The following is a 72,089-nucleotide window of genomic DNA, read 5'->3' on the forward strand; positions in this document are numbered from 1 at the left end:
TACCAACTCTCTCCCAGAATGCCCGTAAGACCTATCAAGTGCGAAAACCAGCAAAACAAAATTCTCAGACATCGGGGGTGTGCGTGTGTGTGTGTGACAAGAAAATCAACAGTCTTAAACTGTGGGTACAACGTTTTACCTTCTTGCAAGAGTTCGATGTGCTTTTTCTTAATGCAATTTTCCAATAATGCACAATAGACACTCTACAATTACCTACTTGTACTGTTGTGCATACTGGGATGTGAGCATCTTCATTTCTATAAATGTTTCAAATTTATAAAATGAAATAAAAACTGATTAACCTCTTATAGTTGCCTGTAGTTTTTAGACCATTCTTAACACACAAACCCCATTTTCAAAATACTTATAACAATGCTCACTTGAATCATCATTTACTGATTGGAATATTTATGTTCTGGCAAACTGACAATAGCAAAGATACCATGCATCTGAAAAAATTATGGTTACTGTGTTTTCAGGTCCAAAGTGTGGAGGCAATATAGCATAATTTGATGCATGTTTAAAAAATTAAAGAAACAACATTATCCCTTTAAAGGGACAGTCCCCAACGAATTTCCAGGAAATTCAAGATGAGACCATTCTTTTTTTACAAATGCAGTGTTGAAACCAACTCTAATTTTCTCAAATGGTAAGATTTTTAAATTAGCTGCTATGGTGGCCATATGGTATGTAAGATCAGCATCATTTTCATTTAGATGACTTTGATGAAAACCCCATGACAATATGACCATTCATTCAGGAATTGCACTAGTATGATTTTTAATGATGGCTATCATGGCAGCAATACCTGACATAAAATTAGCACCATTTGCATTTAGGACCAACTTGACATCATAAGAAATCTTTTAGTGAAAATCCCATGTTCATATGACCAATTCTTCTGTAGTAGCATTTACAAGATTTTTCAAGATGGCTGCCATATGGATGTCAAATTGGTATAATTTTCATCAAGGGTCAACTATACACCATGATAAGCAGTCTTCCAGAGAAAGGAACCATTTAGGAGAAATGATGAGATTTCCAAGATGGCATTTGAGAACAGGTCAGCAAAAGTTTCATCTAGGACCAACTAGATACCACAATTCGTCTTCTGGTGTCAAAATGACCTCTTCAGGATATGTAGCAATAACAAGATTTTCAAGATGGCAATCATGGTAGCCACATTGTACATCATATTGGCACCATTTTCGTTTAGGACAAACTAAACTTCGTAAGATGTCCTCTGGTGTAAGCCACTGTTAATATGACTTTCCATCAAGAAGTGGCAATTAAAAATAGATATCACAAGAAGTCTTTTGGTGAAAACCATGTCAATATGGCTTTCTGTTCAGAAGCAGTAATAAGATTTTCAAGATGGCTGCCATACTGGACATCAGAACAGCACCATTTTTGTTTAGGCCCAACTATACATCACAAGTCTTTTAGTGCAAGTGACAATGATCACCTCATTAATAAGCATAAATGTCATTATTGATCAAACTTATCTATGACCTTGATGACACAAGCTTCAATATCAAATCTGATCAAAGTCTGAGAAAATATATGGCCTCCAACATGTTCAAAAGCTAAACCAATCAAATGCAAAACCACATCATGAATATGTATGAATTTTGCTCATAACTAAGGTCTTAGTGATAGAGGATTAAATACAAAATCTGAGTAGAAATATGGCCAGTAGTGTTCATAAGTTCAAGCAATCAGATACAAGATCACCTGTTTAATATGCATGCTTGTAATTCACAATTTAATTCATCCATGGCCTTGATATTAAAAGCTTAATTACAAAATCTGATCAGAAATGAAGATTTTTAGAATATTAATGAACAATTGTTGATGAATGTACAAATGATGCACAATGCATTACAGACAAGTGACAATATCATACATTAATTCATTTAGCCTTGCCTAAAAATTTGCCTTTTCAATATTCTAATTGATGTAAAGTTTGCTGCCGTTCATGACACCATAAGCATAATGACATCTTATATATAATGCTAATGAATGCACTCCTGTGGGATAGGCCTATCAACATGGCTTTCTCACTCTAGCAAACAAACATACATACATACATATCGGAAAGAGAAAAAATGATCCATCATATGTATTGTTTTGAGATAGAAAAATTCAACAGGTCATATTTCTCTACCCGTTGCTAATACATATGACGAATTCTATTACTCTATCTGCTACTGGCAACACAATAAGAGCGATAGTTAAAGCTTGGTTATAATTAACTAGAAGTAGATGACAATAATATCAATAAACACCACTTTGGCACTCTGTATCAGAACTCAGCAAATCTTGCATGCACATATTTTTCGAAAACAAATTTTGCACTTGTCAATACTCCGGGTGATTCATACCAAGTGCCGATGAAGACAAACCAAGTGGTTTATTAGGTCACAGTTACTTTATTTTTATTTACTTAATGATGCTGTATATCTTGCTCATAGCCAGTTTGATGACTGTCAAAGAAACTCAATTAAACATCAAAAGTTTAATACATGCACATAACAGGTGTCTTGACTGAACCAGCAATGCAGTGTGTACAAGACCAATGAAGCATGAAAAGCTGGTAGCAATGACCTTAATTTGACATGGTGGTGTAGTGCACCTCAGAATGCATGCACATATCTATTTTCAGCAGCAATGTCCAAGAAACTGACCTAAACATAAAAAAATGTTAATAATTAGCATGAAAAGTAGTCACAGTGACCTACTTTTAGTATGGAGGTGTAATACTCCTCAGACTAAGAACAATTCACCACTCATAACATCAGAAACAATAGTACCTGATGTACTACTGACTTATTCAAAAAAGATGTACATTTGCCAATGTCAACACCACTAATGTTAGTAACTATTACACATGATGGCGATAGTATATACTCTCCTCCTGGCAAGCTAAGAAACATAATTCAGATCTGATCCTTGTGTATATTCTGGTACCTTTTTGAACCAAAGACATTCTACATTCTCATGAACATGTACAAATAAAAGACATATATACATTACACTTTCATATTTCATAGGTTGATGTTGTTGTTGTTATAGGGCTTAACGCCATTTTTCAGCACAAGATAGGCTATACATGGCGGCCAGTATTAATGGTGGAGGAAGAACCGGGAAAACCCCGGAAAGAACCACCGACCCACGAGAAGCTACCGGCAAGCTTTCTCACATACCCACATTTGCCGAGCCCGAGACTCGAACCCACGCAGACAGAGGTGAGATGGCAGTGATCCGTGACGGACAGCGCTTTAGACCACTCGGCCACTCGGGGCCCCTTTCATAGGTTGATTGGTGAACACTACTTTTTTAGCACAAGCTTGGGTGGTATGGATGCATCAAGAATGCTTGGTGTTAAATCTGCATGATGGCTCTGTCCACTTGCATTTTAGCTTAAGTGCTATGGATGCATCAGTTATGATTGATGTTAAATCTGCATGATGCATGAAAAGTAAATGCACACTAAATTAGGCCCTTGCTCGTTTTCTAACAAATTTCATCAAGCTATGCTAAAAACACTTAAAATATGCATCATAATGAAAATATATACATTTTAGGTTTATCTTTAACAAAATACTGCCTCATGTACATCTATAGATATATAAACCATTTTATTTAAAGACAGCCAGAGAAAATTCATTAAGCAATGTTTGCAGTTTAATAGCACTTTATATAAAACCGGTGTAGTACTTATCACACACATAAATATACACATTAACAAATCTATTCATGGTTGTGTTACATTGGTTTCGTACACTTCCTGCATTACCTGACATATTAATCAGTTTTTAGCATATCACTGCTCTAAGATGTAAGCACTAACATGCATAATAACAAGTTTAGCAATCACATAAACCTCTCATGAATTGGGGGAGGTAGAAGGATTAAAACCAAACAGCAATAGAAGAATGAAGTTCAGCAGAAAGGAGTGCATTGTGTCAAAGCTAAAAAAACATACAAATGACAAGTGTCAAGCTCATACATTTCTTTGCAAATAAAAAAAACTCTGGTCTTATTAATTTATGCATCAATGAAGCAGGCATTCTTTCCAGGAAGATGGCTTTTCTGATCATTAGTAATTGGGACAATGTTACATCTGCACCAATTGCAACTTGGGCCATTGAGAATCACATATTTAGTTTGGAAAAATCTCGTGTTTTTAGCTGGCATAGGCATGCAGATTTATGTGACTCAAAAACTTCTTGGTTCTTCTGGATAGTGGGCATATCTCCTATTGCAAAGTTCACAGACAGCAATGACTCCCATTTATATTGTCTAAGGTCTTGGGAAACATTCCAGCATGATTAGCAAGCATTTTATTTCAATAAAAGCTTACTGTCTTGCAGTTACAATCCCTGGATGCCATTGTATATCCATCATCTGATATAAATCATTGTCATTATTTTTATTTCACTATTCTTCAGTTAGACACAGATCAGCACTAGAAATACGTAATATGTATTTCAGAGTGCAAGCTCAGCTTGATGATGTATAGCTTTTCAATATCTCCTTGAGGACCTGCTTCGCTTAGTTTGATGTATAGCTTTTCAATATCCCCTTGAGGACTTGCTTCAGCTTGATGATGCATAGCTTTTCAATATCCTCTTGAGGACTTGCTTCGCTTAGTTTGATATATAGCTTTTCAATATCCTCTTGAGGACTTGCTTCGCTCAGCTTGATGATGCATAGCTTTTCAATATCCCCTTGAGGACTTGCTTTGCTTAGTTTGATATATAGCTTTTCAATATCCCCTTGAGGACTTGCTTCACTCAGCTTGATGATGCATAGCTTTTCAATATCCTCTTGAGGACTTGCTTCGCTCAGCTTGATGATGTATAGCTTTTCAATATCCCTTGAGGACTTGCTTCGCTCAGCTTGATGATGCATAGCTTTTCAATATCCTCTTGAGGACCTGCTTTGCTCAGTTTGCTTCTGCATTCATACAAGTTGCTTTGCAAAAAACAGCTTTTACCTTGTTTTAAATGTCCAGTTGCAGGATGTGAAGAAATCGCAGAGTAATGGACCTAACTCAAGGTTACCCATCACCTTCGATATATTGGTGCGCTTGTGTACTTTGCTTCAAAAGGTTTCTTTAGTCCCTGGGTGGATGGTATGCTGCTTGCTACATCTTCATTAGCTTTCTTTGCCTATTACATTGTGGCAAATTTATGGTGACATCAACTACAGATAATGAGTACTTGCATATCAGTGACTTTATTATAGCTGGAGATAATTTTAATGGGACTTTAATGTTGAGAGCATCCAAGTCTGAGCCATTCCGTTATGGTGTTAAGATCAAACTGTTTGCAGTGCATAACTATACTTGCCCCTTAAAGGCAATGCACGATTATCTAGTACTTCGTGACAGGGTGGGTTGTCTTAAGCCTTCTGACCTGCTATTTACTACAGATGGTATTAATCCACTTTCTAGATCAGTGTTTTTAGAGAAGTTACATCTGCTCCTGCATGTACTAGGCTATCCACAACGCAAATTCAATGGGCACTCCTTCTGGATCGAGGCTGTCACTACAGCAGCAAATGATGGAATCAAGGATCACCTTGTTAAAACGCTAGTCCGTTGGACTTCTGACTCTTATTTATGTTATGTCAGGACCTCAGATGATGCCATTCTACATGCACAGCAGGCCATGTTTGGATCTACCCGTGAGCAGTTTCATCCACGCGTTTTTCTTGGATAGGGTGCATCTGATGGAAGCGTGTCTGTTCTAATGTAGGTTAGTTCGTGTGAGTCAGTGTATTCTTTTGAATGTGATCATTCAGATTTTTTACATGGAATTATTACCGAGAAGGGAGTAAGCAGATTCTGTGTCTTGTGCTACGTGTTTCACTGCCCTATGGAATTCTTCAGTTTTTCTATGGAATGTGATCATCAGATTTATTCACCAGTGAGGTGCATTTCACACCGTTAGTGTTCAAAATGTGTTCTGTGAAACAAGATCATCAGATTCATTGGCACTGGGTGGCGTTTTAAGCACCAGTTGGGTGAATGAGTGAATTCAGTTATGGTCCACTTGTCCACCGTTACATCTATTTTACATTGTGTAAACTTTTCAATATCCCCTTGAGGACTTGTTTCTCTCAGTCTGCTTCTGTATTCATACAAGTTGCTTTGCAAAAAACAGCTTTTACCTTTTTAAATGTCCATTAAGTGATAAATTAACAAATGAAACTGCATGGTTGAGGCATTGTGTCATGGTTCAAAATTAGGGATTTTGACAGATGTAATACAAACGCCGCCATGCTGACAATATATAAAAAACTGCAACAAGATTCTTCAAACCTTCCAGTCACACCCTTGAATAATAAATGGCACCCACTTGATCCATCTAACAGATAGCAAAGCTTATACTTGTACATTTTGTACTTTGTATAAATGTGACCTTGACATTTGACCCCCAAAATCAAAGTCTCTTTCCTATCTTCTAATCTACAAGACCCTGAACTGTAGCCTTCTAAGCCCAGATTGAAAAGATTCTTTCTTGCTCCAAATATGAGCTACTTAAAAAATCTGGAAATGGCAGATGGTGGAGAACTTTAAGTTACAGTGCAGAAACAAAATAAGAAACCTGACATTATAGCATACCTTATGGGGGCATATAAAATTGAAAATTGTGGGACAATGACATGCCATGATTTAGTGTCTCTCCTAACTACAAATAATTAATATTTTGCAACATGAGTCAAGAAAAATTATGATATGGAATGAAATGGGGGTCCCTTTCATTTAACAGATGGAACAACATTAAATAAGCGAAAGCCATTTTCTGTGAGCTGTTTGTGAGGCATGTCCATCATGTTGTAAACACACTGGTCAAAAGATCAGCATGGCCCATACAAATGGATGAAGCTCTCAAATAATTAACTCAAATGTTGGCAAAACCAAGTAAAGAAAGTCCTCTCACTATCCCGATTTGTTCTCCCATGAAAATCTGTTCTACCTCAAAATGTTTATCAGGCCTATAAATTACCAATCAAGACAATCACCTAAACAAACTGCATGTTTATAGCCTGTGAAAAGGGAGTCTGATTTACAAAATCTACATGTCACATAGTCAATATAATTTTTTGACCACAATACAGGTATTTCCCAAAATCTGATAAAAAAGTGCACAGAATTTAGTCAATTCATTCATCGATTTATAATTTCTAACTGTGACTACAGTGGCCCTAACACTGGCATCATCTGTATGTTTCATGGTAAATGGATACTAACAAAGCACCATATTGCATACATTATGGACACATCTATTTTCCTCAGACAACAGAGTGACGTAGTTCATCCTATTCAGTAACTACCAGATAATTCTGTAAATTACCATAATGTTGAGAGTTTAGAGCTGTATCCCTTCGTACACATGAACAGAGAAATTACACCGCTTGTCAAATCCATATGAAAGGCGAATTTGTAGTTGTCACACTTTTCCTTTGCTTGATTCAAGACTGTAAATATAAGAAGCAGACAACGTAGTATTTTCCTTCTATATACATACATGTGTAGTTGTGCATACACCCCTTCACTGAAAATGGACTTGTCCAAAAACTGGAAATGACTGGTGAGCAAGGTCGTCTTTTATGCTGAAAACTTACATTTGGAATGAAATGTGCATATGATAATGGTGTCAGGGCCCCTGGTCATAATCAGGTTTAAAATTATAAATCAATAAATGATCCAAGTTCTATGCATCTCATTTGTGCTTTTCGTTTTTTAAATTGGTAGGGGAGGGTACAAACAAACAAGGAGGTATATTCAGACTATAAACAAAAACTACTTTTGGGAGGCAATGCACTGATCTATGATGAACGAAGTATAAAGTACTAATCTGAGACATACTAGTAGTTAGGGAGTGTTCCAATCTCAGATGTAAAAAATCCTAATTCCAACGAATATTGTTTGGATTTCAATTGCAGGATGAAGATAAATATCCTTGAGGATAATAATTATCTAATATGAAATAAATGCAATTAAACCATAAAGATTCTGTTATAACATGGTATATAGCAAACAAAATTTAAACGTCACATTAATTTTTCATTTTAATATTTTTCCGAAATTGTTCAGTCTTCTTCAAGTGAGAAAAACACTATTTGTGAAGTGTACAGTTTACCTCCCTATTTGGCAAGAAGATGAATTCCCATATATTTGGCAATACAGTATCTAGCTGGATAGATGTTTTTTAATGTTTAAAATGTTCTATAGAAATAGCTGTCAATCATTATAAAATTGTATATTTATAAAAAAAGAAGCAAAACTAAGTTTATATCCTATTATCAGCTAAAAAGTTATAAAGATGTCATAAATTTTCATTGTTTTAAATATGCTCCAGTTTAGAGAATAACCAACATTTTCCCAGTGACAGTTCATTCATATACTTAAATTTGAGTAACAAAAAAAGACATCAACTAAAGGCACACTTTTAGGTTACTATTTTATTCCTCAAATAACTTATAGATGCTTGATTAAGAATGAATCAGTACTTGGCAGTATGACAGGGTTTACAAAGACAACTATCACTTTCTTCATGTTCCATTCACATCACAGTAAAATTCAAACATTTTTCCCACTGTAAAAATAGATATTGAAGCAGTCCAAGAATAACACTGCAACAATGTCCACAGGTTGCTAATGTAAAACCATAGATCATTAAACTTATCTACAACAGGCTGTCACTTTGGAAGCAGACGATTGTGACCTATTTATATCTGACTTCTTTATTACTCAAACATGACCATATAAAAAAGAAGTATCATATGAATTTTTCAATATTAGCATAATTTTAGTAAATTAGTTAATACAAGGAGAAATTCCTGAAGAAAAGGGGAAGCAACCAATAATAAAGGATGCAAGTCAATAATGATTGACAATATGTATGTCTTAAAAGTCAAATAACTGAATTGATTATGATAAAGAATATTGCTAAATAAAAGAATTTTGTTCCATAAAATCATGCCAAATTCTTTGTTAATCAAAGAATTTATGTTTCCATGAGCTTTATCAGTTAAGCAAAAGACTCCCCAAGAAATTACATTTTAACATCAAGGAATTTGTGCCATGAAGATGGCATCTGTATGGCAGACAATTCATTGTTTGAGTACAGCTGTGGTTTGTGGGTTTAATGCTATTTCTAAGCACATATTTAATTACAGGTCAAAGCAGCGATTTTTCTTTTCCGATTTTTGCCTACTACAAAGACAATATTTTTGTGCAGATCAATTTTCATGGTTTGCACACAAAAAATGCATCTTCAAATGGTATTTAAACAAATGGAAAGAAGAGTAATGGCGAAAAAAATTTTGGTAGAGTTTATAAAGCTGGGGTCTGTGGCAATGAAAATAACCACAAAAAACTGGTAGCCTTTACAAACACTTTGTCTCAGAAGCACTGATACCATTTGAGAATTTCTTTAAAATGGAGATCATTATGCCACACATACAAAGACAAACACTTAGTAAAATTGTCATAGAAATTTAATATCTGCATGGTTTTTACAAAATGTGTGCAACAACAAAAATTTGTATTAAAGGGATAGCTATTTAAATACACTAATTTGAAGATAATTAAACGGAACACTGCTGAGCATAAAAAGAAAAAAATGCATAAAAATGTAAAATTCATAAGCTTTACATACCATGACCATGCAATTATAAATTAGGATTATTTTCTAGGCTATCAATACATACATATATGCATAACTAAATGGAGAAACGAAGCACAAAAACACAATGTTGATTGCTTCATTCATGCTTGAAAACAAAACAAAAGCAAAACAAGTAAAAACACGTACAATACATATGGGATGATGAATAATTGTACAAACTTAGACACTGTATCTGTCTGAGGGCTGTATTTTTCTCGCCAAAATAATTAAAATTCGTATCAAAAGAAAATGGTTGGCCATTACAAGTGTTGTGGTTCTTACGAGTATCAAAGAGTTATTTTCCTATTGCATAACAAGTTATGTTTTTTCTGACATCTACTAAATTCAAAGACATCTGACAAGATATCATCTGAATTTCATTCAGGCAGTTATTTTATACAAACGACATGTTACTTTCTTAACAAGTGAACACAAGATTTGCTTTGACTTGTTTCCTTATCATTTATCAAATAAGGTAAATCTTGAAAACAATTTTCATCAAACTGGTAATTGGCAACAAATCTACTGTCATCAATTTCCAGTATTTCTATATTTTTCTAAAATTAAATACATTATTTAACTATGAGGCATGTGAAAGTTTCTTGAGATATATCTGCCTGCCAAAACTAAACATGATTTATACAACAGAAAATATACTACACAAATAATAACCACCTGTCTCTTACAACGCAAAAAATGTGCAAATTTTCAGAAACCATACATACAAAACATCTGATGCCAATATCAGTACACAATCCTCAATCACAATAACATGCCCTTATTTAAATGTTTTTTTTTAATTCCTAATGTTCAATATTCACTTTAAAATTTTTAAGATACAGCTAATTTCCCTAAACCTGAAACTGCAAAGACCAAAATTTTCTGCTGTTTCACAAAAGTGTCCAGTACATGGACGTTTGATTTGTAAAATAAGAACCTGGTCATGTCCTGCATGTCACACCCACCCCCATGCTGAAGTAATAATGGAATTTATTTCACAAGATCAAGAAAGTGCATACTGAAGCTATATTCCAAATCCAAAGAGGGTGTGCTAAAATCATACTGAAATCAAAGTTTAAAAAAATGTACGTTGTGGATGATCATAAAAACATGCTCACAACTGCCAACATGACTGCTAATTAAAGCTTCCAGCAAGGCAGGCTTAACAAAAACTGGTATGAAAAAAATACTGGCTAGTCTTAGATTATTAATAATAGCGAGTGTGATGGGGTTAAGTATCTTGAAAACTAATAGTGGGTGAGTCCCTTGATCCAATCTACATAGGCAAAGTTCAAGAAATGGAACAACCCATCAGAGGTAAATCAGAGATAATAGATGTGTGTTAAGAACTAAAGTTATTAAATATCACTGCCTTGAATGAGAATGTTTATATACCATCTGTATTAAAGATTAATGACAAGTTTTTGAAAAGCAGCAATGTTTCTTTGAAGTCAGATTTTACTCAATATATAAAATGAAAAGCACGATTATTTCAGTCATTAACCTATGCTTTAGGGACAGCCATGAAATAGTCTGCTTGAAAGACAATAATAAGCACATGCTCATGTTTGCACATTTGATTGGTGCTAATAAGGTGTTAACATACTGGACAGTGATGTTTATTGCATCTGTATTACCTGCAAAGCTTGCATTAACTTGCAAACATTAGAGCCCACATTCCCCCAATGAAATGGTCAGTCCCAAATGCGATATATGTTCATTTTTAATAAAGACAAGCATATCTTGAAATCATACTGCATCAGATATAGTTTTGATTATTCTAACATTATGGTCATCTTGAACAACTCAGTTCTGGCCAGGATTATCGGAGAATGCGACGGAGAAATTTGACCACCAGTTCCTTCCAGTCTCTAGTGAGTGAAGTGATCAACACTAATGACACGTGCATTATCGTCCCAACCCCTACCGAGCTAATGTAAATAGCAAAGACTGCATCTAATTAAGCAAATATTTTGCCATTGAATGGATATTCAAGACATCAACCTGTAGTATGTTGTTACTTAATGTCAATGTGGTTGTGTTTATATGTTGGCACATATGTGTATGGTGATATTTGACAATATTATGTCAACCATTTTTTCCCCTTTGTAAATGTATATGAAATATTTTGAACACGACAGATAGCTTAATTACAGATATGAATTTCCAATAGTCTTAATGAAAGGTTGACTTATTCTCATTTTGGACATTATTACTTTTCTGATCGTGTGCACCATCTCCCCGCTTTGGAAATTAAAAAACTTTTTTTTTGATTTTCAAAACCCCCAACTGTCTGGGGATACAGTCCTAAAACCAACTGCAAGCCATCCACAAAGTTTGATATAGGTCTGTAATACTGAACTTCTGTTCCTGTTCAGAAGCCATTTTTCTTCTTTCGGTCAGTAATGTTGACCTGTGACCCTAAAACCATAGGACATTTTCCTCATTCCAAATGCAAGCCATCCACAAAGTCTGGTTCAGATTATGTAATAACCATTCCTATTCTTTCAGTTACAGTGACCTTGACCTTTTTCAATAAGGTTCTTCCTCACCCCAAGTGCAAGCCATCCACAAAGCTTGGTATGGCCAAATAAGAAAATGTTTTTTTCCAGTCGTTTGACTGTCACCGTTTTTCAATGCTGACCCTAACACTTTTTTTTCTCCATGGTAAAAAAATAAATAAAATAATTACCTGCCTACACTTCTTTTAAAACCAGTGCAATAGGAAACACATATTTTGTTCTTGACCTAACTGTACATGGTGGACAACTTGGGTTATTGCGAAGAAATGATAGTGGTAACAGACACATGCCTGGATGGACCACAATAAAATCTAATATGCTCTGCCTTATCGCAGGCATATAAAAAGTAGTTCATGCTCTATTGACACATTAGGCAATACAGGGCTTCTGCTGTTCTTAACTGTCTGTGTTTTACATTGGTAAATATAGTACATGAAGAAAAAAGTACCTTTCTGTTCAAATACATTGGTCACTTCTGACATTTAGTGATATAAATTGTGTAGTCCATGTCTACTGGTCTACAAATGATGAATCCTTACTCACCACCTACCTAGTGCCAGCTGAAAATCACATTTTATTAAATGTTCTAATGGACATCTGTCCACTCCCAATTCTGACACTTTTTATTACATTAGAACATGGGTACTAAGACTGCCTGGCTATATTTACTATATTTCACCTCATTTTTGTGAAATTTCATTATAAAACAAAAATCACAAATATACTGATAACATTTTCAAACAAATTATTAATTATTTTTCATTGTAAAATAAAATTCTGTTTATAAGCAGCCTTGTTCGTCTATGATTTGGCAAGCTGTCAATCATTTGTAATTATATGTAGTATTTTTGATGCAAAGATAATTGAGGCTTATCTCAAACTGCTGATCTATTATTGTCAACAATATGGTTATTTTGTTTTATCCAATTAAGATACATCATGATGGTGATATATGATACCATCACCAGTAGGGCTGAGTTTTTTCATCAAGCATGCTTTGAATTTTAGCTGACATGGGTTATAAGGAAGTGATAATGTTCAAAGTGAAATTGATGAAACTGCCTCATACTGGGTAAGAAGGTATACACAGAAAGTCTGACATACAGTCACTAATCTAAACTGTTAACAATATAGTATAAAATGCATACATATGCTTAGCTTGCCAATAAAATATAACATTTATGTACTTTCATTGTGAACATTTTACCAAAACGTGCTCACATCATCACATTCTTGCAGAAAATCCTCATTCCTCTTGCAGTCCAGTTCTTGCACACACTGACGGTGAATCCTCAAGCAAGGGTGAATGAAAGAGTACATAATGCACCGCCCTAGCGTGACATCCATAACATACATCGTGGAAAATTACAAAAAAAGCAGTCTTTGTCTGCTCAAGACAGAGAATAAATTTCCTAATCGATGGGGTTGAAAGATCAAGACTTGCAATTTGATGATAACCATGTTAAACCTTCGCTTAGTCCATCCCCTGATGTGGCACATGCTGGTTGAACATACCAATTTCTATCACGTATCCTTGTTAAACCCAATTTTTCTTGGACCTCATGTGGTTTCATAGCTGAAAAGGAAAGAGAACCAAGTCAGACAATAAGGATGAAACTGGTCTGTTTTATGGATCACTATACAATTCCTGTGAGCATGCTAAGATTTATGTAGTCTCCATGTAAATAAGTTACAAATTTTAAAGCTGAAGTCCCTACCACCACAAGAAAAGTGATATCTGAAGCCCCTACCATAATAAGAAAAATGATGTCTGAAGCTCATACCACCATATGAAAAGTGATACCAATGTCTTGATGTCTTACAAACAGATAGAGGCAAGACAAAAATTTCACATTCCACATACTAGAGCAAAGTCTTCCAGTCATATAGGTTCACTGAAAATTTTTCAAGTTAAACAAATATGATTTAAAAACACTTCTAGCAAAGTTAGATATGTAAGAGATCTATAAAGGTAAGCATACAAATGGTACACAATGATCAAGAGGAAAAACACTATCTACAACAACAAATCAAAATATAAACACTATTTTGAAGAAAAAATAAAGGGTCAAACCTCTAGAAGAACAAATGCCATCTCCAGATAAACAAATATTTTTTTATGTGACACATTTTATACACTGTTTAAGCAGCCTTGTTGTTTACTGATTTTACAAGAAGAAAATATGTTTACTTTCAGATAGTTTATATAATTTTCATTCATGTTTTATTCTAACATCATTCTCTACTCACAGTTCAAGTTTATACTTTGATATGCCACTGTCAGATTTTTTTTTTGAGATTCCCTGATACATCAGTGATAGTTAACAAAGCCCTAGCATGTACCTCACGACTTCATGAGAGAATATGCCAAGAAGAAAACTTTTAGCAATATGGTAAAACTATAATGCATAATTTTGTCTTAATGGTGTAGTCCTCATACAAGCAACAAAACTGCTGACACCATTGTTTCAAAGCATATTTTCTAAGTAAATTTTGTTACTCAAAACATACTTATCTGATCACATTGACATTATGGATATAAGCTTACTATCTCCTAACCAGCCCTCATAAAAGACAATAAAGATAAAAGGGCAATAACCCTTGCCCATTACCTCCCCTGTACACCACCAGAGTATTGCTAGTTTTAAGCCAAGTGATGGATCAACAAGTATGCTCACAGGATGGGAGGGTGTTAAAGTAATGCAGTCAGTAAAATATTTTCAGCAAAATGTAGTTTACTTATAAAATATGCTTTCTCCTTCAAAAAACATTTCACAATCACATTAACATTTTAGTAAAATAAATTGGAGAGAATGCTGAGGATTCTATCTATGCCCATGTCATTCTTCAAAGAAAGGTGGCTTGATCAACCCTAACTGAAAGACAACTCACTCACCTCACCTCACTTCACTGGACCACAGCCAACAGTCACATAGCCTGTGACAATCATACTGGTTAAGAAAAGAGTTGTTGAACTCTTCTTACCAAAAAATAAAAATCCAGTGAAAGAGCTATAAATACTTGTAATGCAAGCTATGTTGACATTATCAAGGTCTGGTGCAGAATTATGCTGCAAACACTGGCCACAGTAGATTCAATTCAAAGGTCAAAGTGACAGAAACTTGAGAAGGTTGAATGTGCATGCCAGTCAATAGCTTCTAGTATACGTCTTGTATTGCAACATTGCACTTGAAAGCGAGCCTCACTGAGATCGATTATTTCATGGGCTGACATCTATATGAGGTGACTGATCTCGTGAGACTTCAGAGTACACTGAACATGACTCACTTCAGTCATGATACTAGAACTCAAGGGGTAATGACTTTAACATCTTGTACAGGAACAGCCTTGAATAGAACACTATCACATGATTAGCAACTAATCTACTGCTACATAATTTCGGCCTTCTCTGGCTATGATGGAACTGCTGTAACTAACAGAGAGGATGAGTGTGTGTGTGATTTAGATTTTTAATGTAGCTTAAACAATTTTAGTCATAGCATTAGGATGTCTACAATGTGGCAGCTTATAGTGACGTCTAGCACTGAGGCACCATGCTGCAAACATGTAGCATCATGTCCCACCCAGACACATTATCCTGCAACCAGGCCAACCAGTCCTAATACTAACATCTTAATGCTGAGCGCCAAGTGAGGCAGCTGCTAGTACCACTTTTATAAGTCTTTGATACGACTCAACTGGGGTTCGAACCCATGAAATCCCACATCAGAGCCAGACATTCTAACCAATTAGGCCATGTGAGTGGTCACAGAGAAGATGAGAGGGGGGATGGGGTTGGATAAATGAAAGATAAAGCTCCTCTAAAATGACTTACATTGCCCACTCACTCATTTTCTGGAAAAAAAGCAATCCAACAAAACCTGAAGTGCAATAAGTCTGGCACTCACCAATAAGCTGTGTGCAGGTGGTTGTAGAGGTAAGTCATTGCCCAGAATTAGGAGGCTGAGGATGGAAGAAACCATGTTCCTTGCCACCCTTCCAAACCGAGCAGGATGCTGTTGCCTGACATTGGATTGGGGTCATAACTGGTTCTGTGTTTGTCAAGGGAATGATCCCTTGTCCCTTTGATACCAATTGTGTCATCTTTGGGCTAGAGACTGATTATGTCTATCAAGCCGTTGACAGATACAAGTTGGTTTGGCAGATCCTGGGGTGTGTATCTCCTTACTTCCTCTATCTCACCTCCAAAAGGTGTCATTTTGAATGTCAGGGTTATGGTGTGGAAAGAGAGTTGTTGTATGCAAACCAGGCTATGATCACACTAAGCCAGGATTTGCAGAAACAGTCAAGGCATTCACCATGAAATGGTGATTTGCTCTGTTAATGAGTCTGGTGATCCAGGATGTGGACTCCCATGCATGGTCATTATCCGGTTTCTCGGTGAGCCAGAAAATCACTAATGAAGCAACATCTAACAATAAGTAGCGACTATGTTTCAAACCAGCTTGATCTTGAGTTGAAGTTGCAATGATAATTGCAAAATTCTTACCAAGGGCCAGAACTTCATCTGAAAGGGAGCTGCATGTTGTGTACCTGCTGAAAAAAAAGGCTGCTGACTGCTGGATTTCTTAGAACTGACGAGGTCATTAATAAAGTCCAAAGAAGCCTTGATCTTAAGGCATGTGTAACTAGCTAGTTGGGAAAATGTTCTATATGGTTGCAATGTATAATTTTCCAAATCTCAAAGGTACTGTCTCTTGGACATCTCTGCTTCAGGATAAGATGTTTCATGACATGACCATGAACTCTGCAAAATTTTCACTTTCTTGAATCAGTGCTTTGCCGAGTACTATTCCAGATATTTTTACTGTTCCATAATTTTGTATTAGGATTTTAAGTCTATAAATGCCATAGTCTGCTTGTTCAGATAGAGGTATTTTTATCAAGTAAATATTGGGTAACGATGTACTTAACGACCCGTGGAAACCGATATTTACGCTGACAATGACATCACTGACAATGACATAATGAATAATATTTGTAAAAAAACTATGTTACTCAACTGTAAAAAAAAATCTCAATGCTGAAAGCAGAAAAATGGTGCACCATTCATTAAAGGACAAAGCCATTAAAATGAAAGCATCATTTGGTTGAATACCTTGATTGTCGAAAAGACCAGAGCTTGCACCAGTCAAAACCCGATTCTTGTTTGTGTAATCCTGAACCAAAACTATAAGACTTAAAAACTCCTAATTATTAAAACACAAGAAAAGGATCTGGGCTAATTTGTTATGTTTTTTCTTTATCTACATAATTATTCGCTGAAACTAATACCTTTAGGTATGAAGTTTTTTTAATTTTTTTAACAAATTGTTTTCATATACAGGTTACAGAATAATATTCATGATTGAGGTAATAAACAAACATTCATGATTCCACAAAGAAGGTAATAACCAAAAAACTTCAAGATTCCATACTGAAGGTCATAAACACTTCAAGTTTCAACAATACATGTCATTAAAAAAACCACTTCAAGATTCCACAATGGAGGTAATAAACAAACACTTCAAGATTCCACAATAAAGGTCATAAACAAACACTTCCAGATTCCATACTGAAGGTCATAAACACTTCAAGATTCCACAATACAGGTCATTAAAAAAGCCACTTCAAGATTCCACAATGGAGGTAATAAACAAACACGTCAAGATTCCACTATGGAGGCAATAAACAAACACTTCAAGATTCCACAAAAACGGTAATAAACACCTCAAGATTTAACAAAGAAGGTAATAAACACGTAAGGCTTCCACAATGGAGGTAATAAGCACTTCATGCTTCCACAAAGAAGGTAATAACCAAAACACTTCAAGATTCCATACTGAAGGTCATAAACACTTCAAGATTCAACAATACATGTCATTAAAAAAACCACTTCAAGATTCCACAATGGCGGTAATAAACACTTCAAGATTCCACAATGGAAGCAATAAACAAGCACTTCAAGATTCCACAATAAAGGTCATAAACAAACACTTCAAGATTCCATACTGAAGGTCATAAACACTTCAAGATTCCACAGTACAGGTCATTAGAAAAACCACTTCAAGATTCCACAATGGAGGTAATAAACAAACACGTCAAGATTCCACTATGGAGGCAATAAACAAACACTTCAAGATTCCACAAAAACGGTAATAAACACCTCAAGATTTAACAAAGAAGGTAATAAACACGTAAGGCTTCCACAATGGAGGTAATAAGCACTTCATGATTCCACAAAGAAGGTAATAACCAAAACACTTCAAGATTCCATACTGAAGGTCATAAACACTTCAAGATTCAACAATACATGTCATTAAAAAAACCACTTCAAGATTCCACAATGGCGGTAATAAACACTTCAAGATTCCACTATGGAGGCAATAAACAACACTTCAAGATTCCACAAAAAAGGTAATAAACACCTCAAGATTTAACAAAGAAGGTAATAAACACGTAAGGCTTCCACAATGGAGGTAATAAGCACTTCATGATTCCACAAAGAAGGTAATAACCAAAACACTTCAAGATTCCATACTGAAGGTCATAAACACTTCAAGATTCAACAATACATGTCATTAAAAAAACCACTTCAAGATTCCACAATGGCGGTAATAAACACTTCAATATTCCACAATGGAAGCAATAAACAAACACTTCAAGATTCCACAATAAAGGTCATAAACAAACACTTCAAGATTCCATACTGAAGGTCATAAACACTTCAAGATTCCACAATACAGGTCATTAGAAAAACCACTTCAAGATTCCACAATGGAGGTAATAAACAAACACATCAAGATTCCACTATGGAGGCAATAAACAAACACTTCAAGATTCCACAAAAAAGGTAATAAACAACTCAAGATTTCACAATGGAGGTAATAAACACTTCAGGATTCCACAATGGAGGTAATAAACAAACACTTCAAGATTAAGACTCGCTTGATTGCTTATCTCTTTAATAAAGGGTGCATGTCAACTGTTTTATCTATTGCCTTTTTTTTATCCCACAGGTTACGGAGCTCTCTGAAACACTTAATCATGTGTATTTGGATGTTAATTCTTTATCTGGGACTCAGAAAATCACTTACACGGGAGTCCTCTGCACTCGCGCAATAGCTGGGTGACAAATTCAATGGCCTGCCAGTGCTGCTTCAGCCAGCAGAATGGTGGGAAGTTGTGTTGGTTAATTAATCATTTTAGCTGTGCTGATATTTACAATGACAGAATTCAGTGGCTGAAAGATCTCCAGATGTGCATATTGTCATTATAAGAGTATATCAAAAGAACATGACACAATAGTTGGCGGCAAGTTCAAAGACTTTGACTGGCTGCTGAGTGGTGGGAAAATGTTGACATTTACAATGATTGAATTCCGATGCAGAGATGTTCATGTGGTCATAAATAAGAGTATATAAAATGAACAACTTAGCTTTCGTTATTGTATTCATTTCCAAGTATAGCTGAATAAGTAGCTTTTGTGACCTCGAAATCAAGACATGTTGAGACGTAGACAAAATGCTCTTTTCAAATATGAATAAAAAGTAATCTGGGGGTTAAGGCAAATTAATGAAGATTGTAATGAGATTTTGAACAGTGCTAATGTTGCTAGAACTGATAGTTCAGATGGGAAAGTGGCCAAGCGTTAAAAAGTGTGTGAAGCCTGGCTTTGTGTTTTCAATAAGACCTTTCCATCGACTGACCAAATTCAGTCTCACACTGATGGACAAACAAGAGCTATATGTCAGTGGTATAAAGAATGTGGAAATTAAACTCAATGGCAACCACTTGTTCTTCTAATCTGAAAGTTTCACATTTTTTGGGAGGGGACTGCAGCTTTTTCTGGTGGGGCTCCTATTTTTACAAAAATGGGAATCCTGGACCCCTAGTTTTAAAATCCTAGCAAGACCTCAGAGGTTTTGAGTTTTAATCAAATTTTATTTCATCATATCAGTGTCAGCAAGCTAATAAATAGTGAAACATGGTTCTCCCAATTTTCACAAATATGATCATACATTTAACTTATCAATGATATTTCTGATTACAAGAAAGCAATTCCCCAATTTTCTGCAAGCATTATTTTCCTATGTTGTCTTATTTTATCAGAGTTACATTTGTCTCCAAAAGCATATGTATATAAATAAAATTCTTTTAAAAAAATGTCTGAACATTAGAAGTCAGGAAACTCTGGTGTCCATAAAAACTGTCCAAAAATGCAAACAAAAAATCAAGTTATTTGGACTCTGTTCATCAGAATTAAAGACTCAGTCACAAAAATAAGCCAATTTGGTTAAAACTCGCACATCCCATTTATCTAAAATATCTTTTGGCATCCCAGAGTCTGAATCAATATAAATCTACTTATTGTACATTGATATTTGTTAAAATTCCCCCAAACTGAATTCATTAAAATGGGTTGTACTCTAGTTATCAACAAAGCATGTTATTGTGTACCATATTCACCCATGTAAATGCATGATAAAATGTGAACAGTATAGACAGATCCAGATCTGCTATTGCATAATCCAAGGGCATAATGGCATTAGGCTGCTCAATTTCAATTATAACAGTGTACAGGGCTCACAATAAGCAGCATTCAACTAGCCGAAGACTAGTGAGTTCACAAGGGGTCAACAAATTTCAGAGATCTGGTACTGGTGTTGGCTGATAAAATTTTAGGTAGGCATCTTCACATTAATTAGCCATCTGTAATGGCATCTGCATAATTCAATCAACATTTAGTTTCGTCTCAGAAGACACATGCTATGAATTATCCACTGATATGAACCAGTCGTAATATCAATGTAATGTCTGCCAAATTCTTTGCAAGGGTTAGGTAAGCCCTGGAGGACAAGTCACAATACCAATGACTGCCAATTTCTTTGCAGGGGTTAGGTAAGCTCTGTAGGACAAATGGAGAAGTCACAATATCAATGACTGCCAATTTCTTTGCAGGGGTTAGGTAAGCTCTGTAGGACAAGTGGAGATTGAAATCTAGTCAGGAGGTGGCAATTCCATTGTCCAATTAACTTTGACAAGCAAGCTCCAGTTTGGCAAGTGAAATTTACTGCAACTAACCATAGGAAAAAGATGAAAACATTTTAATTTTATGACCGTTTTCCCGGCAACAACCTGACATGGCAAGTAGGTAAAAACTGAAATTGTTGATAATCCTAGTGCTACCCACAAAAACACATGAAGTAGAAGTCATGGTGTACATCATGTGATGGCAGATCTGGGTCTATGCTGTGCATTATGCACAAGTAAATCAGGTATCAGTCAACATTTTTTGTGAACATGTGAACAATATAGTACCATCAGGTAGATCTTGTTTATTGGCGTATATAAGTATGAGACAGTCTCTCATTTCCCGATCATTGATAATTCTGTGAAGTTCCTGTCTAGCCTCATCTATCCGGTCCCTATCAGCACAATCCACAACAAATATAAGGCCTTGGGTTCCTGTGTAGTAATGCCGCCATAGAGGTCTAATTTTGTCCTGTCCACCTACATCCTAAAATTAGAATAGGAAAATTCTACAATTTCAGTCATTACCAAAGTCTCAATACTGTGCTTGACAGGATAAGTAATTTAGTAATTTAGAAGTTAACACCCTAACTCTAGCCCTAATGAGCAACTCCAACATGTTAAAAATTTGAGGAAAAGTTCATATAATTAACAGAAACAAACCTGCCTGTGCTATTCTCTTTATCCAGCAATCTTTCAGAAATAACAATTTATAAAGTAACTTTAAAGCCTCAACACTAAACATCAGACGCATGAAATATATCTTATCTTTAAAAAAGTTTCTTGTTAGGATTATAGTCGTTCAGAAAGAATGACACATCATTTATACCAATACCATTATAACTGATAAGAAAATACACAACAATTAAAAAACTCAAATCCAGTCTGAAACTGTACAAGGAATACTATATTCTGAGAATGTGAATTTTGTTGTTCTAAAAGTGGCCTAAAAAAACAGCAGAATTATCTGTATTAAAATATTAAAACATTCTTCATTACAACTATCAATGCAAATACTGAGACTGAGGTATACTTCTTACTAATATATGTAAATAAGCACTTCAAATACTGCTACAATCAACATTACTCTTCACAAATTAAAAACCTTTAAAGGTCAGAGGTCATTCTGGGTTTTTAAAAAAGTTTACATTTACAAACTATTTCTGCAATTCATCATTTTTGGGACGTTATTTCTGCAATAAAATGATATTGAATTACTGCATATTTTTGACCCACCCGAATGAACACAATGCATTTTTACCAACTAAATGACCTATGACTTGTCGCTCGATATGTATCTTCAAAAGTCTACTAAAAGTATACTTACCCAAACACTAAACTTAACATTTTTAAATGTGACCGTTTCTACGTTGAATCCTACTGTAGGTATTGTTGTCACTGACTGGCCTAACTTTAGCTTGTATAAAATAGCTGAAGTCATGTTAAGGAATATAAGCTGTGGAGATGTGTCTTTTTAAAAGTCTATAAAGAATACATGTAATAAACTGACAAACTGACAATCTTTCATTCATTGTTTACATTTTTTTAATACTGAATTTAGGATTCTTTTTTTGCTCTTTTACTCTGATATTTTACTGGTACCATAAAGAGCATACTGACCACAACTAGCAAACAAGAGGGATGGGGACCTAGTTGCTCACATTAACATACTCCCACCTCCCACCCCTATGATGGAGATGAGTACCAGATAATGGACATACCAAGTTTCACAGTGAACCATAACAAAAGCAACTGCAAGACAAGTTCTGTTGACAAGATACTGTCTTCCACCATATACAGGCACAATACAAAAAGAGGAAATACTTCAACTCTATCAAGTATCACTAGCTGCATGATTTATAGATACATTTACTATGTTACACCACATACAGCCACATTACAAAATGGGTAATACTTCAAATCCACCAAGCATTACTAGCCAAGTCATTTATACTGTCTAACCCTTTCTGTACAGCCACAGTGCAAAATGGATTACACTAATAACTCCACCAAGCATTAACCGCCCAGTGATTAATAGACAAGTGACTCTTGAGAGGGTGACTATGCCATGTACAAACTACTCTTAGTAACACAACATGCAATCGGTTCTGATGGATAAGAGCCATCTAAGACAAAAAAAGCCAAGCAGATAAGTCAACTGAATGTAAGAAAATAATACAATTCCAGCCAATACCTTTATTATTTCATAATATTCCTCATATATTCAGAAAACACCAGCACTTTTGTTCAAAAAGGAGGAAAAATCTCCCACTCCATCCCAAAACCCAATTCTAAAACAGACACTGTTCTACCCTGATCAAATATTGCAAGACATTCTTATACCTCCTTCCCTGTAATTATTATAAAACCCCAACCTGTCCCAAGATCCATTCCACACAGATTTATACAAAATGTAAATTAATTACTGTAGCACTGCCAAACATTATATCCGTTCATTTTACTTTTTTAAAATTAAATCCCAATCAAAATTCTTTCGAAAGCTCAAGGCATCAGACCAAATAAAATGTATATGTGGCTCTGGTTAGTTGACCTACAGTATTTATTCCTGCGGACCCTACATCTGGAGGCGGGAATGGGGGGAAGAGGAGGTTTGGGAAAAAAATATTTCAGGTGACAACAATTAACAAAGTGATGTAACTACGAAGTTAACTTCAGGATGTGAATGAGACTTATTTTCTATTTTATGCTTCACTTAAATCCATCCAAAGAACAACAATGAATGTTTGTACCAAATTAATGTACAATAATTTTTTTAAAATGTAAGCAGAACCACACATTTTTTTTTACTGAGCCTAATTCATATTAATGCTTTCTTGCTCATAATCAAAGTCATCCACGATTTTGAAGATATAAACCCAATTACCAAGTTTTATGAAAACTGGATAAGAAAGATCTACAGAGGTAACCAGCCCAGTCTATGAGATGCAAGGTATCTCATTAATACATGCTGATGTCACTTATTAGAACCTGTATGTAACAATGATAATATGATCTTATGGTAGAGCAATTGGACTTTGGTGTTCAGAGTGATAACAAGCTCAATCAATCATATACATAATTACATCACTGAGAATATAAAACTTGTTAGCAACTTTGATCTGAGTTTTTGATCATATATATATATATATATATATATATATATGCATATATGCTAGAGTGCTGACAAGCTCAGCCAATTGGAAACAAGATCACATCATTAATATGCATCAATGTCACTCAATCATACTCAAACAAGATTTTGATGATATGGACCTATTTATCCAGTTCGCTAAAAATCTGATAAAAAATACGGACTCTGGAATGGTAAAAATAATTTATATTTGACGCATCATAGGTTCAACATCGCAGTGACCAAGTATTGACAAATTGTGACAATCAAGATGGCACTAATCAAGAGTGCTCATTATCAAAGCATTTGCTTAAACGAGCATGTGTCTTCTGAAAATTGCACCACTGTATTTGAGGCACATTTTCAGTTGATAATGAAACTTTCAGGCAAGTTATATACTATAAATTGCTGTAAGCATCTAACCATTGTGATAGCATGTATCCTATTAGTCAGATGCGCTGAGAAATGATTCACATGTTGCCCAAAACAACACCAGCTACAATCAATGACCGTGCTAAATAAGATGCTTTCTACTGCATATTCCTATTACAGATGAACACCCCTATTTGATTGGTCTTACTATGATCGAAGATATGAAGTCTGGTCAGAAAATAAGTGAATTTGTAATTTAAATTTGTGTACATGTACCCTGTGAAGGGACACTGAGGCCTTGAGCCAAGGGTGACACCCCTCTAGTAAATGGTTGCCACTGTGCAAAATAGACTTTCATAAATTTCCACCCAGCAGTATAGAGATGCAGATACAGTCATGAAATAGTATCGCAGTATTCCAAAATATTCTAAAGATTCTTTAAAACTAACAAACAGTGGTAACAGGGTGGAGTTTGGAATAATTGGCTAAATCTTTAAATCTGCAAGATTTACAATTATTTTTTAACAGCAATTTTAAAATTTTAGTATTCTTCCATTAGGCCAAAGAAAAATAGCAAGATTATTATGGGGAGCTATGATGGCTCAATGGTTAGCAAAAGCACGTTTTTGACTCCTCCCCTTGGACCAGCCTGGGTCAGCTACTGTGGTATGTCCTTGGACAAGGAACTTTACTCCATTTGCCAAAGCTCTAAATATCCCACTTGTGTTGCTGTGCTGTAAAGCACCAAAACTAAACCAAACCATTACTATGACAACCCAACCATATAACTTTTGATTATGCAAGAAGAAAAAAAACGAAGAGACATTTTTTTCCACTTCTGAACCTATAACTTAGATTGGAAAACTAAGACATGATCATGAACTTCCTTAAAAAGTTCATAAAAACGCAGAACAAAACAATATTCTAGTAAAGTGCCTTCCCAAGGACACACCACAGTAGCTGACCCAGGCTACCTACCCTATTTTTTTCCACACCATAACTAGAACAATGCAATTTTCTTTTAGTTTGGCTTTGATACAAACAAAACTACATGGATATACACATACCTTATATACAGAAAATTCAGTCTCTGCCAGGTATATTTTTTTCCCAAATATGTCAAATGTGGACAAATACCACATATATTCACTTATAAGTTGAGGCCAAATGCAACTTAACAGACCCAAATCTGCCATCACATAATGCCCTAGCAGATCTGGTCTGTGTAGTTTGTTAAGAGTAATCATTAGAACATAGGAAACCCTGACCTGAAGGCACATTATGCTATAGCAGATCAGGATCTTTGTTGTTTGCAGTTTGACTGATCTTGTAAGCCAGTATATATGGTATTAATAGAATATCCCTGATTTATCTGTGATAAAATCCTTGGATACAGAAGTAGTACATGTGCATACCTACATTAAGCATTGCACTAATAGTATGCAATTATTAGGGTCACAACCAAGTACAGTAATAAATATGCCTGTAGGTTTTCTCCATCTGGACAGGAAAAGATTACTATAGAAAACTATGCCAGCCACTTTAATTGTTGGAAGTTATTCTACACATTTATAGGGCATTGTCAGTCATGTCCTGACATACTTTGATAAAATCTATAAAGCGAATGACAAACTCTGGACTCAAGCACAATTACAATTATAATGTTTCATCACAAGCATGGATGTTAATAGAAAAAGTAAGTCCTTTACATGATGAATGCTTGAATGTATTCCAGGACACCGACTTCACTCTAACATGTGCCACTCATCTATAGCATTAGGATTGAATCTTATTTCCAATGTTTTAGAATACATGTAATATTCAGTTTCAAAATGGCGGTAATCAAAATCAAAAGGCGTACTTTATCATTTGCATTAAATGGCAAGGAAAAGGGAAGCCTTGAGATAAATTTAAGTTTAATTCTGGTTATTTTGAAGTTTTTTGTGGCACAGTGACACATTAAGGTTATATCCCTGGCAAGTCTGTAACCTGCATAATGTCACACCACTACAGAAAATCTGACCAGTGACATTACTGTACCTGAGACTTAAACTGCACGAGTTTCTAAAACTGTACTTTGTAAAACCATGCAAACCTGTCACAACTTCCCATCCATCCATCCATTCATCAGTAAATCTGAGGCATTTATTTGTTGTTTTTAAATAACAATAAAATCTGCATCTGCATGAATGCTAACAAACTTCAGCATTTCCTGTAACCTACAAAATCAAATATTCCGTTATGAGCTCTTAAATAAACATTTTCTCCTGACCACAAAATTATATATCTCTTTAAAAATAACCTGAGGTTTTAAATAAAGTTTAAGGTTGGCATGGATTGTTTTCTTCACAGTTGAACCATAGTAGTTGTCAATACATGTTGAGATACAGGGGATCAGATACAAGGACTTAATCATTAACTGCTCATGAATATACATCAGGCATCACTGCTCTATCAATTTATTTTAGATAGATATTTACATTTATTGTGAATAACAAATCAGGTTTCATTTCATGCCTGTCAGGCTTAAGATTTCACCTGCACCAACAAACCAAAGAATTTTTTTAATGATGATACACATCTCTTAATAAATATTACATTATAGTGCCATGTGGACAGCTATGATAACTCATTACACTAACCCAAAGGTCAGAGTATACTGTTGCTCAGGCCTCACCCCCCAATTATGTGTGGATATGGTAACGGTGGGGGGATGGGGGGGAGAGAAGGACGATAGGATATATGGTAGGAAGATAGTACTGATTTGTGTTATTCCACCTCATGTGTTCATATTTTTCTGTCTAAACTTGATATGGCCAAATAAGAAATGATTCTGCCTTCATATCACAAATAATATTATATTAGAACAATAATATAATAAAATAGAGACAGTCATACATATAATTATACTGTTATAAAGGATACAAAATATATCAATAAAAGAAACAATTTATAAAAAAATAAAATTTTATATAGTGCATTGGCATTAAGGCCATTAGGATGCAAAGTATTTAACTTATGAATCCATTAAGTTTCTTTTATGAGTCTATTCATGTCACCATGCACAATATCTATTGGCAAGAAAGAAAATTCAAGTAGAGATTGATTATTGGTGTTAAAGTGTGTTGAAATATTAGAGAAAAACTCACGATCTCTATAAATTTTTTTATATGAAAGTGATGATTATTCATTCTCTTAGAAACTTGTTGAAGCGTTTGTCCAACATACTGCATGCTACATTTTTTACAGGTTATCAAATAAATCACATCAGTTGATATGCAGTTAGCATTATCACGTAGAGAAAATACCCCTTCTGTACTAGCGCTACTGAAAGAAGTACTTTGTGTTATGTTTGCACATTGACAGCACCAGTGTCTGTTATATTAGAATAAATTTTTTAAGTGTTATGTACATTTAATTTAATTGTTTGTTAGTTTTATTTTAATAATTTTATTTCATTACATGCTATTATAATGTAACATTGCATGGTGGACATGACCTTATCCAAAACTGAGCTCATTTCTGCTTCAACTGATTTACTCTTTTTAAATAAATATTATTTCATTTTCTGTCAAAAACTAATCCAAAGCTAAATTATTCTCTATGTGTATGAGCTTAATATCAGGATTATTATTTAGGTATACAAGAGGGAGTAAATATGTTTATTTGAGTCAGGGTTTTGGAATTTCCGAAGTGAATTCTACAGGTTATTGTCTTTTAATTAACAAGGCTCATTAGATCATTCTAGAAGGTTATTTTCCATTAGGTAATAGTTGTTTTTTTTTTTAGTAGATGCTAATTGTGACCTGAGGTTAAGGAGAGAACTATATAATCTTGTAATTGTGAGGACTTGTTCATTCATGCTTTAACATCAGCACTTTTAAGTTGTATTATATGCTGTGACCAGGAGTTTTGGGCTGGATTCTTTTTGGTTCAAATTAATGAATTTAAGTGATTATTTTCTCTGGAAATACAAAAGTGTTTTGATAAATTCTAGGATAGAGACATTCACTAGAGTTTATACTGAATTCAAACCTAAAATTATATTTCTCTGATTCAACAAAACATTTTAACAGCTACCACAGACACGTCATCAACTATAGTTTGGGATATTTTCAGGACTTTTACTGAATTTTATTCTACTTTAAAATAGTAGACTTTAAATTACTAACACTTGTTTCTGTAATTATTGGATTATTTGGGGATTTAATTCGCAATACCGTAAGTTGTTTTTTCTCATTTTCACTTTGTATTCTAGGGAAATAAATTATTTGTTAAATTTTACAAATCTTGTTTGTCTTTCACTCTTTTCTGTTACTTATTTTTAAAAGCACAGACTCATAACAGAAAAGCGGGGGCTCGGATACAAATTTTGCTAAAATATATCAGAAAAATTTGTTTTTGAAATTTAAATTCCCCCAGTTTCAGAATTTTTAAAACGCAAAGTATTATTTCACATTTGTGAATGAAATCAAAAAGCTTTTCACAATATCATCTAAAGTAGAGAAGTTGGCTTTGAATTGTTTCCAGGAGTGGTTAGAAATTTTGAAAATGGAATCACAGCTAAAAAAGTTGGAATTGGAGTTAAGACAGGTTTATTTTCAGGTAGAAATGATAAAGATGCAAAAAGAGAGTGAAGAGAAAAAAAAGCCAATGGCAGAAAGAAAGAGAGGAAAGACAAATGCAAAGAGAAAAGGAAAAAAATGGAATTTCAAATTAAATTAAAAGAATTAAAGCTGAAAAGTGGAAAACACTCCCTCACTTTGATGTTTTAAGAAATATCAAGTTAGTACCCCCTTTTCTGGAAAAAGTAAATCAATATTTTGTTCATTTTGAGAAAATTGCTGAAATTCTGAAATGGCCAAGAGAGCACTGGACTATTATTACAATATGTACTTACTGGCAAAGCTTGCGATATTTACATTTTACTGTCACTACAGCAGAGTGCTGATTATGATGTGGTTAAGGGATATATCTTCAAGGGTTAGGAATTTTAGAAAATCAACTGAACAGACCTATGTCGAATGTACATGGGAAAAAGTACGACAGTTTGATAGGTGGTGCTCATATAAAAAGGTAAATAAAGATTATGAAAATCTCGGACAACTCGTATTACTTATAGAATTCAAGAACTGCATCGATAGTGATGCTAAGACTTCTCTTTATGAGTATAAGGTCAAAACTTTTGAAAATGCTGCTCATACTGCTGACGAGTATTCCTTAGCTCATAAAGTTTCTTTTGTTAGTAAGTCTTCCACTCAGCAGTCTTCTATTAAAATGTATTTCAGCCTAACAAGAGCCCTTCCAAATTTCAATCTAGCACAACTTCTAGAAATCAAGTTTCTGATACGATTGATCAAAAGTCGTTATCTCTTCCTACGTGTACCTATTGCAAGAAGAAGGGACATGTTATTTATGATTGCTATGAACTGAAAAATAAGCAACAGAATCAAGACAGACTTATTTCAAATGCTCTTATTTCTAAGAGGTCAAGGTCATGGTCATATATTGAAAGCAATACATTTGTTGGGTCTAATAACCCCAGTCTGATTTTATTATGGAGAATTATGAACCATTCATGTCAAAGGGTTCTATATCACTCATGGGTAATTCAGCCAATCCTATCCTTATTAACATTTTAAGGGACACAAGAGCTTCTCTGAGTTTTTTTTTCTATTATCAGGTACTTTGCCTTTTTCTGAGAAGTTTTCTTCTAACGAATGTGTTCTTATTCAGGGAGCAGAGTGCAGCTTTGTTAATGTTCCTCTCCACTGTGGAAATTTGTCATCAGACTTAGTCTCAGGACCCATGACAGTCAGAACAGTGTAATCTTTATAAATGTTACTAAATCTTATTTTGGAACAATAGCTTTTCTTAAATGAATACCATACATGGGCATATTTACTGGGTTTCATACATAGGTACTATATATATATATATATATATATATATATATATATATATATATATATATATATATATATATATATACACACATACACATACACACAAACAGATCTCGGAAACGTTTAAATACGCATATTTGGACGCTAATTTTTTGATCTGGGACACAGAAAATCACTGAGGCGGGGGTCCTCCATAAGCATGTAATAGGTGTGTGGCAAAATTCAGACTTGCCAGTCCTGCTTCAGCCACCTACTTTGTGGGAAAATGTGTTGATCAATTAGCTGTGCTGATATTTACAATGACAGAATTCAGTGACTGAAAGAACCCTTGATATACATACATGTTGCCATTACAAGAGTACATCAAAAAGAACATGATGCAATAGCTGGGCAGCAAGTTCAAAGGCTTTGACTGGTGGCAGGGGTGGGGAAAATGTACTGATATTTACAGTGATTGAATTCAGAGTCAGAAAGACCCAGAGATGTACGTATGGTCATTTATAAAAGTACATCAAATAAACAACTTTAGCTTTCGTTATTGTGATCATTTCCGAATGTTTTAGAATAAGTAGTGCACGTGACCTCAGAATCAAGACATGTTGAGACTTAGACAAAATGCCATTTGTAAATTTTGACAAGTATTTTGGGGTTAAACGGCAAACTTACGCAGATTGTAACGAGATTCAGAAGAGTGCTAAAGCTGCTAGAATTGATAGTTCTGATAGGACAGTAGCTAAGTGTAAGAAAGTGTGTAATCCCTAGCTTAGTGTTTGGAATAAGTCCTTACTTGGATTGACAAAATTCAGTATCACGCTGATGGACGAACAAGAGCTATTTAAGAGGTACAGTGACTGACCATACTTTTTTTGAAAGCCCCTCGCCTTAGCCTGGTTAGTTCTAGTGTTGTAGCAAAATGTATTCATCAATACATCAGTAGCTAGGCCTAGTTTTGATATCAATTACATTGACAAACAAACTCTTGCCCACTCACAAGCATGTTTTAATAGCTGATTGACCATTAACACTTTTCCGAGTAAGGTAGCAACTATCAATTTCCTGCATGATATCCTTTAAAGATAAAACATACAAACATGTGTTTTAAGATCAGAATCGGTGATCTGGATATATATTAACTTCCTCTTGTACACTATTTCATCATAAAATTAGTTTGAAATTGTAAGTGAACCAGTAGGCCTAACGGGAAATAATGGCGGACTTCGCTAGTCTGGGATAATAGATTGTGTGTTTTCGTAAATCATCGGGCAAATATTTTCGAAAAAAATACAAATCATTGAAAGCAAAGCCAAGGTATTATTTTATTAAAGATTTAACTTTAAAATGCAAATGATGTAGTTCAGAAATGTATGGGACAATTTGGTGTTGAGGAATTCGCGAGATGCACTTTAAGGTCTATGCTGTTTTCCGACTTGACAAGTATTTGCGAAAATATGGAAGAAAAAAACAGCAAATCTGATACTATTTAACCATTGCCTAAAATTACTACAAGGACGTAGACAAATAAATAAACCATACATTTGCAATCCTGTCAATGGACTGCTGTAATGAAGCTATATTATATTAAAGTGAGTGATTACATTATGAAAACCTCTCCATCTAAAAATGATGCACTCACGTCTGTGTTGATTCTTTAGGAAAGAAGGGACTGAAACTTTTGATCGTGGGACTCCTAGTTTTAAAATCCTAGTGAGACCTATATATATATATATATATATATATATATATATATATATATATATATATTAAATTTGACACATATAAACCTGACTTGGTAAGAAAGACACCATATATCACAATACTAAATCCACTTAAGATACTAAAACACAAATCAGAATTTCATCTACCACTGAAAACATTATAACAATTTCAGCCTTAAAATATCTCTACTTCTTGTATGTGGGACATTTACTCTTAGCAGATGAACATCATCTGTACTTCAAATTTGTGTCTGCTGCTACCTGACCATGAACAACAGATATTATTGTACACAGATGTGTAACAGAATGTACAAATATGATATACAGATTATGTTCATCTGTTAAGAGTAAATGTTCCATGTACAAAAAACAAATGCTAAATGCTTATTTGCAATTTTATAAGAAAAAAATTCTTCTGATTTGTCAAACACTTTGCTTATCAAACTCAGTAAAACTGAATGAAATGTTTAAAAGAAATAATTGCCACGATCCAGACTTGTGAAACTTGTCAAGTAAATATCAATATGTACCAGAATTAAGGTACTAAATGTCAGAAACAAAACTAATTTTGAACTTGATTATCAATTTTCAGATGACCCAATTTTGAACACAGCATAATCCGATCTGTAAATTAAGACGTGTTTACTTCAGATTTTTAATTTTCCTTATGGTCTTTGGGCAAGTGGAGTTTTCTCCTCCCTACAGTCCATGCATATTCCCAGTTTTATACTGCTTTCTATGACCCGAAACTGTCACTACACCCTGAATTCCATAATACGCTCAGAGGTCTTTCCTGCCCAAGCCTGATACATGTTATTTCTATTGGCATCGTACACTGAAGACTGGGTCTCAACGCAATGCCCTGTCTGTGTGTAATGGATGTGAATGGTGGAAATAAGTATGAACCACAAGAGTATTTAAATTCACGTAAAGCAACAACAAAACACAACTTCATGTCTGTTGTAAAGTTGATGTTAAACTCGATAAAGTTGCTCCTTTCCTAGACAATTCAATGCCGTTATTTTGAATTTGTTGATGGTCAAAACGCCATGTTCACATTCAAACAATGTCAGTTCAGTAGGAACCTGTAAACCAGGGTTCCTGCCACAAATTAAAAACTAAAGATTCCAGACCTTTTCCGTACCTTTTCAAGATCAGAAAGTAAAAATTTCCAGACCATCCTGAAGTGCTCTGAATCTGTATAATAAAACTTTTAAAGAATTCCTTAAACCAGAAGAGTTTACAAATGCTAATGAACATTTCTGGAAATGGACCAGAGCTTGAGGACTTTAACCCAGGCACAACTATCAACTGCTGGCTTCGTGCTGGTGCAGGTGGCAGACATATACATGGACATATTTTCAAATCCATCAGCTAAAACATATATACATGAACCTGAAGAAGCCAAATATATAACAACCCATGTTTTTGAAAAATTAAATTCTTTTAAGAAATAATTATGTTGTATATTTTTTCTTTTCTTTCTATGGATTAAGTACATACGTCTCATCAAATCTCGGCAAGTGATTACCATTTTGGGACCAGTGAAAAGTAAGGTGGGACTAGTGAAGAGAAAGGTGGGACTAGTGAATTTTCTGAAGCCACTTGTCTTGGACTAGTGGTTAAAAAAAAATTTGCTCAGCCCTGAAAAGTGATAAATATGTCTGAATTTTAGAGAATAAAATGATACGTCCATTAAATCTTTCTATAGGCTGTACTGGTGTAAGTTTAGCTGATGTACGTCATGTGCAACTGATCTTTGATCAAACTGCAACTTGGTGCATCTTGGTCTTCTAGCCTTCAAGCAGATAATACGCACCTGAGCAAAACTAACCTCAATGCACTTTTTATGTATGATCCAATAACACTGCAATTAAGTAAATTTTAAAGGATACTGGTTTTTCCTGCTGCATCTAATCCCAACATTAATATTCTCATCTCCTTGTTGCCAAATATTTTAGATAGTATCTTCCCCATCTTGACGGACTTTTCTTCTTCTCTTCAGTCTATCAAAATAAAAATGTGAAATATAAATTACTGGTTTAAAAAATAGTCATATCATGTCAAATTTCAGACTACCAGAAAAAACAAAAAAGGACAAAAAAGTCTAAATGAATGGACATCAAAAATGTAGTTTATTGGTTGGTCAGACGGTACAAGTTTATGCACCTGCATGACCTGCTAATCAGTTAGCAATGTTCTCATGAGAAGTTCTAACTTTCATGGAACTGTCAAATAAGCGTCATTGATGTTGGCAATGTTGATCTTTTGTTTTGACAAGATAAACAGATTTTTTGAGTTATACGATCAGAGAGAAAACCCCACTAATTGGACATGTTGACTAGAAAGAAAATTACTAAAGGAAATCATAAAGACTTAATTGAGGCATGTATACAAGCTTCATTTGATGATATACTTATCTGCAATAAACCTTGATACAATTTAATGATTCCAACTGATTCTCTACTAACTGGCTGTGTTTCTGGTAAATAAGTAAATTATTTCCTATTTGATCATTTCTGTAATTACTTACACTATCACACTATTGTTGACTGTGCCACAATATGTTATCTTAATTTGATTTTCAATGTGTCAGTGTGATACTGACACAATGTGAAAATGAACATGGTATTAAGAAACAGAAAGAATCCTTCAAAATGCAATCTAAAATTAAAAAAAGTAGAAGCATCCTCAAATAGCAATGTTCAGTTGATTGTGTCATGTACATGTTGCAATATATTATTCAAGATTCACATTTCCTTTTAGTCTCCTCTTCATATGTTTTTATTATAATTGTACTGTTTGTGTGTTAAACAAGATTCTTCTTTTGGTGTTTGACAATAAATGAAAATCTTGAATCATTAAGGAAGTCTTAATAATGCTAAAGTAGACAAAACAGGAACTGAAGTAATAGTAGTGTTACACCCATGATCCCATGGGCAAGTGACACTGTGCCCCCCTCCCCTACTTCTGAGGGACACACAATATTTAAGGGATAAGTATAATTATCTGAATTAGATGTAATGTTTTAAAATTAGAAACTACACCCAAGGGTATGTGGGTTCAATGCCATTTTTCAGCATCTGATAGGTTATCCATAGCAGACTATATTTCATGAAGCACACTCAAGGAAAAAATGGGTCAAGATGGTGGATAACGGCCCACAACTTGTGGAAAACATGCAATCCTGCATTTGAGGTAACACATTATCCTAAATTTTCACACAGCAAATGATGCTGAAGATACGAGACTTTCAATCAATCAAACACAAAACTTAAACCTTATTTACAACAATGAAACATACTTTCTGCTAATGCAGGCAAGACAGGCTCTTCGAAAAGAGCATGGCTTAATCTTAGGTTGAATGCAGCAACAAATGTGGAAGACATTTTGAAAGCCCTGACGAAGAAGATGGTGACTCTGAAGCATTTTAATGCAAAAACTAACACTGTTTGCCAGAAGGCAAGATAGGAACTCCTTGTATACCATGTAACAATCTTTAGATATCAAAAGAGTTTCACTTTAATGGCTCAAAATTTAGCAAAGCTTTACTTATATGAAGCAACATAAGTATAGCATAAGGGTGAAAATATTCAACAATAATTTTGACACATATCATGGAGAATCAATACCAAAAGAACGCTTATACAAGTTATTATTAATCATCAATGGTCAGTAATAAATATTTGCCTCATCTTACAACTGAGAATTCATTAACGTCAACCATCGTTGTACTTTTTGTACTAGAAGGATGTACAATGCAGGGGATTTGTTAGTAAGTATTTCTGCTCAGGAAAAGATCCTTTTTGTCCTTATTATGGTAATTCTATCTTTAAGTTTATGTCTGTATTGTTATATATCACATTTCATGTCTCATGACACACAGTACTGTATAGGCATATCATTTCACCTACTATACAGCAGTCCATGTACCAGCTCAAGGTGTATTATGGTTTGTTTTTCTAAACCTATCATCTTTTCAAGATCCATGATGGGTTCAACTACAACTGAAAATGTCCCCTTAAACTAATAATCAATATGAATGATAATATAATTTGCAAGTATGTGTTGTACAAAACAAAATAGCTAATTTTGGCACATTTCCCCCAATATCTTGTAAGACAGAGCTACCCATGCACTTTAAACGGTGTGTCCATGTTATTCAGGGATTTTAAAATCCACTTGCTCGACTCCCAGGATAAGCTCAAATTCACTCCTCTATGCAAGCTATTTTACCAATCGGAGGGTTGTGTTCAGTTCCTATTCCTTTATTATCTGCAAGTTTTATACCCCGCGATCTCACCACAATACATTTATCACCTTTATTTAGCATTCTTCTTATGCATACCTGGCTACAGTTTATTTCATTTATTGTACGCGTCAGTTCCATATTTTAGTCATTGTCATGGTCAGTTTTCTCGTAGACGTGATAATGAAAATATTTACTATTTAAAGCAAGTCTTGACAAATAAAGAATATTTATATTTTAACTTATCAGTTACACTGTAATCATGATATCTGTAGTATCATGGATTCACCAACTTTCCTGTTCTCATTGTAATCATAATATCTGTAGTATCATGGATTCACCAACTTTCCTGTTCTATGTTGGTTTCAGGCAGTTGGTCAGGTTGCCGACTCCGAACAACCAGCTTTTTAAAGATTGTCTTGACATGTCACTAATTTTAAGGCAAGGAGGTGATTATTGCTAAAAATACAACTCGTGATACTTCTTTGACAGGTTTGTGTTTATAACAAAAGGCACTTGTCTCTAACAATTAACTACACAGAGCAATTCGTTCAAGGAGTGGTTGATGTTATGAAAATATAGCACCCACAAGTGGTGTTTACCTTATGTTGTTTATGTGATAATTACACGAGACTCGATATCTACTCATTATTAAACAATTAAATGAAACAAACTGTTTTCAAATCATTCTCAAAAGATTTTCATGTATTTTGATTCATGTCACTGATCTGAAGGTGACTAGATGATAAGTGCAAAGTATTGGATAAAATGTATTTATAAATCCTTCTGTAGTGAGCATAAATAAATCATTACTAGCAATATAGCTTTCATTCACCCTCTGGATTACTTAAAAATGTGGCTATTTCAAAAAGCTTGTCTACCTGTCCCTTTATCTGTCTATATATACCTACATGTCTGAGTTCGCTCTTCTACGCCATTCCCTGATAACTGTGTGTGATTTGGATTTTTAACATAGCTTTAACAATGTTTCAGTCATATCGCCACGTTGTCTGCAGTGTGACAGTTTATAGTGATGTCTAGCACTGGGGCATCATGTCGCAGACATGTAGCATGATGTCCCACCCAGACACGTTATCCTGACACTAGGCCGACTAGTCCTAACACTAACCTCTTAATGCTAAGCGCCAAGCGAGGCAGCTGTTAGTACCATTTTTGCAAGTCTTTGGTATGACACGACTGGGGATCGAACCCATGACCTACCGCATCTGAAGCGGACACTCTAACCACTAGGTCACCTGAGCGGTGTCCCTGATAACTAGTGAACCCACTTATGACATGGGGCTGAGTGTGGAATCCCACCTTTCTTTTTAAACCTGAAAATACCTAAAAATTGACAAATTGATCCCCATTTGTTGATCTTGAAGAAAATCATGATCAAAATTGGTAAATAAAACTCTGATACATTGCTTGTTTTATCATCGAAAACGGAAGATGTGACTGGAAATTTTCATCAACATCATGAAATTATCAACTTTTAATAAGAAGTCATTTTCTTTCCAAATGACATTTATAGTACACCATAAATAACAATTTTCAACAAAATTTTGATAATAAAAATGTCATGTCTAGGAGGCAGTACTTTCATTAATAAATACTAATTAAATAAGTTTGTTCTATCTAGTGAAATTTGTGTTATAATTCTATCTTCTAGATTGGTTGAAGTGTGATCATCATAAATGCAGTGTTGTATTTGTAAGTAAAATGCGTCAAACTAACCTAAAGCTATGTTCACAAGTGTTTATGAGGACCTAATTAAGTGCTGACCATGTTTTGATATCTGCCTTTTGCGGAAGTAAATGTTCTCTTGTTGCACTGAATTAACTTTCTTTTGTATCAAATAAAGGGGTTGAATAAAAGAAAAGTAAAAAGACAGAAATCTTGCATGTGTAAGATCTAGCAGCCCCAGTCACATAAACTGTGAATACATTTCAACTGATCAGGCAAATAGTTATACATATCATCGTGTACGTAATATAATTAAACTACTTAGGGTTCTCTGAAAATATTAATCACATGTATCTGGATGCCATTTTTTAAAATCTGTGGAAAAAAATTGAGTATGCAGAAGTCCTCCAAATGCAAGCAATGGTTAGGTAGCAAATTCAAGGGCTTGCCAGTCCTGCTTCAACCAACTGCTGAGTGGGAAAATATGTTGATCAAATGATCATCTTAGCTGTACTGATATTTACAATGACAGAATTCAGTGGCTGAAAGATTCCCAAGTGTGCATATTGTCATTATAAGATTACATCAAAAGAACATGATGCAACAGCTGGATGGCAAGTTGAAAGACTTGAACTTCAGTGATGGGAAAATGTATATTTACAATGACTGAATTCAAAGACAGAAAGACCCTGAGATGTACATGTTGTCATTATATGAGTACATCTAATGAAAATTTTTAGCTTTCATTATCATGTTCTTTTCTGATTGTAGCCGAATAAGAAGTGCATGTGACCTCAAAACCAAGACATGTGGAGACTTAGAAAAAATGCCGTATGCAAAGTTGGATAAGTAGTTTTGGATTAAACCAGCAAATTGATGAAGATTGTAATGAGATTCAGAAGAGTGCTAAAGTTGCTAGAACTGATAGTTCGGATGGAATAGTAGCCAAGTGTAAGAAAGTTAATGATGCCTGGCTTAGTGTTTGGAATAAGACCTTTCCTTGGATTGACAAAATTCAGTTTCAATTTGATGGACAAACAAGAACTGTTACAGGTTCGACAATCCTTCTTTAAACTGGTTTAAATCATACCTAAACCAAAGGTCTCATCAAGTAAGCATTGGCAATATGAACTCTCAAACTCGCACTATTCATTCAGGGGTCCCTCAAGGCTCAGTGTTAGGCCCTCTCCTCTTCCTTATCTATATCAGTGATCTACCATTAAATAATGAATCCACAAATACAGATTTGTTTGCAGACAATGAAACCTTGTATACATCTAGTTCTGATACTGAAGTTATTAAAGCGAGATTAAACTAAGACCTTGTTAGAGTCCAAAACTGGGCACAACAAAACAGGATGGTAATTAATAAAGGTAAAACAAAATTTATGATTCTGGGGACATCACAAAAGCTACGCAAGTCAGGGAACCCAGAACAATCTCTTGCAATAAGTAATCATCCATTAGAAAATGTCAAACATGAAAGGCTTGTATGTGTGTCTGTAGATAATAATTTATTATGGAATGACCAGATTGATAATCTTTGTAAAACATTGTGATCCCAAAAATTGCCCTACTCAGCTGAATCAAGAAATATTTACCTATGGAAACTCGCAATCTATACTACAAGTTATATATTCTTCCAACAATAATCTTCGGAAACGAGCAGCACATGTAAGTTTAGATGCATCTATTGATCATCCCTCAAAAGCATTATTTACAGAACTCAAATGGTTCGCAATATATGACAAGATAAATTTTCACAAGGCAGTTCTTGTATGCAAATGTTTACATGTAACTGCACCAGAGAATCTTCAGGACTTATTCAGGCCTTTTTCAACACAATACCAGTTGAGATCAATATCACATGGAAACCTTCTAGCACCAAAACCAAGAACAGAGCAATTTAAAAAGAGCTTCAAAACCTCTGGTACAGTTCTGTGGAACAAGCTTTCACTACATCTAAGATTGGCTGAAAATATTAGAGCATTTAAGAAGAGATAGCATAAGCATGTATGTGTTTCTAATAGATAATGGAATTTAGTATTTTAATACTAAACATGTTAAAAAAAAAGTAATTATTGCTATCTTTATATAATGTGCATCGTCATACTCTCCTTAAGAGGGCCTCAAGGGAGAATAGTCCTTGACTAATGAGTCACCCTCTTATAAATAAATTATTATTATTACTATTATTATTATTATTATTAGTCAGTGGTGTGAAGAATTTGGAAAATTAAACTTAATGGCAACCAATGGTTCTTCTCATCTCTTCAGGTATGCCCAATATGGGAGGGGACTGCAACTTTGGTGGTGGTACTCCTATTTGTACCAAAATAGAGTTCTGGATTCAAAGTTTTAAACTTCTAGTGAGACCTCTGAACCTTAAATTGACCTACCCAATCTTAAATCCGATGAAGGTGAGCGAGGTAACCAAATGAAATGACTACTCTGTAAAATAAAGAGCTTTGCTTCAGATACTGATCATTGTGGACAAACGAGTTTCAGAGAATTCCTAAACTGGCACTTAGAGATATCCTCAATGAAGAGAGGTTTCACTATTATTTGCACTGAAATGATGGCATCAATATATTACTAACTGAACAATACAAAAATTGACTAAGAGGTTAGTGTTAGGACTGGTCAGCCTGGTGTCAGGATAATGTGTCTGGGTGGGACATGATGCTACATGTCTGCGACATGATGCCTCACTGCTAGACATCACTATAAACTGTAACACTGCATACATCGTAGCGATATGACTGAATTTTTTTTAAAGCAACATTAAAATTCCAAATCACACACACAAACAAATGGGAAGGTGAGCAAATACTATAGTTATTAAACTTTACATCTCGTACTATAGTACAAGTCACATATATCATGGAGGCATCCAATACTATTTCAATAATGGACTATTTCAATAATGGGTGTCATATTTTAGAATTTGATTCTACATACCCTTAAGTGGCAAGTATTCACTTGACTTAGATTTGTCCATTACTTAGATGCTATAAGAAGTGCATGCAGTAAAATCAATGTATGTAAACATTTTTGGATGAAATGAACCTAAAAGTACAATACAGTACGATCTGGATTGAATTTTGCACAGTGTAATGTCAAAATGTGAGTGTGATCAGGATTTTAAACATAATTTTAACAATTTTTCATTCATAATGCTACGATGTCTGCAGTGTGGCAGTTTATAGTGATATATAGCACTGGGGCATCATGCCACAGACATGTAGCATGATATCCCACCCAGTCACATTATCTTGACACCAGGCCAACCAGTCATAACACTAACCTCTTAATGCTGAGCACCTAGCAAAGCAGCTGCTAGTACCATCTCTGTAAGTCTTGGGGTATGACTCTGCCAGGGTTCGAACCCATGACCTCCCACTTCCAAGTGACCTCCTACTTCCGAGTAGGAATCTCTAACCACTAGGCCACCGGAGTGGTCTTGCAAGCTAGGCATATTGATAAACAAAACTACTACCCTCAATTGTGACAATTCCTCTTGATGTGCTCTTACTGCGACCCAAGTTTAGTACATGGCAACCATTGTAAAAGTCCATAGCAATAATTTTCATGTGGATGTCTTTTGGCGACAGTTAAGGTGCACAGCATTCAATAATCAGGACTGAATATACGTTGGTTAAAGAAAATTATTGTTAAATTTTAAAAGAACAATTTATATTTAATTTAAAATGAATAAATGCAAATACAATACCAATATGACGTTTACTATATTTATATATGATGGTTACAATACTTGCTTGTATAGGCGATGGATCTAATGTAATAAAAGGGAATCTTTTAAATGAATTCAAACACAAACATGTTTTTAAAGCAAAATTACATCTAATTTTATATCAATACAAAGTTAATTTTGTGTGCGTGTGATTAGTATTTTTAATGTAGCTTTAAAAAAAAAAATCAGTCATATCGCTACGATGTCTGCAGTGTTACAGTTTATAGTGATGTCTAGCACTGGGGCATCATGCCAAATACATGCAGCATGATATCCCACCCAGTCACATTATCCTGACACCAGGCTGACCAGTCCTAACACTTACCTCTTAAAGCTGAACGCATAGCGAGGCAGCTTAAGTACCATTTTTGTAAGCCTTTGGTATGACTCTGCCAGGGGTTCGAATCCACAACCTCCTGCTTCCGAGGCAGACACTCTAACCACTAGGCCACCAGAGCGGTCTGTTAGTTTTGTACCATTAAAATGATTACTACCACTTTTAAACAATTTAAAAAGATTCAAATGGAATACAGCAGAACAGAATATATCCATGTTATATTTATAGCGTACAAAAAACAGCACATTATAAAATACATATGGCATGCAAGAATATCAGGTTTGCAAGTACCAGCATGTCAGCCAATTCTGCACATCGTGTAATTCTGCGCAATGATACATCATTTCTGTAAACACTGGATCACGTGTTATTTTGGGTCAAAAATTCATTTTGTATCAAGAAAGAACCAACATACTTTAATTAAGAAAAGTGATATTCATAAAGTGTACAAAAATATCCCACATTTCGACTTGAAATGCACATGAAAATGTGAATTCTGAATGTCAACATGAAGACCCAGTCTATGACCTTCTTGAAAATACATTATTTAAAAGTCGGAAATGTATCCCTTAAAAAAATTCTGCATCTTAACCCAAGTTTCCAAGTTTGCAAGAAGTTGTTTTGAACAGAATATTCTGGTGACAGTTGCCTCTTTTCAAATAGTAAGCAATGCACTATTTTATTTCTGTCAATCGGTCAAATTCGGTATGTGTTTTGCTTCAATACTGGAGACAGAAACCTTACATGTGCAGAAATGCCCAACAGCAAAGAACCTATAAATGCTGAAATGAATTGGATAAACCAGTTTGTAACACACCCAGACAAGATTGGTATTGAGAAAGATGTAGACTTTTTGAAGGTGTAGTTTTAGTTCTATACACATCTGTACAATGCTTCAAAACTCTGAGCAAGCAGTTTCTGCACGAAGGCAAATAAAAGTTACAAATCGATTTACAAGTATATGTACTTTCTGGAAATAATTGTCCAGCCTTATAATGCAAGAGTACACGTTCAACTTCATGAAGTAATACAAGCCATAAAAAACTGCAAAGATGTTAAAAACAGGTTTTCCTCAATCACCTTTTGCTATACGAGATAATTTTGTCCATACATTCATTGAAGAAAGTAATTTCGTGTATACTCACTTGACAAATGAAAGCTGAGGTATATACAGTTCTACTGTTTCCTTGCGGTGAACTATTGGAACTGGCGGTACCCCACCTACTTCTACTACAATGTTATGTTTACAAACAATCCCGCCGATTATTAATGTTTATCTTTGGCAGTGAGTAAATTTTAGGAACACTATGATTCTTATAAATCAATAAAAATCATATCTGTTTGAAATTTGGCATGACTGTATTTTAACGAAAGCAGTATTCCACGCCATTTGAAAATACATTTCTCCTGCTCGTTGGCTAATTCCGCAAAATGGCGGACAAAGTAGTCCTAATAGGATCGTGTTTAAAATAAATGTTATAATTGTTTCAGTTTTTTATTTTATTTTTTCATATTAAAATATATAACTAAAAGATTGATTTCAATAAAGTGCAACAAAATATGATTTTAAGTAGCGTATGAATATATTATAATCTCGTACAGTCACGTATGGTTACGAGAATTTGAGAACCAAACCACGGCATGCAAAGGGGGTGTGACAAAAATATAATGAATGGAGAGATCTACACAAGATGCGTCGCCCTCCACTTCGGAGTGAGTAATTCGAATTCGGGGATGGGTGTCTTTTTTTCAATAACATTTGCCTTACTTCAAAATTTGTAGCGCTTCTTTCCACACAAATTTAAGTAAAAATGAAATTGAGGTTCACTTTTTTTCTAAAATTTTGGCCCCAAAAGTTCTTTTTTTAAAAGGATTTGTTGACAAATAACTGGTATCAAGATTTTACATGTGAGTTTTAGGTAGTTTCTATTAAATAAGAAAAATATACAGCCATATGCCAATAGTTGTAAAATATAATATGAGAGTTATATTTTTAGAACACGGATTCACTACATAAACATACCAAATAGGGTTCTATGAAAACAATAAGATTTTGATAGTGATATACTTGTTTAAAAATGCAATATATATTTTTACATTTACACATAGTTTCTGGGTTTTTTTTAGTGCAAAACTGCCCAAGTTATTCATACATTTTCCATTTTAACTTCGCACTGAAAAATGTTATCGTAAAATGTCATATATAATCAAACCACGCATGTATATTTGACAGTGGCGGATAAGCGGTAGCCGTGGGCTTACGCAGCGCCCCCAACTCTTCCATAATCCCTATATAAATGAGCACGATACATGTGGAACGCATTCCTAGAATATGATTTCTTTACAGCTCAAAAATCCAGTATATGATACAAAATGGCAGAGAAGTATATTAAACGTTCTGTATTAATACTACTATACTATAACCAAATATGGCTACTAGTTCTCTAGTGCGAGTTACCTGCGCAGATTTGATATCACAGTAAAGGGCTTAAGCCCCTTTTTATGATCATTTATTTATTTATTTATTCTTTTAATCAATATCTGGGTATGTTTCACTAGCGTTTATTTGTGCTATCCGAATATAAAGATGAATGTATAAACTACAGGGTCAAGAAGCTTGATAAACGTTGTCTGTCGTCTGCTTTTGTCAACCAAATATTTTTTTAAAAAATGCTTGTGTGTCTATTTACACAATGCTCGTCTGTCGTTTGCTTTTGTCAGCCAAGTATTTACACAAAGCTTTTCTGTCGTTTGTTTTTGTCAGCCAAGTATTTACACAATCCTTGTCCATCGTTTGCTTTTGTCAACCAAGTATTTACACTATGCTTGTCTGTCGTTTGCTTTTGTCAACCAAGTATTTACACAATGTTCGTCTGTCGTTTGCTTTTGTCAGCCACGTATTTACACAAAGCTTTTCTGTCGTTTGCTTTTGTCAGCCAAGTATTTACACAATGCTTGTCTATCATTTGCTTTTGTCAACCAAGTATTTACACTATGCTTGTCTGTCGTTTGCTTTTGTCAACCAAGTATTTACACAATGCTTGTCTGTCGTTTGCTTTTTTGAATCAAGTATTTACACAATGCTTCAGCATTTTGGTGAGGTTTACTATGAATATTTGTATCCTGTTATCGAAAGAAAATTGTGTTTTTACACCCTTTTCAGTGTCACTGTACTAGCCATGTTTCTACTTTACGTAAACTTTTCATTATTCACTACTTTCTTCGCTAACTATATATCTGTTAGAGATTATGTTTCTAGTATTCCTTTTCCTAGGATCGTATCTGTAACAGGATGAAGCCGGGATGGGATTGAATTAACTTAGAAAGTGAAAGCAGTTTTATGAATGTAGTGTTCATTTATCGTGTAATTGAACGATGAAGGAATCTGACGCTAATACTTGTGTGCATAAATTCCAACAATAGATTTAATAGAGTGGTGCGCACCGGGTTAAACAATCCATATAAGGAAATTATATCGTTCCTAACTGGAACTAATCAGAAAAAAATAACTTCAACGAGTAATCAAACAAGAATAAACGTATGGAACGTATATAAGAAAATATTAATATATGGATCTCTGACCATCTACGATCGGTCTTTAGAATATAAACAAAAATATGAAAAATGCACGATCCATCACCAAGGGTATCAAACTAATAGGACTTGTATGAACAAGGTATGATTCTGTCACCAAAGGTTATTGCAGTATGGAATTTGCACAAAAATATGAATAATGTTTCATCCACAAGTAGAACAGACTTTCACAATGGAATATGTAACTCGTGTAATGGGAAGTAACCGTGTCATGGGAAGTAACTCATGGAATGGAAAATACGTGTCACACCTATCTCATTTGCTACATATAAGAAGGTGAGAAAATGGATTTTAAACAATCGAATTATTGAAACAGAAAACTTAGATAAGGACTTTCACAGATATACTTGAGAAATGGAGAGAAATGGAAATAAAAGCTAAATCAACTCTGACATTTAAGAAAAGGTAAACTACAAAGGTGTACGATTAGAAGCAAGCTCAGTGGGTTGAATAGGGCGATAAACCATCCCAATATGTAAGTGAGTTAGAGAATAGAAATTATATAAATAAAACGATTTGTAGCATAGTAACTTAAAAGAAAAGTATATTATTAGATCAAAAGCGACTTATTAATGAAATTAGGCATTTTTATTGTAATCTCTACTCAGAATCGGGAGATAGTTTAGATGATGATTTGGACCAATGACTAAGAGAGTTTAATGTCCCAAAATTAACAAAATAACAATCTCATTCTTTGAAAGATCAGCTACTTATTGTCAAAGGATCAAGAATGACAACTCTCAATGATCAGATGGGCTTTACGGTAGAATGTTATTTTTTGTGCTTGGAATGACTTCAAATAGTTCATTTGAGATCAGTCAATGAAACGTATACTATTATTTTTTTTTTGTTGAATCAGTCAGGAACAAGTATCACTCTTTGTTTACCAAAAGGAAATAAACCAAGACAGTATTTAAAAAAAACTATAAAAAAAAACTTGCATCATATTACCCATTTATTGGTATCAGCTCTCTCACTCGTCTTTTTGCAGATGACTCATCTCTGCAATATTCATCCCCTGGAATAGAGATTGTCACGAGTAATGACCTAATAAAACTGCATAACTAGGAATATAGCGTGTCGTGAGTAATGGCCTAATAAAACTGCATAACTTGGAACAGAGCTTGTCATGAGTAATGACCTAATAAAACTGCATAACTAGGAATAGAGCTTGTCATGAGTAATGACCTAATAAAAGTGCATAACTGGGAACAGAGCTTGTCATGAGTAATGACTTAATAAAACTGCATAACTGGGAATAGAGCTTGTCATGAGTAATGACCTAATAAAAGTGCATAACTGGGAATAGAGCTTGTTATGAGTAATGACCTAATGAAACTGCATAACTAGGAATAGAGCGTGTCATGAGTAATGACCTAATAAAAGTGCATAACTGGGAACAGAGCTTGTCATGAGTAATGACTTAATAAAACTTCATAACTGGGAATAGAGCTTGTCATGAGTAATGACCTAATAAAAGTGCATAACTGGGAATAGAGCTTGTTATGAGTAATGACCTAATAAAACTGCATAACTGGTCCAAGACATGGCTCTTAAAGTTTAATCCAGGAAAACATTTGCTATGCTTTTCACTGAATCCTGAACTTCTTTTTTATAATTTCGAGCTTAAATATGTGGGTTCTCATCGACATCTAGGATTAATACTTTCATCAAATATCAAATGTACTTGTCCCATTGATATCATTTTAAAAACAACATCATATCCAAAAGGTAATCAACTAATCAACGAAAACTTAAACAAGAACTTAGAAGGCACATTTTTTTATTATCAAAAGTGTAGATAAATTATATCAGGCCTATCTTGGAATATGCCAGTGTAGTCTGGGACGGATGCTAGCTGATCGATTCAGAAAAAACTGGAAAATCTACAGCTTGGAGAGGCAAGACTAGTTTCAGGACTTCCAAAATATACTAGCAGACAATCTCTCTGCTTTGAAACAGGGTGGGAACGTCTGCAGTCTAGAAGAAAAATACAAAAATTACTAACATTTTACAACATCAAAATGAGCCAAACTCCATACTATATCTTTGAATTACTCCCTCCTCCTGTGTTCGAACAAGCAAATTGTAACCTTCCACGTTAAAACAGTATGGTCATTTGCAGTTTCAGGCTAAATTCAAACAAATCATATTTTATACCTTCAACAGTATCTTTGTGGATCAATCTCGAACAGGATATTCAATATAGTATGTCTTACAGTGCTTTGAAAAAGTGTTTATGTACCCAAATCGTATCTGGCAAAATGCCAAGTTTTATTAATCGAACACTGTATATATTCCTTTCAAGATTACGAAATAATTCAAGTTCAAAAGCTGATCATTATCGCGTACAATTTGCTGACACTCTTTATTGTTCATGCAGTGGGATGGAAACCACCATGAACTTTTTCATGTTCTGTCTCAAGTACAGTAGACAATGAGTTGATGAGAACTTTACTTTCAGTGTCATATTAAACAATTAATTTAGATTTACTGCTTTGGGGAAAGGGCGATGTAAATGAAAAATACAGAATTTTGCATTATGTATGCAAATATATAGCTGCTACTGGACGATTTCAACAGTTTACTCAAATCGTGATTACTGTCATTCTCTCTCTCTCTCTCTCTCTCTCTCTCTCTCTCTCTCTCTCTCTCACACACACACACACACACACACACACACCAATTATTTTTCATTATTATGTTGTCATGTTGAATATGTTGCAATACTTGTATCATGTAGGGAGAGGGCTAATTGAAGTTGTTATAACTTGTGCCCAATCCCACTGTATCCTACTGTGAGAATAAGATGTTTAAAACAACCCCTTTTATATGAAGTCTATAAGTCCCACTGCCTGACGGCTTCAATTAAACAGTGCTCCGTGAGCAGTGAACAGGGTCACTTTAGCGACAATGGGAATTAGCATTAAAAACCACTCTGGGTCACTTTAGCGACAATGGGAAATTTAACATTACGAAAACCCCTGGGTCACTTTAGCGACAAGGGAAATTAACATGGAGAATAAATCGTGGGCCTGTTTAGCCTCAAGGGGAAATGGAACAGGGTCGGGACCCTATTTTAATAGGGTCCCGCCCTTATGTGTCTATGGAAATGGAACAGAGAAGAGGGATATAACACACACACACACACACACACACACACTATAGACAACAGACATTTTTTTAAAAAATGGGGGTAGGCAATGAAAGTGAAGGTCTTTTCGAGATATAGGAGTGGCCCTGAAAAGGGCCTTTGGTATTATGTTAATATACCCTTAATATGAACATAAAGGGCACCTGTGAGATCTTCTTCTTCTCAAGCTGCGCCTGACTGCAGGGCCATATATTAATACTCTTTTTAGGCATCCTTGCCTCTCCACATATATTCTTCTTATCCACAGGCTGGTGTCTGTCCTGTGGACAACTGTCCACTTGGATCGGACATACATCGGTATGTCCGTCCGGAACATCACGGAAGATATAAGAGTTGATGATTGCACGTCGGTCCACATGTTGGGGTGACGAGAACAGGTGAAGGAATGCAGTGAACTTCGCTTATTTATAGGGAGAGGAAGGATTGAAACGGATTGAGTTCATTGACCAATCCAAACACGCGTTACAAAATTCAGTCAGCCCACGTCCAATCCGAAGAGAGCAGTCTGTGACGTCACATGTCCTATATAGATTCGCTAGCGCCTGTGCGCAGTCAATCCATGCGATAGTTTTTCAATATGACGGAAACTCAGAAAACGATAAATTGGGGTGCACCAGCCGTGGAGACTACCCAAGGGAACCCGGACTTACTTTCAGAAGAAGTGAATTGGGATTTTGTGGATTTTCTTACCTCGCAAGAATTTGTTCCGGAACCTTCGCCACCTTCTCCTTCATTACCGCACGTGGAGAATTTTAGACAGAGACAGAAAGAAGAATTGGAGAAATTTATACAACAGCAAAAGGAAGCGGAACAAGATATTCTCCTACAGCAACAGCAGCAAGAAGAAGAGGTAAGAAAAAAACAACAACAAGAAGAAGCAGCAAAGAAACAAGAGTGTCAAAATCAAACGGTCACGGTACTGTTAGACATTGTAGCAGAGTTAAGAAGTCTGAAACAAATGTATCAGACTTCTTTATTACGACCGAAGAGAATACGACCTTCCCGAGTTTAACACTCCAACTCTGTGACTAAGCCCACCGTACCACCCTTAGTGATTTCAACCAAATCATCATCATCATCAACATTACGCAGTCCAGAAGTAGGTCTTGGCCGTGGCAAAGGCTTAAAGCAGTTAAAGTTGATTGTTTAAACTCATCCTATACACCAAAAAGGCCCTTTTCAGGGCCACCCATGTCTCTCGAAAAGAGATAGTCTTTCAATTGCCAAAATCCATTCAAACTCAACCCCCCCCCATTTTACCCCTATAGTACGTGTCTGTGTATGAGTGTGTGTGAGTGTAGGTTCTTATTTTAAAATCAAAACCCAAAGACACTTACATTTTTATACCTAATTTATTCTTTTATAAATATTTACAATCCAATTCACAATTCACAGCATAACACTTTAAAAAGTTCATAAACTTCTTCTGTCTCATTGTTCACTCTCTCTGTTTTCTAAATTTCTTCACAGTCACAGTCTTTTCCTCCTCTTCATCCTCACTTTCTTCCCTTCTTCTTTTTTTCTCCTGTTTCTTTTTCTCCACCTGTCTGCTTTCTTCCTCTTCTTCTTCTTCCTCTTCTTCTTGCCCTCCAGAATCCCTCTCTTCTTCTGACTCCTCTTGTTTCTTAGGGCAATCTGGAGACCAATGTCCTTTTTCTTGACACTAATAACAGGCATCTTGACTTTTATCTCTTCTATCCCCTTTTTTTCTTTTTTGACGGTCTGGACACTCTGAAGACCAATGCCCTTTCTTCTGACAGATATAGCAAGTATCTTGACTTTTATCTCGATAGGAGGGTGAGTAGTCTCTCGGCTGGTCTGAAGAAAATTTTCGGATGACCCCTCGCAACGCTCTGATGAAACGTTCGATTTCTGTAGTCTCGTCCATCGTTGTGCTCGGTTTGACACTGAAATGAATAGTGGAAGGACAAGGCACACCCTTTATATACGCTGGTCTGCCATGACTATATAGTAGCCCATGGTGTTTAAATTTTAGTCATTTGACGTTTTGCTATCAAGATGAAACGATCCAATTCATTCAAGAAGAAAGAAAAAGAAAGTAAGAGGCAGAAACGTGATCTATCGCCTCGTACCAGGGCTGAAGTCTTGGCACAAATTCATGCCAGTGATTTTGAAGAGGACATGAGTGAACCAGAATTCAAACCCAGAGAGTTTTCCTCTAAACAAAGTTCACCACCGTTAGTCAACCCTGAAAAGTACTATTCCATTCCAGAGACGGAAAAACGTCCCTCTAGAAAATTTAGAACCACGGCTTACAAATACACGGTGAAGTTTAAAGATTTCAAGTCCGAAGTACCGTTAGAGAAAGCAGAAGGGTTCATCACCGAGATGTGGGATTCTTTGCTCACCACTCAAACGACAATGTCAACCCAAAGAAGACGATGGCTTGAGACTTTCCATACAACACGACGGCTTGAAATCCCCTGTTTGGATCGAGTTTAGCAGCCCTGCAGAATTGACCACTTCCAAAGTCATGGACAAGATTCAACACGTACAACAATCCAATGACCAGTGTGACATCACCGATGGAAAAGCCACACTGGACATGACCCACGTCTCTCCTCCTCAAGGGACTGGACGCAAAAAGGTCTTATTGGTGAACGGTCTTCGTAACACCAAAACGAGTCTCGTCCAAATTAACAACCCTCAAGACCAGATGTGCTTAGCCCGAGCCATCTTGGTGGGACGAACCTATGCCAACAAAAACGACACGGTAGAACGGAAAAGAGCCTGGAAAACTATTTAAAAATCGGACCGAGCCAAACAACGAAGTGAAGCAGAACTCCTGTTGCAACAAGCTGGTCTGTCCAAAGACACACCCTGTGGCATTCCTGAGATGCAAAAATTGCAAGATATCCTAGCTCCACTCTACACCTTGAAAGTGCACCCTCAAGAGGTGCGTGGGCCTCTGTTGTTTCGAGGCCAAGATTTTAAGGATGGAAAATACACTCAACTTTATCATCACGATGAAGATTTCGATACCATTACCAGTATCACTGGATTCCTGGGATATGTTTATTACTGTGAGAAATGTGACTATGGCTATTACAATCGAGAGCAACACAAGCATTGCGGATCGAAATGCTCAGGGTGTTTGGCCTCTCAACCCTGTCTGAACGAAGGGCAAGAACGAGTGCATTGTCCAACTTGTCTGCGCACGTTTGTCAGCCCTGCCTGTTACCAACAACATCTGAAGACACAAGGCTCACAGCAGAAATGTGCTTGTCAACTCCTGAGATTGTGCCCTACGTGTGGACAAGGCATATGTACCAATACTGTCAAGGCACACGTATGTCGAGGAAAGAAAAAATGTCACATTTGTCACCACATCGTGGACATGGAACATCAATGCTACGTGCAAAAATACCAACCCCGACCAGAGAAAGAGGATGGTCACAAGAAGAAAAAACGCAATTTCATCTTTTTCGATTTCGAATGCATGCAAGAGACCGGCATTCACATTCCTAATTTCTGCGTGGCTCATCGAGCATGCGAGAAGTGCATTCAAGAACCTATTTTCAGTCATTTCCCTCACTGCAGTAAGATTCCTGGAATGCGTGAAAAAATCTTTCGAGGACTGAACACACTAGCCGATTTCGCTCGATGGGTCTTAGACCCCATCGACAAGACGTGGAGCCAAGAGGACATCGAACGTTACGGAGATTGTCATCGCCATGCCACGGTGATGGCTCACAATTTCTCGAGATACGATGGACAGTTTCTTCTCAGATACTATACGGAACATGGAACCGAACGTCCTAAAGTGACTTTGAACGGAGCCAAAATCATTTTCATGCTAGTGGGACAAGTGCAGTTTAAAGATTCGATGAGTTACTTGGCCATGCCTTTGAGTTGAATGCCTAGAAGTTTTGGAATGACAGAAATGGCTAAAGGGTACTTTCCACACTTTTTCAATACGGAAGCCAATCAACATGCCGTTCTACCCCATTTGCCTGAGGCTCACTATTACGACCCCCGACAACATGCGTACCGAACAACGAGAAGCTTTCTACGCTTGGTACCAGGTCCATGCCTCCGACCCTTTCGACTTTCAGGAAGAAATGTTAAAGTATTGTCGTTCCGACGTGGACATTTTACGGCGATGCTGTGGAAAATTTCGAGAACTGTTCATGGAACATGGAGGGGTCGATCCTTTGAAAGAAGCTTGCACCATTGCCAAAGCGTGTTCCTTAGTGTACCGACAACGATTCATGCCTGAAAACACCGTGGCTGTCATCAGTCCTCAAACGACCAACTATGTCAAACGTCAATACTCGGTCAAAGCCCTACGCTGGTTACATTACTTGTGCGACAAGGAAGACAAATGGATTCAGCATGCCTGCAACGGAGGAGGTGAAAAGACCATCGGAACGCATTTGGTCGATGGCTGGGACTTAGAAAACCCCAAGATCGTGTACGAGTTTAACGGTTGCTTATTTCACGGATGTCCCGTCTGTTACCCTGACCGTGGCACTTAAAATTAGTTTTTGCAACGAACCATGGAAGACTTGTACCAGGCCACGTGTCAGCGACGCCTAAAGTTAGAACAGGAAGGATACCAAGTGGTGGAAACGTGGGAACACGAGTACGATCACCGTTTGAAAACCGATCCCGAGTTTAAACGCATCGTGGAAAGTTACCAGTTCATGGACCCCCTGAACCCGAGGGATAGTTTGTAATGAGGAAGGACCAATGCCACCTGTTTGCTGTACCAAGCCGACGAAGAGAAAGGAGAAGAAAACAAATACTTGGACGTGTGTTCGCTGTATCCCTACGTGTGCAAATATTGTCGCTTTCCTGCAGGGCACCCACAATTGATAACGGAACACATCGAGCCGAAAAACATTTGACAATACGAAGGTCTGATCAAGTGCAAAGTTTTGCCTCCCACCGACTTGTACCATCCCGTCTTACCTCCCCATTGTCAAGACAAACTGATGTTTCCTTTGTGCCGTACTTGTGCCGAAACGTGCAACCAAGACCAGCCTTGTCAGCACACCCAGGAAGAACGTGCCTTGACGGGGACGTGGGTCAGCGTAGAATTGTTCATTGTTCTGGACATGGGATATCAACTGTTAGAAGTGTACGAAATTTGCCACTTTCCCACGACACAACAATACCACAAGGGTGACCCCACGCAGAAAGGCATTTTCGCAGACTACGTGGATGCCTTTTTGAAACTAAAACAAGAAGCCAGTGGCTATCCTTCCTGGTGTCACACTCCCGAAGACCAAAAGACATTCAAAGAGAAATACTGGGCACAAGAAGGCATCACTTTAGACCACATCGAGAAAAACGAAGGCAGGCGATCGTTTGCCAAAGTGATGTTAAATTGCTTGTGGGGAAAAATGGCACAACGACCGTGTTTACCCAAGACAGAATATTTAACAGAACCTTCCCGCTACTTTCAGATGATTCACGACAAAACCAAATACATGAAACACGTGGACGTCGTTCGTGAGGATTTGATCTTAGTCAATTACGAAGAAGATCTGGACTTTGTAGAAGCCGACCCCTATGGAAATGTCATCATTGGCTCAGCCACCCCGACCCCCGAGGCAATCATACCTGAAGAAACCACTACAACGGCCGACGACATTGCAGCTGATCTCGAGGTATCAACGTCGACCGAAGATTAACAAAGCTCACCGATCGAAGAATGGGCAGCGGAGGTAGCAGAAACAATGGAAGACGATACTGACACCTTGGTTGAAAAATACACGGAAATGGGACTTGGTCTACCGCTACATAACACAAAAATTGCTGAACAGTTTGTCAGAGCAATCCAATATGTAGCATTCCGGTCCTTAGATTCCTTCCAACCTAGACCATCACAATGGGGCTTCGGAACCAGAGTTCTCCCTCAGCACTATAAACGGGCTTATACCGGATACCCACTCAGCCAACTGACCGAAGCCGCTGCATATATCGCCACCCACCACGGTTACCTGTTTCCGGATATCATCAAACATGAAAAGCGAACAGCAGAACAAATCGTGCGGTTGGAAGAGCGGCGTGGCACATTTCGGGAGTAAAAAAAGCCCTTCTTAGGGCTCAAAGATTGCCTATAATTTTTTATAGGGACCAATTTTGACTAGGGTCCCTTCTTGGTTAATTTATACAACAAACAAATTGGATCATATTGGTACCGCCGTCAAAATTCATGACTAAACTTTTACCTATGCGTGAAAAAACTGATACAATAAGTCATTTTGACTTACCGATTGGTATTTTATTTATACAAATATGTACACTTTGTACACCAAATTCAAACTTGTCCGAATTTTTTTTTTTATTCAAAATTGAAAACTCATTTTATTTGATAAATTGCAGAGGTGGCTTACACATTATTGGTATTTTTATTGTCCATTAGTACAACTGGACTTGATTTGAAATAAGTACGGGCTGGCGTTTCGGGAAGTACACAACATCCATGGCTGGCTTGTCGAGCACCTTTCCTCCTTTACCACGCTCGAATTTCGTACACGTGGCAAGATGTGGAACGATTTCCACTTGCCACACGACCAGGTGTCCTAATGTGACGTCATCGCTGCTGACCAATCGCAGCGGACGTTACATACTGCTTGGGTTGACACCTGGGGCGAACATAATGCAAACTGAATCTATACTAACATAGTGCGTGCTTTCACTGTTCCCACTCATGTAAGAGCCTTACATTTAGGTTGTTAAGAACAAAAAGTTCTACAATCTAACGGCTACAATCAAGAAGTACTCTGTGAGTACATAAATGCCTGGGGGATGTGGCACCATTCCTTCCCCCAGGAGTAATTAAAAAAATGCCTGTGGCACCATAAACAAGAGGTACATGTCTATTGCAGACGAACACCTCTATAATTCAATTAAACAAACAACAAATCGTTCGCACCATTCCAAGGAATAACGGAAAGAAGAACATGACAACAGTGACAAAATTATTTAACAATTTGAAAGATAGCTATTTTTGGATCATGGATGGGACTTATGTAGTAGAAAGACTGAATAAGGAAGGAAGATTTCAAGGTAGCCTGAACAATGTGAAGAGTCTTGGAGTAGCAAAAGATCTAATAGGGGGAATGATTGAGGAAGAAGTAGAAAGAATCAGAGGATTCATTGACCCACCTTACGTGAGAGTATTTAGTTTAAAGGAAGCCTTGGATCACGTCATAGAAGTCAGGAGCTTCCTAGAAAATAGCTTTTATTGGACTGACTGGTGGTACGTAAAGTGGGGTTTTAACCAGTTGATAAAAGCAGAAGAACTAATTAGAGAGGTAATGAAAGTAGAAGTGATAAAGATAAAAGAAAAATGGAGTAAAGAGAGAAAGGAAGAAGAGAATAAGAAGAAGAAATTAGAATTTGAAAGATTGAATAACAACTGGATGAAGATCCAACAGTAATTCAGAGAGATGGGTCATCCTGACTGGATGACAGAGACTGAAAAGAGGAAGAAGAAATGAATTTTGGGAAAGATAAGGGGATGGTGGAAAAAATGGAGGATATAGAAGCAGAAGAAGAAGAAAACCAAAGGCCCTTTTCAGGGCCCCTTCATAGGTCTCGAAAAGACTTTGACTTTCATCGCCTACCCCCTTTTTTAAAAAAAAATGTCTGCTGTCTATAGTGTGTGTGTGTGTGTGTGTGTGTGTGTGTGTGTGTGTGTGTTATATCCCTCTTCCTTTTCCATTTCCATAGACCCATAAGGTCGGGACCCTATTTTAATAGGGTCCCGACCCTGTTCCATTTCCCCTTGACGCTAAACAGGCCCACGATTTATTCCCCATGTTAATTTCCCTTGTCGCTAAACAGAACCACGATTTATTCCCCATGTTCAATTTCCCTTGTCGCTAAAGTGACACAGGGTTTTCGTAATGTTAAATTTCCCATTGTCGCTAAAGTGACCCAGGGTGGTTTTTAATGCTAATTCCCATTGTCGCTAAAGTGACCCTATTCACTACTTCCGTGAGCACATAAGAGCCTGGGGGAAGTGGCTCGAATTCCTTTCCCCAGGAGTAAGTAAGTCAGTAAGTCTATAACTTTGCATCATGATGTATATATCAAAAGGTACAAATGGCGTTGGACATAATACTCTCAGAATAACAAACATAATCCATTAAAGGCAGCTACATAGTGGATAACATTCAATAATATTTGAATAATACACGATTTAATACACTTTTCATAAAAATTATAATATTCCTATGGAATTAATTTGTATTCAGTTTTTTTATAATAAAAAAAAAACATTGAATGCAGAATCGTGGACTATTCTGGGATTTCTAAAAAAAAATGAATTAAGATAATTATAAAAAAAATTGCTTCAGCGGTTATACAGAACGGTTTTAACTCATATTTGTTTGCAGTAAGAAGTGGGTGTATTCAAGGCGATCTATACATTTGTCTCCAATATCAGGTATGAACATAAATCATGATAGAGCCAAAGTAGTGCGGATAGAAAGTAAAATATGTAGCAAAGATGTATTCGATCACGTTCGCGGGAAATTAAATTGGAGTTGGGATCTCAATTTAGTCTTTTAAGTAAAGAGTTTTTGGTGAACTTGAATGAAATGAGAAGATATTAATTATCAAAAATGCATTCCCAAAACACAATCAATACTTACTCGCTCTAAGGGTCAAAAGGAATTTTATTGGTATAATCAGTACTAAAAACTGTTAATTATTTTTACTATGATTTAAAACTTAAGACAAATTTAAAATTGAAAAGGGAATCAGTTACTTTATTTTGGTCTGTGTACTAGTATTAAAAAATATCAGACCCATTTAAAACCAGTTCATTAATATTTAGCTACTTGACCCGTATAAATCACCCATATTAGGCTATTATGAAAAAGTGCAAGAGGTGTAAAAATATGTAAAAAAATATGTATAAAACCATAAATAATAATAATAATAATAATAATAATAATAATAATAATAATAATAATAATAAATGTAACGGGAGAGGGTAATGCCGTTTTTTCCAAATCATGACTGGTTATACATGTGGTGGCCAGTATAGCTGGTGGAGGAAAACCCCGTGAAACACCGGTAAGAACCAACAACCCCTGGGAGCCATTGCCAAGCTTTCTCACATACCCACACTGGCCGAGCCATGACGGACAGAGGTGAGCTTGCGACGATTGGTAAAGTCGAGTACTTTAGACCACTAGCACCCCCCCCCATAAAAATTAATAATAATAATAATAATAATAATAATAATAATAATAATAATAATAATAATAAATATAATAATAAATACAATGATAATAATAATAATAAGTATTATTATTATATTTATTATTATTATTATTATTATGATGATGATGATGATGATGATGATCTAATGCCTAGATCAAGGCCAAAATGGGAACCACTGTTTTTAAATTTTAATCCAGAGATATGGAAACGGGTTTACAAAATTGTATTTAGAAGCAGAGTAGACCCTAAATTACAGTGGTTCCAGTAATCTTTAATAACTTCTGTAGTTTTTGTAAAGAAACAGAAGAAACCATTCAACACTTTTTCTGGGAAATTGTCACGTTAATGAGTGTTTTTATAAATCCTTTCCGAATACTTAATGCAAAATAGTGGACTAAAGATTAAATTCTCACTTCAGCAAAACATTGTTGCTGACATTAAAAAAAAACTCAAAAGCACGAAACTGTACAAGTTTTATTACTCAGTATCACATATATACAGCCATTACAACAACAAATTATCTCTCTGTGTGTGTGTGTGTGTGTGTGTGTGTGTGTGTGTGTGATTTGGATTTTTAAGGTAGCTTTAACAATTTTTCAGTCATATCGCTACGATGTCTGCAGTGTTGCAGTTTATAGTGATGTCTAGCACTGGGGCATCATGCCGCAGACATGTAGCGTGTCCCACTCACACTAACCTCTTAATGCTGAGCGTCAAGCGAGACAGCTGTTAGTACCATTCTGGTAAGTCTTTGGTATGACTCGGCCAGGGATCGAACCCACGGAGTGGACGCTCTAACCACTAGGCCACCGGAGCGGTTTACAAGGTCTGGGTGAAATTAGTAAAATGTATTATCTTTCTGAATTTTATATCACAAAAAATAATTTAGTTTAAAATTTGTATGAGAAATGGGATATATTGAGTAAAAACACAACAAAAAATTGATTATTAAAACAGCTTTCCATTAATATTAATCAGTCTGCATATTTTCGATACAGAAAAGAAATCAATGTTTGTATTGAATATTTTGTTTCATGGCTGACTTCCTAGATATCCTAGTTTTCTTGCTTTGCCGTTGCATTTTCTAGAAATCAGACAATAGTGCATGTGAATTTGATTAGTGTGTGTGTGTGTGTGTGTGTGTGTGTGTTTTGGATTTTTAACGTAGCTTTAAAAAATTAGTCGTATCTCTACGATGTCTGCAGTGACAGTTCAAAGTGATGTCTAGCATTGGGGCATCATGCTGCAGACATGTAGCATCATGTCCCACCCAGTCTCATTATCCTGACACCAAGCCGACCAGTTCTACCACTAACCTCTTAATGCTAAGCGCCAAGCGAAACAGATGTTTGGACCATTTGTATAAGTCTTTGATATGACTCAGTCGGGGTTCGAACCCGCGACCTCTCGCATCCGAAGCAGAAGCTATAACCACTAGGCCACGAGAGAGGTCTAAATTTGATGAACTGATTTTTATAATTTACAATCTAATGAATAGAAGGGTTTCTCAATAAACTATTTATATAAACGGGGAATAGTCCGCTCCCCAACCGTAACATCGTACATGTATGGATTAATAATAACAAGTTGTCTTTACAGTTAGATGGTTGCAATCATATTCTGGAATCACTTGAAATGCAGACACTAACAGGGGGTTCGCCACTTAGGGTCTCCAGCGGGGGTGGGGTGTGAGTTCCATCCCACACACGACTCTCATGTTGGTTTACACCCACCAACAAACTTTCTGGTTCCGCCACTGTTTAATTACTTTCAAAGATCGCTCCAATACATTATTATTATTATTATTATTATTATTATTATTATTATTATTATTATTATTATTATTATTGTTGTTGTTGTTGTTGTTGTTGCTGCTGCTGTTGTTGTTGTTAATGTTATTATTATTGCTTTTGTTTTTGTCGTTGTTATCGTCTGCGGCGCCATTTTCATAGTCATGATCATTTTCGTAGTGACTGAACGTTATATATGGGCTGCCAAAAAAGGCATGAATTCATCCTGGATTCAACGATATATGAACTGAAAGTAATCCAGTGATGACCATGCATATGTATAGTTACAGGAAGAAAATATGCGAAAGGCAAACCTTATGAATTAAGTAAGCATAGAGAAGTAACCGCTACAAGGAAATTAAAAAAAAGATAAAGAATTTTGATTGTGATTGTATGTTTATTGACCTATTTCCAGAATTCGTCCATTAATCTAGATGAATTGGTGTTCCTTTCAGTGAAACATACTAATGCAGCAAAAACTAAAAACATCGATCCGTTATTTTTACATCTAGCCCCGGATTTAGTTTAAGGAGGCAGGATCACCAATAATATTTATATAAAAATATGTAACTATGTTTCTTTCAATCAAAAAGACCTAGTTATGTTTCTGCCTATCTAAGATTTATTTTAAAAATTGTCTACAATAAATTTTTAAATTTATTTCAACATCATCAATGAAAAGGTTTTATAGAATGTCCCACTGCTGGCAATTGATGCCCAATAGCAACGTAAGTTAAGGGAAAGAACTCTCAAATTCTACTAACATCTGGAAACACATTACAAAATGTAGTTGCTTCCCTGGGATTTATCCTGAGGATATTTAGATATGCACGAAGTGAGGATTTGACGATAAAACGTGGATTAGACGAAAATGCATTGATTCTTATGACTTTATACAAACTTTTTTTTTTTAAAAAAAATCTGTTTAAGAGAAAACCATTCAGTTTTAATTGTACTCTTCCGATAGACGTTCAGTATGGACATACTATAATTATGTAGATTTTCACTGCAACACTGCGATAACGTTGCTCTGACAAACCACAGAAAAAGAGATCATTTGCTTGGCTTAACTTCCTTAACTTACTTTAATGTACCAGCTAACTGATGAATTCTAGGCAGATATATTTATCTTTTCAAAAAAGGATTACGTGAAATAATCAAACATGTCAGTAAATTATCAAATTTTATTCCTTAAATCCAAATTTTTTTGATTGACAACTGAAAATTGTGAACATTAATCGCGAACCCTGTTTGAAAAAGAAGACTGTTTTGCGGAAGGTAATAAACAGATATGCATATTATGTAAAATTTTAAAAAATAAAGAAAATTGTGCAAAAAGGAATTAATGGGCGTCAACTAAATATATATCCTTTCATGTTTTTACTTTCCTCAAACACTGTCCTGTAGGAGTGTTTTATATATTGTTTTTTCCCGCAATAAATTCCTTTGATTTGAGTTTTATATAATTTGTCTAAATGCATGGAAGCGTGTGCTCCTGCCCATATGATGTTAAAATATCAAATCACACATAAACACACACACACACACACACACTGCCCATAATGCACGTCATAGATTTACGCACATCACTGAACAATATTTACCTGGCCTCGTATCCTTAAGCTTCAGCTCAAAACCGTTCAAATTTAGAGCACACGTATTTTAGAAATCAAGTAAGCAACACAAAGGAAAAAAATGAGAAATCCGCAATTTCCTGATGATGGTTGATTGTGAGTACATTAAAAGTCTACCCTCACCTCAGCTTTCAGTTTTTACGAGTATGAATATGAGTTTCGTGCTGAACACAGGATATATGTTTTAATGGATGTCAATTGCCGCAACACCATTCAGTACAGACAGAGACGAATTGATGTTGTTGTTGTTGTAGGGTTTAACGCCATTTTTCAGCACACGATAGGCTATACATGGCGGCCATGATTAATGGTGGAGGAAGAACCCGGAAAACCCCCGGAAAGAACCACCGACCCACGAGAAGCTACTGGCAAGCTTTCTCACATACCCACATTGGCCGAATCCGAGACTCGAACCCACGCAGACAGAGGTGAGATGGCAGTGATCCGTAACGGAGAGCGCTTTAGACCACTCGGCCACTCGGGGCCCCGAGACGAATTGAAACTAACGGGGGTTGCTGTTTGTTTGTTTGTTTTTTGTTTGTTTTTTTTTTTTGGGGGGGGGAGGAAAAGAAAGAGATACGAGAGAAACGTACAAAAAAGGATAAATATTGAATACGAAAAGCTTGTGCTTTTAATATTTAAAATGCAAAGTTATGCTGTGTTCATTTTCTTAGAATATTTTTCTGAACATTCTAATTGACAAGAAGAACTATATATAAGCGGTCAAGACTGTTGCCAAAGTGGATTTTATTTGTTGGTTACCACAGTATTTCTCAGGAACTAGAAGCCAATATAATCTGTTACATATATGAGAATACTAAAACAATGACTGTTGAAAATATATTAAGGTTTGTACAAACTCGAGATGTATGCGAATAAAATTAAAGAGGGAATTACCTCAAAAGGAATGAAGGAATAATGAATATGGAAAGTTAGAAACACACAACAGAAAGTCAAAATCACTGCAGGAGTTATATCACCAACTATAACTCAGAATGATCAGGGTTTAATAATCGGAAATCTATACATATACTTATGTGTATTGTTTTAAACTTAAAAATTCATACATTTATGTCGATCAAATCAATAACAAACAACAATTGCACTGTTGAAGGCCATTATATGCAATTGCAGAGGACGATTATTAAGAGACTGAATATCAGCATCAGCGATGAAGAAACATTTGCACAATATTCCTCTAACATGGGCATTTCGTGTCACATAAATAGCTTTGAATTCGCAATGCAGAATAAAAGATATCTCTTTAAGAGGTCATAACGAAATTTTTAACTTAAAAAAAATTGGCACAAAAACGAAAAAGAAAATGTCACACTAAGACACAGAATTAACAATGAAATTAAACCTTCACAAGAACCATACCAGAATATTTATGACACGCTATTAAATATCGCATGCACATACATACATACATACACGCGCGCGCGCGCGCACACACACACACACACACACACACACACACACACACACACACACATACATATATATATATATATATATATATATATATATATATATATATATATATATATATATATATATATATATATATATATATATATATATATATATATATATATATATATAGAGAGAGAGAGAGAGAGAGAGAGAGAGAGAGAGAGAGAGAGAGAGAGAGCATATTATGCGGCATAAAACACTGGTACCGAAGCTATAAGCAAGTCCCGGTGTAGAGGAAGAAGTGTTGAATATCATTCGACTTTCTGATTATAATATATCAATTGTCTATTGTATCTTCATTCTCCTTCAAATATTTTTATATTTAACACTAATATTTGCAAAAGTCTTTCAAGTGGTGGTTGGTGCTAACCAGGACTACGAACCTGAGGATATTTGCCTCCAATACGTTACAAAACAGGCTTTGTTTTCTTTTATGACCAGTGACATAATCAAAGATGTAACAGCCAATATAAAATTAACACACATTAAACTTTATTTTCTACAAAAGAACTGAAAGAGTGTTTGATTTGGCGAGAAAGAAGCTCATATTGTTACCCAGTAAATCTATAAAATGTATGACTTGGCAATAGGAAAATATCTTTGTGATTACCGAAGGTCTACCAAATTGCCCCCCCCCCCCCCCGTGTTTCCAACAGCGGTGATAATTTAAAAGTCGCAGAGTATTTCACTGAAAGCAAATAGAACTGAGTACCACAAATGTAGACAAGTTGCACATTGATCACCGTACATATGGCTTGAATTAAGAAGTATGCAAGATAACAAATTGCATGGTGGTGGTCTTAAATTAGCTAACGTTTAGCAAGACTTTTCACTTTTAAATGAATAGAACAGAACATTTAGATGCTTGGGAAATGTATTCTTATTTTCCTATTTTCATGGCTCAGCTGAATATTAATAACAATAAAACTAATTGATAAATGTTTAACTTCATTTGGATGAATCTAATACCACGGCAATCTGATGTGTGACAAATTGTGGAAAGATTACGTTCGCAATAAATCTTATGAAAAATGGAGACCTTTTCATTCAACAAGACTTCTGTTAGAAAGTATTTATTTAAAGACGATAAGGTGATAGAGATATATGCTGCGGGGAAAATGTATAAGTGGTTTAAGTTAATTGTTGATGTGTACCAACGTACACATATTTTGTTTATGATATTATGAGTTTGATAATCTTGACTTCAAAAATAATTAAGTAACTGACCTATCCAAGTTAAATTTAATTTGTAGAAATTTCGAAATATTAGTTTAATCAGGACGAAAAAGTAGAAGTCTGTAATCAAAGATTTCAGAGAGAATTTCCTTTTTTTGTGTGTTATTGTCATTGACAGCAATGCCAAACTAGTAATAAAGCTCTGTTTGAAGAAAACGATGTTATCAAGGACAAAATGAAACGCGAATTTGTGGAAACGTAGATAAGAAACAGAATAAACAAATTTATTTATACATTCTTTTCTAAGGCCGTTAGGTAAAATGTTTACGTTGTCAAGCAAATACGTTTGTCTTCATACATTGATAATGTTGTTTTTAACTTTGATGCTATACTTATGTCATTAGCTATCTCATTCATTCACTGTATATGTTTTTCAACATTGTGGAAGTAAAACTCCTACGTCAACCACTTGATTAATTCTGACACGGTAAATCCACCATACATTGATATAGTTTATTTGATTCTTGTTTAGGAGACTGATAGACAGTAACTCATCGCCAGTGGGTGTTCTTCTTGTAAAAGATATATCCTTCCGATATTTAAAAATATATTCTCATCTAAACATATTTTAACTGTTGTTTCATTTTCTTCTTACATTTACGTCTATTTACCAAACAGACTGCTATTCATCCATAAATTCTTTCAAAGTGGGTTGAAGCGTTTCGTCTCCAACTTGTATTAAGCTAGATATATGATTTCAACTATGGTTATTTATGAAAACAAGACAACTCATTGTATATGTTTGTTTTTAACCTAATTGTATTTCAATGTGCAGACTAATTTTTGTTACAGTTAGTTTTGTACTTATCTATCAACTTACTTTTGTAGTTCAATATATCATTTTCACTTGGTACAGTTTCTAAAAGGCATATGGATCGTTCTTAAAATGGTCACAGAGATGTTTGTAATCCTGAAGGCTACTTTTTGTGTAACCAGTATAACTATAATCACTACTATTTAGCATGTTTGTCAGGGGCCCATTTAACGTTTTCCAGGCATGCTTTTGCTGCTGGCTAAATTATAAAGATTGATTCCGTCTAGGTAGATAATGGCTAAATTATAAAGATTGTTTCCTTCTAGGTGCACGATGAACGACTATCGAAGTCAGCACAATTTAATTTTATTTTACCATACTAATTCCACATCTTATTCTAGATATTCTACTGTCAACCACCAAGAACATGGTATAGTCTATCAAGTTCAAACATAATGAGATAAACCGGGTCACTGTAATAATTTGCTGGCTCAAACTTGTAGTTTTTGATACGTATATTCATCCAACTCCTCGAAAACGTCACATCGCTAAAAGTATGCGTCATTATATGGATATGTATTTGTTTTCAGGTGGAAACGTTTCATAACATCCTAGCTATAATTGAAGTAAATTTTTTTATATTAGAATTGTTTACGGCATTATAGAACTGGTCTATTGACGGAATATCTGTTTCATTACGTTTTCTAAGACTGCTCATGTATTTATAGGAATGATTGTTGTTTCTGAGAAATTTAGGTGTCATGCCATTAAATTTTTTAGTGGCTCGGTAAATTTTATATTATTTAAATATTTAGCCAGCTGTTTTATTAATTGTCTCTCGACTCTGAATATGTCTTCAAACGTAACAGTTCTTTAAACTATTTCTTTATTTTCCTTCTCGCATGAACGTATCAGCTATGCATAATGATATACATTGTTTCGTCCTTGTTAAGTAGGAGTTCACCCATCAATCATTTTCTTTACAAGCTTCTTGATGATCTGATGACTGTCATAACCAGGCAAGTTAAAAGTGAATAATGGTATGCATTTTAGTTTTATAAAAATTCAAAATGTGCTAGTTTGTGCTGGAACTCTATTTTCCTGTTAGAAAGTCATCGCCACACACATTTTGTGCGTGATCATATCTGTCACAAATCTAACATATATTTTTGTTGAGTTTATATGTCTTTCATCTTCCTCTTTGAGCATCAGAATTTTTGCATTGTGTTTTGGTGTATTCATATACTAGTTTGTCAATCTTACCCAGCTCATGCTAAAATATTTTCATACATATGTACCCTTGTAAACTATCAATTTTTACTTCTTATGTTTTAAATTTAGGTATAAACAAAACCTTGGAATGTATGATGCTGTTTTGATTTTTGAGGTGTCGCGACTCTATGGTCTTAAACTAATCAACGATAAAGGGTGAAAATTTGTATAATTCAAAATATAATGTATTTCCATAAATTGAATATTAAAAATCTAAAATAAATTACAGTATGGGGAGTGAAATCCTAAATAGTCCTAAAAGTTCTATTACAAGTCCAAAAGTATCGAGTTATCCAAATGAACTCCAGTGGTGATCCAAATGCAAATCACCATAGTGCTGATAGCCTTGACGTATCACAATGATATAATCCAAAATGTCTTTAAATGGCGTCATGGCGTTTCAACAGAGCTACTAAATCCAATAAAAGTCTGAGCACTTTTTAATTCCTACAAATAATTGAAATAAATAATACAAAAATCCACTCAAATAATCACATCTATTTGTCTTTTCTAACTCATTTTACTGTTATGAATAACTAATTTCTGGTACATCATCCTTTATATAAAAAACTGAGACGCAATACAGAAAGCAGAAAGAGACTCGAATGAATACCTTTTAAATCAGTTTTATCAATAAAGTTAAGTACTTCACTGAATTTCCAGATACCGACCATGCAGGAATATGGTCTTTTAAGAACTCATACCCTGAAGCACAGTTACATGACTTGGACTGAACCCGTCAGCATAGTACAAACCTACACATATAAAAATATTAATATTTAATATGTAATTTAGCAAATGACCCTTTCAATTTAGCATCGTTAAAATTAGCACATAATATAGATATACATAACAGAGGATTGTATCGGACATTTTATGTCCACCTTAGGTGATGCATCGGACATTTCGTATATGTGTGCCGTATTAAGACATTCAGGTCATGATGGAACTGAAACATTTTCCAAATCACGATTTATAATGAATTAATATACGGAACATTTGACTGAAACAGATAGTTTGTTTTTAAAAATTTTTTTTTAATACCGCGGTATCATCAGCCATTTAATATTTAAAGTTATCTAGATTGTAACAGTCATTAGTGTTCTAATAATTTTTCGGTTGCATTTAACAAATTCAATAATATTTGTTACAAAAGTATTTTTTATTTTTTAATTTCTTTAACTAACAGCAATTTAGAAGAAAAAAAATATTTTATTGCAGCATCTTCCATCTTTCCAGTCGTTAGGACCACCACATTGAAAATGTATTTGCCTCTTTATGTAGTTTTTTCCTCTCAGTTGTACCTCTTCTGTCTTCTTTTATTGGAAGACATTTTAAATGTTGCTGCAACTGTTTCTAAATTGTTTTGGTATTAGCTTTTTGATTTTTCATTTAGGTTTATATAAGTAATGCAATTTAAAGATAGGTTTCAATATATTGATTTATTGGAGTAGAAATATTGCAATGTGCATTAATCTTCTAAGTTTTAAAACCTAAGAAAAGATCTGTCTTCAACCATTTAAAAACTTGACATTTTTACCTTTGAACTTTGGCATACATTTTGACAAAAGACAAAGCCTATCGACCGGATGCTTGGCACTGATGATTATTTTCCCTTCTTAGCAGCCCGAGGAACAAAACAAAAATCGTAACCAGTTGCGCACCAATTCTTAGTGTCTGTCGGACTGGATTTTGTGTGTGTGTGTGTGTGTGTCAAAAATGCAATTGGCACAGAAATCTTTGTATATAAAGTTACTAGATTTTAAATTGAAAAAATGAGTCAAATTTAAACTGGCTAAACTGGATTAAACTGGCACGACTCACATCTCTACATTGCACGTCTTTTAACATGGACAAGTTTCTTTGGATAATACAGATTCAATGCTAACTTTCAAAAGATATAATTTCGTCTCATGTATGTGTTCCCGATGTTACAAGTTAGATACTGACAGCGCCCCAAATGCTATTTCTCCTGTTTGCTCTCATTTCAAATTTTTCCTATGTATTCGTCTTTTTCTTCTGACCATCACACATTTGCTTTAACTCTCTTTGGTCAATATATTGCGGTATGAAACATCTGTTCAAACTTGATTTTATGTCATATTTTTTCTACAACCTCGGGCCAAAGATTCCTATCTAAATCACATATTGTTGACATCGTGTGTACGATATACTAATTTAAGACCATACCAATTGCTAAAAGCCATAATATGTCATCATCTCTAAATAATTATATCACAATATTCCTCTTCGTCTTCGTCTTCGTCTTCAAAGTTCTCCTTTTATTTATCCATTGTTATTATTATTACTATTATTATTGTTGTTGTTCCTGCTGCTGCTTTTGCTGCTTTTATTGTTGTTGTTGGTGCTGTCGTTGTAAATTTAGGGAATTAAATCACATGGAATCAAAGAGGAATATGGCAATGCCAAACACAAACACGGATATGTGCTCTGTTGATTTTGTATATTTCTTGCAAATAGGATACAGTAATAACTTCTATGCCGATGTAGAGTGCAGTAATAGAAGGGTTTTTCTTTTTAATTTGAACTTAAACTGATATTTTAACATTTTAAACTGACGTTTGAACGGATGAAAAATCATAGAAACTTTGAGTGGAACAAATATTGGTTTGCTCAGCGTCTCTTAACCTATGTTGGACAAGATTTGTTTGGGTAATTTTAAGTAAAGGCATTTAGTATAAATTACACTTTACTGCTATCCATTACCGCGCTTAGGAATCCCAAACAAGGCATCTTCTTACGAAATCAATACCACTTAGTAAAGAATAGACCGATATTCCAAAAGCGGTATCTCAACTGTATTAATTTTAATTCAATCTTTGATCAAATGATTTTTTGAACATGCGTTCTGAGAGGGAAAAATTGATAATAGGCCCTTAAGTATACATTTAAGCTCGAAATAATTGTCTTTGTCAAGTGTAATATTGCTACGTTTCAGGATTACACAATTATTATGGCGACGCAGAGTGGATATTGTCATTTTAAATTCTTTGGGTGCCAAGCAAAATGATTGGGTCAAGCTACGGTGGAGGGAAAATAACGACTAAAAGAGTGATCTCTGTAGTCACGTTGACGAAATGTTGGGTTTGATAGTATGATGCTAAAATTAAAATAGAAAAATTATACCCAGCCAGTCAGCCAGTCATCAATCAAATAATACATCTATCCGTTTATTAATACATTGAACGATCCATCATTTCATGTACACACACACACACACACACACACACACACATCCATCCATCCATCCATCCATCCATACATACAGTTCTTATTTTCCAAGAAAGATTATATTTACAAAAATTAATCTCTTTGCACGCTCATAAAATAATTGCCATTTTCGTTTTTTTCTTTTTGTTGTTTTTCTTTTAGATCCTTTCTTTCAAAGTTTTGATTTTAACATCGGAGGGTGGAAAATGGTTATTCATTCATACTGTAAGTCTGTATTTTCTCATGATATTCCTTTAATAATAGTCCTTATCTCTTTTTGATTCACTAATTACTACATCATATGGATAATCAATACAAAATAATAATTCTAGTTGGCAAGTTGGAACTCTTATATTTTATAGCAAACAATACAGCCCCTTGTAAAATCTTGATTGTATTGATTCATTTTAAGCCATCTTAAATCTTTATGACGCAGCTGTATTGAGCAAAATGGTCGACGGTAAATGAAAGGGCAAAGACGGGGAGTTGCGGGGGAGGCATGCGTGCGATTTACTTAAATGGTATATTGTCAAGGGATATGCTGAACTTTTGCAAAGTATTAAGTCTTTTATATGCGATTCAGTAGTGTTTCTCCAGATTAAACTAATGATTAATGTTCTGCATGAAAATACAGTCAGACCTGTCTTAAAGATAACCTCTACTGACCAATCACCGGCTTTAAGCAATGATTTTCCTAGCTCCTTGCACCAAATGTTTCAAATAATAAAACCTTGGTTGAGCAGTCATGTGTCATAAGATGATACTTTGCTAATTTGCAAGGACTGATCAAGAGAATGTATTGATGTTGTCGTTGATATTATTATTATTATTATTACATCATGATGGAGAAAACCTGAGAACCCCAAGGATACCACTGACCTACGACCTATATTTGCACATGCCGGAGTCTAGTAGTAAAACTGGTGACCACAGAGGTATAAAGTGTGCTTCCGCTGTTCTGTCTAGTTGTTTTCTGCCAAGTGACGCATTCAGTCCTGACGTAGAGTCTTCACTTACCTTCAGCCTAATAAAATCGAGCAACCTACAACACTAAAAGTATTTACTGGCCGACAGCACTGTTATTTTTCAAAATGTACTTCATATTTATTGCAGAGGAGGAAGAGACAAGTCTCCATACGTTGATGACACAGCTTCTCTTAGATGGCATCGAGTCAACAGTGCAATGTCCCCGACATTCAGAGCACCCCAATTTCAGTGACTTCATGGTAAATTGCTAAATGTGAATAAATAACAGTTCTTTCTGAATGTCAGCAATTGAATAATTTGTATTGTTATATATATATATATATATATATATATATATATATATATATATATATATATATATATATATATATATATATATATATCTTGCCCAGACGAATGAACAAAAGGATGCTCTGTGCGTAATAGACGGTAGACGTAATTTGCATGAATATTGCCATATTTAATGAGGTATTGCTTCCTGCAGCAAATCAGGAAGCTGAGCGAATGAATTCACTGTCCTACTTCTTTGTCTAAAAATAAGCTTAAATCTGTAATTGATCATCGTGGCCTTTCTTTTCGCTTTCGTCAGAAATAGCTGAATATTAGTTGCGAGATGGTGTACATGTCAGAGGTATAGTATGTGTTCATATTTGCTGTTTTATTTTTTTAACTCTAGATTTTTTAATGAAACAATTCATTTGTTATCGACATCTTGATACACCATAGATACGTATCGAAATGAGTCAGAAATTAAAATTAAAACATATCTACAGTTAAGCAACAAGATCTCGACTCTTTTCTTCGTTATTATCTATTATGTATTAATCTTATTTCTCAGCTATGTATAAATACTAAAGTGTCCCATATTCTCCCATGTACCCTTCCCCCAGGAGAAGTTACGCAACATTATTCACAAACGCAAAGACTCACTTCCGCTTGGGCAAGATCAGCAAATTGTCACCTTTGCTTCAGTATGTTGTATCCGCGTTTGGGGATAATCTGCTTAGAATTAAACTTTGTTATCAAGTATAAATCTTGGACATGATGTACTATTTATATTAAGTATAAATCTTTGACATGATGTACCATTCATATTAAGTATAAATCTTAGACATGATGTACCATTCATATTCAGTATTAATCTTTGACATGATGTACTACTATTCGTATTAAGTATAAATCTTAGACATGATGTACCATTCATATTAAGTATAAATCTTAGACATGATGTACCATTCATATTAAGTATAAATCTTAAACATGATGTATCATTCATATTAAGTATTAATATTAGACATGATGTACCATTCATATTAGGCATAAATCTTAGACATGATGTACCATTCATATTAGGCATAAATC

At 35.3% G+C, this 72,089-nt stretch overlaps 2 protein-coding genes across 2 annotated transcripts; one reads left to right on the top strand and one right to left on the bottom strand.

Moving 5' to 3' along the window:
- Positions 1–5,198: 5,198 nt before the first annotated feature.
- LOC149787763 (uncharacterized) lies at positions 5,199–5,729 on the top strand. The gene has a single exon (XM_089975586.1). The coding sequence runs from the start codon at positions 5,199–5,201 to the stop codon at positions 5,727–5,729; it is 531 nt and encodes a 176-aa protein (XP_089831712.1).
- A 2,731-nt stretch (positions 5,730–8,460) lies between these two features.
- Positions 8,461–43,840, bottom strand: LOC149787764 (ADP-ribosylation factor 6). Its single transcript, XM_089973953.1, has 5 exons — positions 43,535–43,840; positions 34,260–34,370; positions 22,569–22,672; positions 21,530–21,728; positions 8,461–13,784 (listed from the first exon to the last, which is right to left on the bottom strand). Exons 2-5 carry the CDS (start codon positions 34,339–34,341, stop codon positions 13,642–13,644), a joined length of 528 nt encoding a protein of 175 aa, XP_089830079.1. The 5' UTR covers positions 34,342–34,370; positions 43,535–43,840; the 3' UTR covers positions 8,461–13,641.
- Positions 43,841–72,089: the final 28,249 nt, after the last annotated feature.

This window comes from Sinohyriopsis cumingii, chromosome 11 (assembly GCF_028554795.1).
Source record: "Sinohyriopsis cumingii isolate HCF-2022 chromosome 11, ASM2855479v2, whole genome shotgun sequence".
In the NCBI taxonomy this organism is placed as follows: Eukaryota; Metazoa; Mollusca; class Bivalvia; order Unionida; family Unionidae; genus Sinohyriopsis; species Sinohyriopsis cumingii.

Bases quoted from the DNA above. Each gene is read 5' to 3' on its own strand.
- LOC149787764 (XM_089973953.1), bottom strand. From the start codon at position 34,341: ATGGGGAAGATACTATCTAAAATATTTGGCAACAAGGAGATGAGAATA. The intron at 22,673-34,259 runs GTATCCTTTAAA...ACATGACTTCAG, and splicing joins AGATGCAGCAGGAAAAACCA to CTATTTTATACAAGCTAAAG. The intron at 13,785-21,529 runs GTACTATATTGT...TTTCCTTTTCAG, and splicing joins TAAACAAGATCTACCTGATG to CTATGAAACCACATGAGGTC.
- LOC149787763 (XM_089975586.1), top strand. From the start codon at position 5,199: ATGGTGACATCAACTACAGATAATGAGTACTTGCATATCAGTGACTTT.